Consider the following 72,089-nt stretch of genomic DNA (forward strand, 5'->3'; position numbering starts at 1 on the left):
CCCTCAATTTTAATCTAATTAGGAATCCTATTCAATTTAGAAAATATTTTTCTCTACATTTTCTAGTGTTTGGGGCGCTCAATAAAATTGGTCAAAGGACAATATTTTCCTAGTCAAAGGGAAAATCAAGTATTTTTAAAGAAAATGACTTCTATTTTTTTTAAAAAAGAAGTTATTTTCAGTTTTCTAAACTTTGATAATCTTATTAAAACGCGAATACACTTATATATATATATATATATATATATATATATATGAAAAAAAATATATATCATTAATTTAACATTACAACTAAATAATGAAAAATATTTTTTTAGAAAAATATTTTTTATATATAAATTATTTTTCTTGAAACAAATGAAACATAAAAAAAAAAAATTAAAAAGTCCTCGTGTTAAGTTGAGCAAATAAAGGGATTGAATTTGTTTCCTCAGGATTCAGGAGCATGTCCTCATCCTTGGGAAATTGACAGGGCATTCATTCAGAGGAATAAATAAGATTGCTGGATTGCACTCACTAAGCAGCTACACAAATATAGAACTTTCAAATCTGAGTGCGCACACGGCTGGTCGTGTAAACTTTCATGCGGAAGCCTTAAATGGTAAATCCCGAATGGGTCACTCATCCTATTGCTTGGCTCGTAGGAACGACAATAAGGCGGTGGAATGGATTTTTACAGTTTTTAAATATATAAATATCATTAAATGTTTGTGGATAAGGATATGGATAAGTTTTTCATGATAGTGAGTTTAGATTAAGGATCCATTTTTAGTACATATCTATTTATCATAGTTATAGATGAAACTCAGTAATATTCAAAATAATATCTTATAATGCATGTTACTTGTAGATGATATTTTTTTTGGATGAAATTAGTGAAATAGTTAATCATAAGTTGAAGTTATGGAGAATGATTCTTAAGAATAATGATTTTAGACTAAATAGAAGTAAGATGGTATTATGTACTGCAGGTTTAGTTCTTGTACAAGAAATGAAAGTGAGGTTTGATTAGATGGTTTTTTATTTTTTCCTTTTATTATGCCACAATGCAATTTAACTATTTAGGTTATATGGCTGAAAATATATTTTGACCATTGACCTTATTTGAAAAGTCTCTTAGCACCTCATCTTTAGTTGCATTCCATTTGACACTTAAACTTTATAAAAATGTAACTATTTAATCCTTGCAATTAGTGAACGTGCAAATATGACTTGCATACGCTTTAACTTTTTGATACACGTTATAAAGATGAGGGGTTTAATAGTTATGCTTTCATATAAATTTAGGGGCTTAATAGTTAGACTTTTATAAAATTTAGGTATCAAATAGTATACAACTAAAGGTGAGAGTGTGAAGTGACTTTTCATGCAAAGCTTATAGGTCAAAAGATACTTTCAGTTAGGTCCTGTCATTCATAAAAATAGAATAATATGTGAGGAAGTAATTCATAGTATCAAAACTTGATGAATAAAATGAAGAAGTGCAGCAGGTGTGTTACGGAATCATAAAATCTCTAACAAAATGAGAGGTAAGTTTTATAAAATTATGGTTAGGCTAGCTATATTGTATTGAAGTATATGTTGGGCATCTAAAATATAATATACCCACAAGAAGAGTGTAATAAAAATGCAAATGTTAAGATAAATGTTAACATGATAATAGATAAAATTAGGAATGACTACATCTATTAGAGAGTGCATGTAGCACATATCGGGAATAAAATGAAAATATTGTTAAAATTATTTGGTCACGTGTGATAAATTAATAGGAGAAGGAATGAGAAGAAGATAAAGAGACATAAAATAACATAAAGTGAAATAGTATTAAACGACTTACAATTTTTTAATATTGATTCAAAAGTAACTATATGTAGCCGAATCCAACTAATTTTAAAGGATTTAAACTTTTTTGAATGCACATGGTTTAGTCATTTATGAAAGTATTATAATTTTAAAATCAAAAAATTTTTATTTTAATAATATTTTAATTTTTTAATTTTCCAATAAAAACTTAATTTCTAAAGTTAAAAGATAAAGGATTATTATTATTATTATTATTATTATTATTATTATTATTATTATTATTATTATTATTATGGTCACTAGGTGAGGGACTAAAAGTTATTCTTAAAAAATAGTGATGAATTAACACACCCATATATATATATATATATATATATATATATATATACACACACACTAATAAAAATAAAAATGTAAATTTTCTACAAACCAACATTACCATTTAAAGTCATTTTCTTAAAAAAGTAAACACACTAATAAAAATAAAAATGTAAATTTTCTACAAACCAACAATACCATTTAAAGTCATTTTCTTAAAAAAGTAACTTTCTAGAAAAGTGGTATTTATATATATATACACACACTAATAAAAATAAAAATGTAAATTTTCTACAAACCAACATTACCATTTAAAGTCATTTTCTTAAAAAAGTAACTTTCTAGAAAAGTGCTATTTAAAATTAAATATTATCATGTTTGAATAAAATTTTCTAATTTTTTGAAATGTATAATACTTCTATTTGGTTAGATTATAAGAAAGTAAAATAAAATGAAATAGACTACCACAATACCTTTATTCTAAATATTTCTTATGAAAATATATAAATTATATAAAAAACCATAACTAACCAATTAGAAGCATTAAATCATAAGAAAAAGTCATTAAACAAAATTTTATACACCGCAAAAGTGACTAAATTACAAAAAAAAAAAAAAAAGCAAACACACAATATTAACTAAATCATACAATTATAAGCTGAAAACTATCTATCATTCAACCCAATTACACTCAAAAGAACCTTTACAATAATCCACTAATAGTAAATACATTAGTTAGTCCCTCTGATTCTCTTTAATGGACAATAATACCTTCCTTTTGGACTATGTTCTTTTTACACCTTGGGCCCAAGCCTCTCATGGGACTGCAATAGGCAAAGCCCCTCATTAATGGACAGGAAGCCAAATAATCTCTCCAAAATACTTTTATTTATAGAGTCAATCCCCTCAATTCTAATCTAATTAGGAATCCTATTCAATTTAGAAAAAAATACTAAAATAAGAGTTATACTCCATATAGAAAATATTCTCCTATCTTATTGAGAAATATTTCTCCTACTCAAATTAGGAAAAGGTCTTTCCAAATCCCACTACAATTTTGAGTCACAAATCTAACATAAAAATTGATAACATGCAGAATTTTGAAATTCCTGCGCACTATTTGCAACTTGTATGCCCCAAACTTAATTTTAACGAGATGATTTAATGTACCAAATCAATTCATAAACATGCCTACATGTTTTCCATATAATATTATCATCATAATGGCCCCTAAGCTTTATAAAAAATTGAATAATAACATAAAATATTGTTATATTAGGCACGCAAATTTAAGGCACACAAACAGTCGCACAAATAAATAGTATAAGAAAAGAGAAGAAAAATAACACATGATTTATGTGGTTCGACCATAAGGTCTACATCCACAGACAAGATAAGAGAAAAAGTTTCAATATGATGAAAAGAATAAAGTAAAATCACTCATAACTCTCAAATCCTAACCCCAGTATGCTTCCCGAATATTTCATAACTCTACTGCAAATGGCAGAATATTGCAATATTTATACCGTGGAGGCGCTACCCTTGCACCCCCAATAAGATTAGTGGCGGGCTTCGAGCTCGAGCCTATTAGCCTATGCCTTTCTCTATCACCATAGACCTCACTTTTTATCTCAATTGAGTTACAGTGTGAGACTTTTAAGTCGGGTCACAATTTGAGTCTATAAAGACATATCCAAAGATCAAGCTACGTAAAAATAATATATATATATATATATGTGTGTGTGTGTGTGTGTGTGTGTGTGTGTGTGTGTGTGTGTGTGTGTCAACTTTCATATCTTGCAAATTAATATCCTTTACTTTTGTTTATCCCCTATTGATCCTTGGGCATTGTTAGTATTAGAACCTGATATGGTTGTTGGCATATTATTGATAGGATTTATATTTTGGAAATTTTATTATCAATGGTAGAGTTTTTTCGAGAAATTTGAGTTAGGATTAGATATGGTGGTAAGTCTTTGAGTGAGGCATTAAAGTCCATAGTTTCCTAGCTACTGTAAGAAAAATTGTATCTAGAAATAATTAAATTTTCAAAACGTGGATTCTATCTTTTGTAGAACTACTTCTCTTTCAAACTGTCCTACCTCTTCCTCAGAAACAAAAATGATAATCAATAGTGAGGAAATCACTATTGAAGATTTTGAAAAATCAATTAATGACTGGGAAATTCTAAAAATTCAAAAAGATCAAATTTATAAAACTTCCAAATACAATTTCTTCAAAACATATTTCACCATTAAAATCGAGGAAAGAGATATTCAGCTTTCAAAACCCTTTGAGACTATTCATTTTCTTTTCCAAAACTCTTTACAAAAACACAAAGATAAGCAGTACAAATACATTCACATAGGTTTAGTCTAGGTAGGAATCAAACCTCTTACAAAAGAAGGATTAAATACCTCCATTCTAGTAGTTCTTAGAGACTCTAGGTTTACAATCTTCCAAGATCCATTACTTAGTTCAATTGAGTCCAGTTTGTGTAGCGGACCTATCTCTTTTGACTACTATCCAAATTTTACTGTTTCTCTAAGTGATAAAAACATTTTAAAATCCCTTGTTTTACAAATCAAAACCCACAATTACAAAATGATTGAAGGATCAATCCCTCTTGCTTCGATTTTTAAAATCCATTACAAAGCCATGGTTTCTGCCTTTGCTACAAAACACTATTTTCAAAGTAAAAAAGGAGAGACTTTGTTTTTACAAATTTCAAAGTAAAAAGGGAGAGACTTTGCTTTTACAAACAGATATTAAAATCCAATACTGTCATTCCTAGACCTATCTTATGGAAAGATATAACCTTGCCAGATGAGTGGATCTTAGAAGAAGTAGTAAAACCTGAACTTCCAGAGTCTTTAAAACCCAACACGAGCATAAGGGTAATTGCCCAATATATAGATGGTAGAGTCAAACTTAGTTTTGACAGGAGATCTACTAGTTCTAGGTACACGGATGATTCTTCAACATCTAGTACCATAGATTTAGGAAGAATTTCTCAAATACCCTCTGTCATAAGTGTACCTTCTACAAAACCACATGAAGAAAGGTCAAACTAAAATCTAGATTTTCCCTCAGGTGTACAATTACCTTATAAAATCCAGCCTAGGTTCTCTACATCAGATATACCTAGCACTTACAAAATGTAAATTATACTATAAATATTCTTCATCCAGTTTATACAAATCAACCAGTAGAATCTGTAAAACAATAAGTTTCACCACCAACCTCTCTAACCTTTCTGCAGTCACAAAAAATGTGGCCAATGAATTAAATGTTTTACAAAAGAGATTTGTTGTAGATAAAAAATTATTTGCAATTGATTTCTATTCAAAAGAAAATGAACAAAAAAGGTTGTGGTTTTTCAAACATTTTCTATTTCTACAAAAAAGACATGATATTCAAAACCAATTTTATGAATTTATTGAAACCCATTAAGTTTATATTTTATTTTTTGATTAGTTTGAAATATATGCTTCTAAAAACTGTATTTCATACCCTTTTCCAAAATGTTAAATCCTGTTACAATTAAAAATAAAAAAACCAGAATGGAAAATCTCTAATGGTAGGAAGATAAAATAAGATCATCCTCCTCTTAGACAAACCAAAGTGACCCATTTTGATCAGATTGTAGAGGCAACCCCTTCTAAAAGGTAAATGAAAGTGATTCTGTAAACACTAGAAATATTATTCAACATAATAACTTTACAAATGTCCATCTTAGCACCATAGGAATCAACTTTCTCGGATAGAATAAGCCCAGAAAGTAGTAATTTCCTCTGTAGAAACTCCAAAATCCACTAATACAAAACTAAAAAATCTTGTTTTCAAACCCTTTCAAGTTTCCCAAACCAGCCAACAAAACATACAAAACAGTAAAATTGAGTTCATGCAAGCAATTAGGAATTAACTCAGTAGATTAGAAGCTCCACTTTTACTCCTGTAGTAACTGACACCCCTCAGACATCCCAGAGAAATGTCAACATCCTAGAGCAAGACTCAGACTAACAAAACCCAAAAGAAAACCATGAAATCAACAGGCTTTGTTGGTAGAAAATAGAACCTCTTTCAATAATAGCTTTAGACATAGGCATAGAAAACAGACCAAACATTTTGACTCAGTCAAAGTTCAATGCATCCACCATTTATGAATGGAACATAGATGAAATGTCTGAATATAATATCCTTAGTTTGCTCCAATAAATGACCATGGCAGCAAATGCTTACAAAACCCAAATAGGAACCTCAGATAAAGCCATCGCTAAGCTCCTGATAACAGGATTCTCAGGACAACTCAAAGGATGCTGGGACTATCATCTTACTCCCCAATAGCAAATGGAAATCTTAGGTTCAATCAAAACCGAGGAAGATCGAACACCCATACTTGATGAATTAGGACAGATAATTCAGGATCCTGTAGCCACCCTAATTGTTATAATCTCCTTACATTTTCTAGGTGACTCTTCCCATCTCAAAGACAAAAAAGGCTGAACTTCTTTCAAACCTTAGATGCAAAAAACTTAGTGACTTCCAATTTTACAAAAACACTTTTCTCACTAGAGTAATGCTTAAGGAAGATTCAAACCAATCTTTTTGGAAAGAAAAATTCCTAGCAGGACTTCCAACACTCTTAGGAGAAAAAGTTACAAACAAAATCAAAGAAGCCTTTGGAAGCCCAATTCCTTACAATCTCTTAACCTATGGTGAACCAATTAGTCTCACCCAAAAGCACAGTTTAAAGATTTGTCAGGATTTAAAACTATAAAAACATTTGAAGTGAGAAATGAGAAAAACTCGCCAAGAGTTAGGATATTTCTGCAAACAGTTTGTATAGGAACAAAGAATCCAACTCCAAACTATGGAAGAGCTTGTAGCAGAAAACGTTATAAAAAATCATCCCACGAAAAACTTTCAAAACCTCAACAAGATTCTTATTACAAAAAGTTCAGTAAAAAATATTTAAAGAACTCTGGGATTCCTAAAACCAACCCCTAGATCCAAAACAAACTTACAAAATGTAACTTGTTACAAATGTGACAAAAAGAGCCATATCTCCAAATATTGCAAAATAAATAGAAAACTCTAGAAACTTCAACTAGAAGAAGAAGAAGTTATTAGTAAAATAATGTCTCTCTTAGTTGAAACATCTGAAAATAAAACCAGTTCTTCAGAACTCACTGAAGATAATGAACCCCTACAAATAGATGAGTTAACAACTTCCTCTTTCAGTTCTAACTCCAATACAGAATCTAAACCAAATACAAAACAAGTCAACATGATTTCAAAAGACTAAGAGTTCATCTCAGAAGTCTTAAAACATGTTAAAAATCCCCAAATTCAAAAATAATTTTTGGATAAACTCCTTAAATCTTTTGAAGAAAAACCAGTTCAAACACCATCACTTCTCCCTTCCACAAGTACAAACACCTATGATCTCACCTCTGTACTTGGAAGGAAGAAAATTTCAAAACAACCAATAACCATTCAAAATCTCTAAGAAGAAGTAAAAATAATAAAAATAAATGAAATATTCAAAAATTTTCTAAAATTGACTTTCAAAACAATCCACAGAAGAATCTGAAGATGAAGAGGAAACTAAAACTCAAAATGTAGAAAATCTAAAAAATGCCCCAGAAGATTTTCTCTTCACCTTGAAAAAGATCACTTCTAGAAAATATTTAGTACAAATTACCATTATTTTCTCTAGAGATTTCAAAATCAATACAATTGCCCTTTTTGATACAGGACTAGATTTGAATTGTATCAAAGAAGAAATTGTTCTAAAATGATTTCATGTAAAACTAAATGAAAAACTTTCAACCACAAACAATTCGAAAATGATTATTAGCTATAAAATTGAAGCCTCTATAGCTAATAATCATTTTCTAATCAAAACCCTCCTTCGTTCTTGTAAAGGATATTCATCATAGTGTAATTCTAGGGACTCCTTTCATCAATTTGATCACTCCCTATAAAGTTAACTATGATAGTATTTCCTTCAAGACACAAGGGAAAAATCTTGTTTTTTTCCTTCATAGAAAAACCAAAAACCAGAAATCTCAACCTTATAAAAGCTTGCTCCATTTATAAGGACGAGATTAATGTTTTGATAAAAGAAAAACAAAACCATTTACAATTTTTGAAACAAGATGTTTCTCTTCAAAAAAATGAACACCAATTACAAAATAAAATAATAAAATAAAAAATTTTTGATTTCAAAACCCAAATAGAAAAAGAAATTTATTCTGATTTGCCAAATACCTTTTGGAACAGAAAAAAACATATGGTTGATCTACCATATAAAAGAGATTTTGATGAAAAACAAATCTCTACAAAAGCCAGACCAACCCAAATGAACACTGATCTTGAACAACACTGTAGAATGGAAATTCAATATTTAGAATCAAAAGGATTGATTACAAAATCTAGATCACCCTGGAGTTGTGCAACCTTCTATGTAAATAAAAATTCAGAAATAGAAAGAGGAACTCCAAGATTGTTGATAGATTACAAACCTTTAAACAAAACTCTTAAATAGATTAGGTACCCTATTCTAAAATAAGAAAGACCTCTTACAAAAGTTATATTTTGCATTTTTATTTTCTAAATTTAATATGATATCAGGATTTTGGCAAATACAAATTGATCTAAAAGATAGATACAAAACTACATTCACAGTACCCTTTGGATAGTTTGAATGGACAGTCATGCCGTTTGGTTTAAAAAATGCTCCATCATAATTTCAAAGGATCATGAATGAAATTTTCAATCCATATTCAAAATTTTGCGATGTCTATATAGATGATGTTCTCTTCTTTTCCAATTTCATTGAACAACACTTCAAACACCTTAAAGCATTTTTCCATGTTGCTAAAAGAAATGGATTAGTTATTTCAAAATCAAAGATTTCTCTTTTTTAAACTAGAGTTAGGTTCCTAGGTCATTACATTACTCAAGGAACCATAACACCTATTGAGAGATCTTTAGAATTTGCAAATAAGTTTCCCGATAAAATCTCAGACAAACCTCTGTAGTAGAGATTCTTAAGAAGCCTCAACTATGTCTTAGATTTTTGTCCAAATATTAACCGTTTAGTGAAATCCTTGCATGATAGGTTAAAGAAAAACTCCGCTTCTTGGATAGAACGACACACTCAAGTTGTTCATCTCATCAAAAATCAGGTCCAAAACATTCTATGCTTACACCTAGCAGATCCTTCAACTCCCAAGGTAGTCAAAATAGATGCCTTAGAGTTAGGATATGGTGGTATTTTAAAATAAGTCCAAAATGGGAGGGAATGCATTGTACAATTCCATTATGCATATTGGAATGATTTTCAAAAGAATTACTCAAATAATAAAAAAGAAATTCTTTCAATTGTCATGCGCATTACAAAATTTCAAAGTGATTTACTCAATCAAAATTTTTTATTTCGCATTGATTTTAAATCAACAAAAGAAGTTTTACAAAAAGACATTCAAAATATTGCTTCAAAATAAATTTTTGCAAGACAGTAAGCAATTCTTAGTATTTTTTATTTTGATATTGAATTTATTAAAGGAGATACAAATTACATTCCAGACTTTTTAACCAGAGAGTTTCTCTAAAACAAAACTTGATGCTCTGAAAAAAAAAGGAAAGGCGATCCAAAACCTAGAAAAAACAAACTCTCAAAAACCAACTTCTTCTAGCTACCAATCAAATCATAGATTGATATGGTCTCAGAAGAAGGAAAAACCCTTACAAATCAGTCACGTAAAAAATAACTATAAATTCAGGGATGGATAGAATCCCTATCCAAATCCCTAGAATTACTTCTGGCATTACAAAACATCTCACAGGTTCAGACTCTATAAACCCAGTAAGGTATGATGTCTAAACCTATTTCTAAAACCCTAAAGAAAGGAGAAAGTTCTTCTTAAATTACCCTTTCTCAAAACAGTTTGCCAAACAATTCTCAAATTGTTTTGTCTCAAACAAAAGCTTCAAAAAAGGTTTCTGAGTGTTTTTTGAAACCACATTTTCAAAACATTTTGACTATAGAGGATGAGTTTTATGACAAAAATCCCTCAATAGCAATTTCAAAAATTTTTCCTCAAGGTTGCTTTTTTAAACCATGGGATTTATTAAAACCCCAACCTTACTATATGGCAATCCTTGAAGTAACCGAGTCAGCTAAATTCAAATATTTCTTCCTAGAAAAAAACTATACTGACCCAGCCCACTCAACCTTCCAGATATAAAATCCTTCGCCGTACTAAATGGGGACAAAACCTTTTGAAATCCAAATCCTTTCTTGCCAGTTTCAAAACCAAATTAAACCACTGTTCATTCTCCAACTATGGGGATTACTAGCAAGCTTGGTTTAATACCTTCTTTTTACAAAACTATAAAAATAGCCATTTTTGGTTAATCTATTTCAAGATTAACATTGATGTTTCAAAAATCCCTTTTTGGTTTGTCTAATGGTGGAATTATTTTGGGGCTATTCTAGGCCTTCTCACCCTAGAAATCCAAGAAAGCTACACCTTGTTCAAATAGAATTTCAAACCTTCAGAGAAAGAAAAAAGGTTTTCACCCCTTTTCCTTTTCTGTACAAAATTTTTCTGACCTTGGGTTCTTGTTGGGTTCCTTAAATATCATCAACGGGATGGTACCAATGTCCTTACCAGAAGATTCAAGGTAAAGTGGTGGTATTCCTTTCATGTCCCTGATAAAATCCTAAAACCAGCTGTTCAAGATTAGCTCAAAGCCCAAAACCTTCTCCTTGGGCCTTCAAACCCCAACTTCTTAGCCCAGAAGTCACATGCTTTGGCCCAGCTTGTAGCGGTAAAAATTAAAGATGAATACTTTGCAATCATGAAACAACTCTTACAAAGTAAGTCTGATACATTTGTAGTGGATTTGGATTTAGAACCCATCATTTACCTTGGTGATGAAAATGAAGATGACTGCTATGGAATATTTTCCCCTATCAGATGATCTTGTCCCTAAAAAAAAAGGTACAAAAGTTACTTCAGCACTATTTATTTAGCTGGCTGGTTGCTGATATTCCAAAATCATAGTTCAAAACCCTTGAGTTACTTTGGGTGCATACGGATAAGTTACTTTGGCACATGAAGACCAGTTACTTTCAGTGCATGCAGACAAGTTGCTTTTCCAAAAATTCTTTTTAAATCCAGCTTTGCACTGTTGAAAGATGCTCTCAGTTAGCACCTCATGAATGATACAGTGAGCATTTACAAACTGCACAATATTCTTTAAAAATTCCAAAATTACCATCTGGACCTCTTTATAAGGACAACATTTCCTCATGAGGAGGACAAAATTCAAGATAGAGAAGTGGAAAGAGTTGAACAAGATAGAGAAGTGGAAAGAGTTGAACACAACTTTGCTGAAAACCCTCTGTTAGTTCTAGGAAGCTCAAGTGTTGAGCACCATTGTACAAAACACTATCTTTCTTTATAAAACCAATCTCCTGTAACTCCTTCAAAATTCAATAAAATTATAAAACTTTTCAGTAAATATATAAACTCTTTTGTGATATCTGCAAACATTTATCGATGTCCTGAGTTTTTATTTACTGTTTGCTTGCTAAGCACCACTGTACAAAACACTATCTTTCTTTATAAAACCAGTCTCCTGTAACTCGTTCAAAATTCAATGAAATTACAAAACTTTTTAGTAAGTATATAAACTCTTTTGTGATATCTGCAGACATTTGTCGATGTCCTGAGTTTTTATTTACTGTTTGCTTAATTATATTTTGATTTTTCATATCTTACATGTTCATATTATTGTGAGAAAACTCTAAAATCACACGTTGTCTATCGAAATGTTTTAATATTCCTATGATTTTTATGACTTGACTTGTGAAACAAAAGCCTAAGGACTCTTTTACGCATGATTATGAAGCTATGACCAAAGATAACATTAATGACCTCATTTGACATATTTATCGTAAAATCCATTATATAAATCCAATTTTAATGAAATAAAAGCCAATTTCATAAGTAAATAATAATTGGAATGCAAATTGATTTAAAGTTTCTACCAAAATCATGATTTTACCAATTGATAAAAATTGCATGCTTATAAAGCAAAATTTTTTTTTTACTTGTTAAAAGCATTACACAACCAAAGCATCAACAACTAACACATGGGACAAAACCAATAGCAGCTTCTAAAGGCTAATTTGAAGGCAACAAATGTCTGAAACTAAGCTTTGCAACAGGGTGAGCACTTAATTGGCTTTCCTCTTAACATGAGAAAATTCAACATGATGAAAAAAAGAAGTAGAATGATGAATAGCAGCAACAGAGGCTTGGATTTCCCAACACATAACATATAGGAAATTTGTTATAATAGCAAAAAGATTGGCATAATCTAATTCCATAATGATAGTCCCATAGTCCATTCTCTTTAATGCTATGAGCATAGCTTGAGCTTCCCCTTATAAATACTAGAAAACACTGAATTCTTTTTGTAATCCCATTAAGGACTACACCTGTATAATTTCTAGCAACAACCACAATCATAGCAAAAGAATTGCCTTCATTTTAGGCAACAGTCGAATTAAACTTCATAAAACCAATAGGAGGCCTTTCCCATCTAACACTTAATAAGATAGGCCACACTCTACAATAGACAACTTGTTAAATTTGACTTGGACTCAACGCAACAATCTCTTCCACTCCTGATATAATCTGACGGGCAATAACCACTGGATAAGGAACACAGTAATAAAAAATGGCTCTATTTCGAGCTTTCTAAATGTTTTATGAAGGAATAAAAGCTAATTCAAGGACATCTAGATTTATACGACCTTCCTCTACTTCCTGGCACAAAGCAATCCACCAATTGGCAATGGAAGAAAACTCCACCTCATTCGGCTTATAAGCACAAAGGCTGATAAACTAGATTGCTTTAGCAAAGGAATGCCATAAAATACAATGCTCTATTGTCTCAATTTTTTGAGCACATATAAGACAGTTACCCTCATCAAACCTCACCTTTTTATTGATGAAACTCATGGGAAAAAAATTTTCTTTTCAATTTTTCCTAGCTTGATTGACTAAAGTGAGTGTGTGATGTGTTTGTTGCCAATATATATATATATATATATTGAGAGAGAGAGAGAGAGAGAGAGTGTGTGTGTGTGTGTAATGACCCAATCTAGGAACCGTTACCGACGCTAGAGATCAAGTTAGCTTAAGACTGTCGAAACCCGTAGCAAGCTTAAAACTTGAGAAACTACATACATTCTTATATCTCACTAGTTAATCATACTTTAAACCATTACACCTTAGTCTTTTCATCCATATATAAACATTCATAACATAATAATGGTTCATAATTTAAACCTTAACATAGATAAGATCCAAAGTATAATGGTTCAACATGTGTACCCTCAAAAGGGTTAACACAATGTATACACCATCATACTTAAATAATTATTACATATTTCCAATTTTTTTTAATCACCAGCACAGTACTATTCATTCATAATTTATATATGAATCTACCTATACATCATACATAAAGGAAAGGCTAAAGCAACCCCTGATGCTTTCTCCTCAAGGAACTCTGTTAGTTCTGTAACCCTGCACCTGGGGGTTAGGGGAATGGGGTAAGCTTACAAAAGCTCAATGAGCAAACTAACCATCATTAATTGTATCGTTCATTCATATGTATGCAATGTATCATTCACATGGGATTTCACATCATAAACATTTCACGTAAGATGTACATTATCCCCAATAACTTCTCAAACTTTTCTTTTAAATATGACTTGTGTCATGTGCCCTAGGGCAACTTACAAATCTTCCTTAAAGGGCAATTTAAAAATCTTCCCATGAGATTTACTTATAGATCCATAACATAAGTAATGTTACATAATCATAACATGAAGGCAATTAGTGGGTCATCCAATATCCATCTATGCACCAATAATAAGTTATGCAATTATGTAATATCTTCGTATTCTAGATACATGCATCCTTAGTAAATATGACATGATGCATAAGGATGCTCATTAATTACTGTAAATAATTTCCATTTTATTAAGGTTAGAGTTACTCATCTCTTTAAGCATATAAAGTACCTTACTTGAATGATAACTATCCTCGGATCCTTAATCTTTCGAGTCCCTCAAGCCCGATCCTATAAAATCGAACCTTAGAGTGTTATACAAGATTCTAAAACTCTATTCATATCATAAACATCTTACTCTAGGCCTTTAGGTACCATGAAATCATGTTTTGGAGCCTTAAAAAAGTACACAGCAAAAGTCAAGCAGAACACACTTCGACTGCTGAAGTTTTAAACTTCGGCTATCGAAGTCTTAGGCTTCAGATGACACTTTTGTCTAGTGCTGACTTTGGCTATCGAACCTGAGAATTTTTATTCCCAAGTTGAAAACTTGTAGATTCCTTCTCTCATCAACACCCAAAGTCATTTTAAAGTTTCAAAACACAATCCCATCACATATACACATCTTTGGGGCTTAAAACAACTTGAAAACATACTTAAAACCCACATACATTAGTCAAAACTCAAAATCCTAGTTTTTCCCAAACCCAACATAGCATATACATGGATTTCTTCAAATTCATTAAGGAAAACTAGCCATTTAAGGCCTATAATACTTAAACATAATTATTCTAACCATAAGACAATCAATTTCAATAGAAGAACACAAAAACCTAACCCTAACATCCATAAATTTCGCTAAAAACTTAACGTAAAATAACTGTTTATGAAATTAAAGTTATAAAAACCTAATTTCTTATCAACTCTCTTAGATCTACCTATTAGATTAAGAAAAAAAGAAAGTTACCTTTTTTCTTAGAGCTTGGAGGTGGAAAAACTAAAACTTCAAAACATAAATCTACTCTTCCACACTTCTTAATGGAACAATCCCCTTCTAAATCTTCAAAAATCCAAGAAAATCTCTTTAAAGAGCACCTTGTATGCCCTAATAGTTGAGAGAGAGAGAGAGATAAAAAAGGAAAATCTAAGTGTTTTGGGTAGAAAATGAGCAATGGTCTCTTTTATATCCTTGATAGTTGGGGGACTTTCGGCTACTGAAATCCATACTTTTAGCTATAGGCATCCATTCTGTCCAAATGGGCATCTAAACCATAAATAGGACTTCGGCTGCCGAAAGTCTATCCTTCGACTGCCGAAAGTCTATCCTTTGGCTGCTAAAGTTCCTTCTGCCCAAAATAACCACTTTAAGAAATAAAACTTTTAAAACATTTTTTGTTTTTAAATACATTTGAACACATCATACATACTTAAATATGTTTTCACATCTTACCACCACTCCATTGTCAGTGAAGTTTTATGTAACACCTCTAAGTTCGGTAGTGCGTTCTGCTGTTCCGGTGACCAGTGCTGTCCGGACAGCTAGGATGCCTAGAACCACACTTTAATATGAGTGAGGAGACATAAAATAATGAAATACAAGAAAAGAAAATACAAGTAAAACAAAGGAAAAATCATAGCAAAGAAATGTAACCAAGTTAAGCGAGCCGAAAACCCTAGCGATGGTGATCAAGACCGGAAGTCACGGCGTGGACCGTTGACTAGCTCGGATTGCGGGAACCACAAAAATATTTTTAGGACTTAAATAGACCCTTGTTGAAGAATAAATATCATTAGAAATATCAAAGAAAAATTAAATAATTAGTACAAAGAAAAGTGAGAAATCGAAAAACAGACAAAACCTAGTGTTACCGAAAAATCAGGAACGTAACCCGAACAGGGGCATTATGGTCATTTGACACCCCGAATTGTCTTTTGACCTAAATGTCCATTAAAAATAAATAATATTACACTTAGAAAATGAAATGAAAAATTAAAAGAGGGGTACCTAATACAAATAGCCAAAAGTGGGGTGAAAAATGTGTAAATAACACATTTAAGCTTATGTTATAATATAATTTAAATGAGTGGACCACTAAGAATCATAAAATGAATTAAAAATAAGCATAAGTGGGCAGATTGCTCCACTAAAAGATCATCTTCAACATTGAAACCTCCATTTGCCGTGAATGAAAAACTCCCCAAAATCCTCCATGGCCATTTTTCAATCAAGCTCCATGCACTCCTCCATTTCAACTCCAATCACCTAGGGTTCTTCATTAAAGTTTGTCTACACATCACAAGGAAGAGTTTGATACCAAATTTAAGAAGTTTAAGCAAGGTTTAACAAGCTCCAACCATAAGGTAAGTTAGCATTTTTGAAGATTTCTTTGATAAACTTTGTATACATGTTATGGGTGTTGGTTTTGTGAAGGAAATTTTTAAGTTTGAAGAGTATTGAGATATCCATTTTTGGTCAGCCATGTAATCATGTATTGATGAAGTATTTGTACATATATTTGATGAGAATTATGTTAGTTATGATGATTTAATAACCTAGTGAATTACTTCACATGTATATGGTGAATTTTTGCACTTGGAATGGGATTTAACGAATTGTAGGGCAATTTGGTGTTGAAGAAGATTTCGGCAGCTTGGGGACACTTGAATAAATGTATATATTCATGGAAGTGTTGGCAGAATGTTGACATAGAAGAATTGATGAATGTGTATGTAAATTAGTAGTGGAAATTATATGTAATGATTAGGTGTATTTATGTACATATATTGCTAAATTTGGACTTTGTGGTTTAGGGTTGTATTTGGTGTATTGAGGATAATTGTAATCTGCCCAAAATGATGTTAATGTAAAGGGGAATGTGTTTTTGGTAATGTACCAAAACAGATTTGGTAGGGAAGTAAACATATTGCAAGGTAAATGTGTGTAATTGATGTGTGTTAAGCAAAGTAACCAAAGGCAGTGTACATTTTAGCCAATAAGTTTAAATGTGTAACCTCAATTGGTATGAGACCAATTGGAGGTGGAACTAGGCACAAAATGTGCCAACTTTCATTGAGAAAACATACCAAAATTCTGTTTGCAAGGTGACCTAAGAAAATGACCAATTCGGATTAGGTACAATTAGAACCTGAAAAATGACCAATTGGGCAGCAGTGAGTGTTTAGGCCATAACTCACTCAAAACATGTCCAATTGACCTGAAATTTTAACCATGAATAGTTAAGACCCATACCTAAAAGTCTTATGAAGACACCAAAGCCCAGAAATGACCAGAAGTAAGTCAAAAAGCTTGCACAAGTTCGGGTCCAAAAACTGGCCGAACCAAAGTTGACCAAATTGACCTAAAATTGACCTAATTTGATGCCATTTGACCAGCAATAGTATAATGACCATAACTTGGTCTACTTAACTCGGATTGACCTGAAATTTTGCCCCGCGTGCAATAAGACATAGATCTACAAGTTTGTAGTTTTGACCGAAACCCGAAAACCGAGGGAACTAGGTCGTCCGGTTAGGTCAAACTAGTATCCCGAAATCCAGCAATTTGCAATGAAATGCAAGAAAACGCAATATACATAGAATTGAGTTTGGTAACACGTACCAATCCTAAAACATTATCGAATGTGACATATTAAGGACACCAAAACCTAATTTACCTAAAACGCATCGAGGGTCGGTATATTAGGTGATTAAGCAAATAAAGGTATTCAGTGAATAATTGAGTTCAGTGAATTACTTATCGAACATTATCATTAGAGGCAAATTAATGTAGTACTGAAACACTTCAAATTGTGTTTCTCAGTTACCAAAGACTCAGGAAAAGGGAAGGAAACACTGAGTCCGCACTGTGAGACAATTATCAGAGGTTTGTGCACAACTAGTTTTCAACTGATTTTACTCTGTATAAGATTTCATATGATTAATTGTATGTTATTGATTTAAATTGTGTTTGTGCACAACAACTATTTCTCTTGATTTTTTCAATTGAAATAAATATTGACTATTTTTATGTTATTGTTTTAAATTGTGGAAATGTGTTTGATGGACACTTATTGATTGAAAAACATTGTGAATGATTTGAAACTGTGAAAAATTGTTTGAATGACATTGATGGACATTTATTGATTGAAAAGCATTGGAAATGGTTTGAAATCACAGCTATCATGTATATTGATTGTATTCCTCATTAGCTTGTCTAGTGGGACGAATTGAATTCCCTCTCTGGCTGAAGTGTTGAGGTGTGTGCCTGTTGAGGACGAATTGGATGAGTACTCATTATATAGCTAGCTTCCTCCCTCATTGATTTCGATTATTGGGGTGAGTATGTCTTGTCGTGGTGTACAACACGGCATGTACGGAAAAATTGTGTCATGGCTTAAATTGTGATATTGATTGGCAACACTGTATTATTCAGTTATTTGATCGAATTGTGTTATTGATTTGCAAAACGATATTATTCAGTTATTTGATCGAATTGTGTTATTGATTTGCAAAACGATATTATTCAGTTATTTGATCGAATTGTGTTATTGATTTGCAAAACGATATTATTCAGTTATTTGACCAAATTGTGATATTGATCGGCAACACTGTGTTATTCAGTAATTTGATCAAATTGTATATGAATTGGCAATACGGTATTCTTAAACTATTTGACTAAATTATGTTATTATGAATTTTGATAATTTGTGAATTGGAGTTTAAATTCCTTATGACATTCATTGTCTTGAATTTAACTATGGTTTTACGTATCCACTATTTATATGGTTTATGAATTGTGATTTAAAATTGTATTTGATTAATGTTGTGCACCACTGAGACATTGTCTCAGCGATAGCTTTTTATTGCTGTCGCAGGTAGATAGACAGACTAGGCTGCTAGTACCGCCAGCGAGAGATTTTTGGGTATAGTGAGTATATCACAGTTGGCATTTTGTACTGTAATGTGTATTCACTGTATGTATATTTTGTTTTGGTTTTGAGCAGTTGTAAATTCAAATTGTACCTTGAAGTTGTAAATTAATTATGAGTTATTTGACTTGTAAAAATTGTATTATATTTCCTTATCTCAGACTTTGAAAAATTTCTATGGATTTGAATTGAGAAAAATGTTGTGTTGAGAAGTATGTTGGAGTTGAGATTTGGAAATATATTGAAGTGTGCTTTTTACAGGTTTTCTGAAGAACTATTTTGTCCAAAATACAGATGGCACTCTGCCAAAATTTTTACAGAAATTCGAAATAATCCAAAGGAGTTAGCTATTTCACTTCAGTTCACAAAAGTTTTTAATACCTGTAAATAGTGCTCACCACTGTAAAAGAAGTAAGAAAAGTTTTTAAAATCCCTTGTAGTGTATTTAATGGGTTATCAGTAGACGGAGTTGGTAATTCATTAGGTATACTACGGGATCATGTTATGCCTTACAGAGGGGTAGGGTGTGACATTTTACTTTTCATTAGAATATCCCATCAAAGATAGATATTCTGACATCAAAAAATAGTGGGTATTACATTTTCCCCCCTTTATAACATTTGTCCTCGAATGTTAAAACAAACACATAAAAAGCAAACGTAATAAATATAACATATAAAACATGGCTAGAAAATATGGGGATATTATTGTATCATGGAATCACGAGTTTTCCATGTGCACTCTTCCTTGTTGTGGCGGTTCCATAACACTTTGACCATAGGTATCTCCTTGTTCCTCAGCTTCCTTACTTGAGTGTCTACAATCCAGATAGGTTGTTCAATATAAAAAAGATCTTCTAAAATTTCCATGTCTGGTTCACTTACAACCTTGTTCGGATCTGACACAAGCTTCCTCATAATAGAAACATGAAACAACGGATGGATTCTCTCCATTTCTAGTAGCAAAGCTAACTTATAAGACACATTTCTAACCCTTTGTAGCACTTCATACCGTCTAATGTACCTTGAAGCTAGTTTGCCTCTCTTTCCAAATTGGATGACACCCTTCATTGGAGATACCTTCAGAAGCACCATATCCCTTTCCTGAAAAACCACTTCTCTTCTATGGAGGTCTGCATAACCATTCTGTTTACTGGTTGCTATCTTCAACCTTGCCTTAATTAAGGGCATGGTTTAATGTGTGACTTCCACCAACTTCATTCAAGCTAAGGCTCTTTCACCAACTTCTTCCCAACACACAGGAGACCTACACTTCCTCCTATACAAAGCTTCATATGGTGCCATTTTGATTCTAGAGTGATAGCTGTTGTCGTATGCAAACTCAACTAGGGGAAGGTACTTTTTCCACAATCCACCAAAGTCAAGTACATACATTCTTAGCATATCCTCCAAAGTCTGTATGGTCCTTTCTGACTATCCATCTATTTGAGGGTGAAAGGCCATGTTGAAGTCTGATCTAGTGCCTAACTCATTTTGAAGACAACGCCAAAACCTTCATGTGAACTGTGGTCCTCTATCAGAGACTATTATTACTGGAGCTCTATGTAGCCTTATTATCTCTGCCATGTACACTTGAGCTAACTTATCCACCAAATAGTTTGCTCTAACATGAATGAAGTGAGCAGTCTTAATCAATCTGTCCACTATAACCCATATGAAGTCATGCCTGTTAGAGGTTACTGGTAACCCAATAATAAAGTCTATGGCCATATTTTTCCATTTCCACTCTGGAATGGGTAGTGGGTTGAGTATTTCTGCTAGCTTCTGATGCTCCAGCTTCACTCTCAAACAAACCTCATAAGTAGTCACAAACTGTGCAATCTCCTTCTTCATTAAAGGCCACCAATACAACTTCTTTAAGTCTTGATACATTTTGGTGGCTCTAGGGTGCACACTCTACTTAGCATTATGAGCTTCCCTTATAATGTCTCCCTTAAGTTAGGTGTCATTTGGTACACATAACCTATTGCCATACGTTAACACTCTTTTTCCATCAAAACGAAACTAACTATTCTTCCCTTTTTGTACCGCTTTTGCTATTTTCACCAACTCATTGTCTTCATACTGTTTCTCTATTATTTACCTTAGATACACTGGTGTCACCTTCATCTGAGCTGTCCAAGTACCCTTGGCTGATAACTCCAGCTGCAACCCTTTTCTAATTAATTAGTGTAACTTCTTCAAGATGGGCCATCTTTCTACGGATATATGTGCTAAACTGCCAAATGATTGTTAACTGAGAGCATCTATAACAACATTTGCCTTCCCCAGATGGCATTGGATTATACAGTTATAATCACTAAACAGCTCTACCCAACTTTTTTATCTGAGATTCAGCTCTTTTTGCTTGAAGATATACTGGAGACTCTTGTGGTTCGTGAAGATCTTGCATTTTGCTCCATAAAGATAATGTCTCCATATCTTTAGGCCAAAGACTATAATCGCCATCTCTAAGTCATGAGTGGGATAATTAGCTTCATGCTTCTTTAACTGTCTTGAAGCATAAGCTATTACTCTTCCCTTTTACATGAGAACACATCCCAAATCCACTTTGGAGGCCATAGTAGATTGTGAAATCTTCATTATCTTTAGGTAAAGCCAGTACTGATGCTGAAATCAAACACTCTTTAAGCTTCTAAAAGCTCTCCTCACATTTATCACTCCATTCAAACTTTTTATTCTTCTAAGTTAACCTAGTCATTAGAGCAGCTATCTTGGAGAAAGCAAGCACAAATCTTCTATAATAGCTAGCCAAACCTAGGAATCTCTCGATCTTCATCACTATGGTTAGTCTTGGCTAATCTGCCACTACTTCTACCTTCTTAGGATCCACTTCTATTCCATTCTCTAACACTACATGTCCCAAGAAGGATATAATTGTTTGCTAGAACTCACACTTGGAAAACATGGCATACAACTGATGCTCCCTCAATATCTGAAGAATTATTCTTAGATGTTGTGCATGCTCTTATAGACTTCTGGAATACACCAAGATATCATCAATAAAGACGATTATAAAGTGATCCAGATATTGTCTAAATACTCTATTCATGAGATTCATGAATGTAGATGGGGGGCATTGGTCAACCCAATAGCATCATAAAAACTCACAATGCCCATATCTAGTTCGAAAGGCAGTTTTCGAAATATCTGTCTCCTTAATCCTCAGCTGGTGATATTCTAACCTTAAATCTATCTTTGAAAAACAACTAGCTCTGGCCAATTGATCAAAGAAGTTATCAATACGAAGCAAAGGATACTTGTTCTTTATAGTTACCTTGTTCAACTACCTATAGTCAATGCACAGCCCCAAGAATACATCCCTCTTCTTTACAAATAGTACTGGAGCACCCCAAGAGGAGGTACTTTGTCAGATGAATCCATTATTCACTAACTCCTGCAACTATTCCTTCAATTCTTTTAACTCTGCAGGAGTAATTCAGTAAGGAGGAATAAATATGGGTTTAGTACCAGATGAATCTATCTCCCTCTTAGGTGACAAACTAGGTAGTTCCTTAGGAAACACATTTAGAAACTCTCTTGCCATGGGAACTGATTCTGGTCCACTTTTGTTCTCCACAACCACTTTAATGTGGGCTAGAAACCCTCAACATCCTTCTTGGAGCATTTTGCTGGCTTGTGTCATGGAGATCATCACCTTTAACCCATCCGGTCCTTTGAACCTTACTACCTTATTTCTATAGTCTAAGGTGGCATAATTGGCAGAAAGCTAATATATCCCTAGAATGACATCAAAATCCATCAACTCTAGGACCACTAGGTCAGTTGGAAAATATTTATCCTCCACCATCACTGAATAGGCATAACAGATCATCTCCATCACTGAAAGAACACACTTAGGCCCACTAACAAGCAATGGATATTGTAAACTTGAGACTAACAAAAGAATGAGATGCACTCGAATCAATCAAAACATGCACATCGAAACTTCTAATGCAAAGGTTACCTGACACCACAATGCTAGAGGTATTGGCTTCCTGTTGTGTCATGGTAAAGATCCGTGCCAGTGCTATCGAATCCTTTTCTTAAGAGCCTGCCATAGAGGAAGAAGAATCTCGTACTCTACCCTGTCCCTTTCTTGATGAGGGACTCATAGAAATCTATCTCATCACCGATTAAGCCACACTGCTTAACCCAGACTGTTGCTGTGAAGCCACCCTTTCCATGTTAGGACACTCCCTAGTCATATGCCCTCTTGACCACACTTGTAACATTGGGAAGTTCCCAACCTATAAATTCCTCAATGAGACTTCCTGCATCTAACAAAATCAGAGGTATTCGAACCCGAACTAGAGTCGCCTCCCATCCGAAGGCTAGACTTGATTCTATTCGAGAACTTATTCTTCTTTTACTTCTTGCCAAACTTCCTTTCTTTATCTTTCTTAATTCCGGATGAGAAAATAATCTTGGTTAAGTGATCGAACCTACTTGCATCTGCAGCCTTAGGAATTATAGATTGCTCAACTTTTGTACTTTTTAACTTTAAATTCCCTTTAATGATAGCCTCAGCCTCCATCTTTCTTGCAGTATCTACTATGGAATGGAAGCTGTGGGTTTTGCAGCTAAAATCAATTAAGAGTATCTAGAGTGCAACCTCTGAGTGTATCTCTTCCATCCTTTTGTCTGTATCATACTCTTGCCCCTGACACTACAGAAGTTTAACAAACTTATCGGTATACTCGTCCACACTCATATCAACAATTTTTTCTCAATTGTTCAAACTCTACTTCCTTCAGTTCCCTAGAGCTTTATAGGAAAACCCAATTAGTAAACTCTATCATAAACTGAGACTAGGTCATATTATCGACCTTGTTAACGACATAAGACTTGTACCATTCCTTCATCTTCTTACATTTTAAGGTAAAGCTGACCATTTAAATGGCCCAAGTATCACTAGCATCTAATTCATCAACTATCATTTTGGTTACCCTAATGTACTCGAAAAGATGATCTCCTACTTTGTACTTAGGAGCATCCAGCTTTAAGTAGTCTGTCATTTTTGCTTTACCTCAACTACTGATCTCGGTCTCTTGTGTATGAACTATAGAAGCTGCAGGGGATGGTAGTGGTATTTGCTCTCTTGTAACTCCCTCCATGGGATTTTGAGTTTCCATGGTGGTGGAAGAACTTTGGGGGTACTGTTATGGAGGATACATGGGATATGGGTTGTATGGTGGGAAGTAAGGTGGGTAGGGCATAAAAGGAGGATATTGAGGGTAGCCTCTAAACCCAAGGTTTCCAAAACTCCCCTATTACAGTTATTAATACCCAAACCCATACTCCGGTTTTAGCTGTGGAGGAGATACAAACTCTGACTCCTCTCCTCCCTCCTCAAAATTGTCTTCTCTCTTCCTTCCTACACTAGAAAGCTCAAGAATCTCATGCTCTTGGGAGAAGCCATAAGAACTCCTTCATGCATCTACAAACATTCTAGGTGCCTATGCAGTCTCCCGGCTAACTTCAAGGACCTTCTAAGACCTCTTAAAGATTCTTGCTTTCTACCTCTGCTTGCTTTCTCCTTGATAATAGGATTGGCGGGCAGTGCTCTAATACCCTCATTCTCGAGTAAAGCACCAGTTAACCTAGCGGACTGTCTTGAACCTCACATTTCTGAAAGCAAAAAAGAAGTGTTGAGCACATAAAAAGTTCATGTGCATTCACATGAGCACACAATATACAATCAAACATAACATGAAACCTAACTTGCACATACATTCATCACATAACATGCAGGGACTCAACCCTATTAGACATGTAATTTTTTTAACTGTGCTAGTCAATAAACTTCCTTTCACCTTTCTTCTATACTCTTACCAGCATCTAGGTCCACTCATCTAACCTGGAGCTCTGCTATCAACTTTGTAACGACCTAATCTAGGGGCTATTATCTGCGCTAGGGATCAGATTATCTTAAGGCTATCGGAACTCATAGCAAGCCTGAACCTGAAAAACATACATACATTCCTACATCACTCCAGTTAAACATACTTTAAATCATTACACATCTCACCAGTTAAACATACTTCAAATCATTACACCTTAGTCTTTTCATCCATATGTAAACATTCATAACATAATAATAGTTCATAATTTGAACCTTAACATACATAAGATCCAAAGTATAATGGTTCAATGTGCGTGTTAATAAACATATACATCATTATACTTAAATAATTATTACATATTTCTAATTTCCTTTAATCACCAACACAGTACTATCCTTTTATAATTTATATGTCCATCTATCCATACATCATACATAAGGGAAAGGCTAAGGCTAACCCTGATGCACTCTCCTCAAAGAACTTTTCTAGTTCTGAAACCCTGCATCTAGGGTTAGGGGAATGGGGTAAGCTTATATAAGCTCAGTGAATAAACTAATCATCATTAATTGAATCGTTCATTCATACATGTGCAATGCATCATTCACATGGGATTTCACATCACAAACATTTACATTTCATGTAAGATGGACATTATCACTAATAACTCACCAAACTTTCCTTTTAAGCATGACCTGTGTCATGTACCCTAGGACAACTTACAGATCTCCCTTGAAGGGCAACTTAAAGATCTCCCTATGGGATTTACTTATAGATCTATAACATACATAACATTACATAATCATAACATGGGTGGAGTTAGTGGGTCATCCAACATTCATCAATGCACTAACAACAAGTTATGTAATTATGTAATATCTTTATATTTTAGATACATACATTCTAAGTAAATATGACATGATACATGAGAATGCTCATTAATTACTAAAAATAATTTCCATTTTATTAAGGTTAGAGTTACTCGCTTTTTGAAACCTATCAAACACCTTACTCGAATGGTAGCTATCCTTAGGTCCTTAACCTTCTAAGTCCCTCAAGCCTGATTCTATAAAATCGGACCCTGAAGTGTTATACAATGTTCTAAAACTCTATACATATCATAAACATCTTACTTTAGGCCTTTAGGCACCATTAAATCATGTTTTTGGAACCTTAAAAAAAAAACGAGAAAAATTCGAGCATAACCCACTTCGGCTGTCAAAGTTCTGAACTTTGGCTACTGAAGTCTTAGGCTTCAGACGACACTTTTGTCTAGTGCTGACTTCAGTTGTCGAAGTCTTAGACTTTGGCTGGCGAACCTGGAAATTTTATCTAATTTTTCTAGAAATTGCATGTTTCAGCTGTCCAACCTCTGACTTTCGACAACCAAACCTAGGAATTTCCAGAATTCTCAAGTCGAAAACTTATAGATTCCATCTCCCATCAATACCCAAACTCATTTGAAAGTTCCGAAACACATTCCCATCACTTATACACATCTTTGGGGCCTAAATCAACCCAAATACATTAGTCAAAAATCAAAACTCAAAATCTTAGGTTTTCCCCAAACCTAACATAGCATATACATGGATTTCTTCAAATTCATCAAGGAAAACTAGCCATTTAAGGCCCATAACACTTAAATATAACTATTTCAACCATAAGACATATAATTTCAATAGAAGATTACAAAACCCTAACTCTAATATCCATAAATTTCTCCAAAAACTAAGCTTAAAATAACTTTTTATGAAATTAAAATTATAAAAACCTAATTCCTCATCAACTCTCTTAGATCTACCCCTTAGATCAAGAAGAAAAGAAAGTCACCTCTTTTCTTTGAGCTTGGAGGTGATAAAACCAAAATTTCACAACTTAAATCTACTCTTTCACACTTCTAAATAGAAGAATCCCCCTTTAGATCTTCAAAAATCCAAGGAAATCTATTCAAAGAGCTGCTTTTATGCCCCAGTAGTTGAGAGAGAGAGAAAAAAAGGAAAAACAACTGTTTTGGACAGAAAACGAGCTATAATCCCTTTTATATCCTTAATAGTCGGAGGATTTTCGGCCACCCATATTCATACTTTCAGCTGCCGAAGTCCATTCTGTTCAAATGGGCATCCGAACCATAAAAATGACTTCAGCTGTTGAAAGTCTATCATTCGGCTACCGAAATTCTTTCTGCCCAAAATAATCACTTTTAAGAAATAAAATTTTTAAAACATTTTTAATTTTCAAATATATTTAAACATATCACACATATATAAATATATTTTCACGTCTTAACGCCACTCTTTTGTAAGTGAAGTTTTACCTTTCATCAAAATATTCTGTCAATGACAGATATTCTGATATCGAAAAATGACAGGTCCTACAGAAAGAGAGAGAGAGAGAGTAAATTATTCAAATTGAACCTAAAGAATCACCTGAAGGAAAAGGTGAGAGTTGAAGTGAAGAACATGCCTTTGGCCACGTTTTTAAAGGAAAGGCCAAGATAAGTAAAATCATATTATATATATAAATAAATTATTAAAATAAATAATAAATTACTAACTAGATAAATAAAAATTATTTATATAGTAACAAATTATTTATATAAATAAAAGATTTACATGAGTATTTTATTTTTAAATAATAAAAATAAATTTTTATATATTATTTTTTCTTAATAAGAATGAAAAAATATAAAAGGAAGTGAAAAATTAAAATCATGAGATTCTTGAATGAAAGAAACATGCATTGGCCACGTTTTAAAGGAAAGGCCTAAGATAAATAAAAAAATACCACATATAAATAAATTATAAAAATAAATAATAAATTATTGAAATAAATATACAAAATAATGCATGTAGTAATACATCATTAAAATAATATTATAATAATTACATAGCGATTTATTAATTAAAATTAGAAGAATGTTTTAATTCTAATTTACAGAATTGATGTATTTTATTGAATATTTGTGAATAAAACATTTAAAGGGTTTAAAATGCCATAAAAAAAATTTTAATAATGTTCAAAAACGGAACTTATATATTCTGCTTTTTTAAAGTGGTGCGTGAGACTCGTGCGTCTTTTCAAAGTACTTCTGTGGAACTACGGCACGTGTTACTTTATGGTAGCTTGACTGGTTACGTAGATGGTAAGTTAAACTTTTTTTTTTCTAATCCAAATGACTTGAACGATTGATATCAAAATCTAACGACTCATATTCAATTAGAAAAAAAAAAACAGATAAACAATTTAAAATGACTTCTGTACCGTGCAACACAAATAGCTGCTCCTCAATTGGGCAAGGAAAAGTTGACTGTAGATGGGATTGTTTCTACGGGTGCAGTGATTCAGTGAAGAGTAGAAATAAGTCACCCAAACCGAGCTGACTTTTGAACAACTCAAGTTTAATTTTTTATTTTTTATTTTTTAATCGAGCTTGAGTTTATCTTGAGTCAAATATTAGTAAATTTAAGGGCAAAGGATTTATTATTTATAGTGCTTGGGTTGTGCCAAGAAATAACATAAATTAATTCGGGCGGAAAAAGGAGTTCAAATAGGACCCAAGAAGGGTTCAGACTTCCGCATGGCTTACAACAGAAGTGCCTGGGCCCTACTTTGAGTAGTGTTGCACGGCCTGTTAGGGGAGTAAGCCCATTGTAACAATGCGCCATGACAAAATCGTGGAACCCTGCATTCTGCGTCTAGCTTGGATAAATTGGGTCCAGTCTAGCAGTCGATTTCCAGCTAGTTCTCCTCTTTGGTGCGCATTCCACCTTTCTTATGTCTCAATATTCTGTGATGGGGTTTGCACAATGCAGATTTGGGTGCTGTGGAACCAAGATTTTGTGACAGATAAGGTGTATGCACAACATTTTCAGTTTTTTGCACATGAGGATTTCAGGGAGCGGTTGTGGGTCTACTTTGTTTACTACGGTTTATGCAAGCTCGTTGCATCGCGATAGACGTCGCCTCTGGCCTCTGCTAGTTCATGTTGCTCACCAGTTTCCTCGTGAACCTTGGTTCATAGCTGGAGATTTTAATGCCATTGCTTTTGCTTCTGAAAAGCAAGGGTGCCGCACCAGTTCAGGCTAAGCTTAGGAAATTTTGTGATTGGGATTGAAGACTATAATCTGTTAGATCTTGGTTTTGTTCGGATCACGGTTCACTTGGAAAAGATATTCAGTAGAAGAGTGATTGGACTGAGGTTTGGGCAATTTGAAATGGCGTCTCAGGTTCCCAGGGGCATCTGTTTTGCACTTACCTCGTCTGGGATCAGATCACCGGCCACTGTTAATTCGGCTCAAGGACGTAAGAACTTCGGCTTCAAATTCCCGTCAGTTCCAATTTCTTGACTCCTGCATGTTAGACTCTTTTGTGAGTTTGTTCCATAGCAATTGGAATTCTTCAGGTGACTTATTGTCAGTGACCGGAGCCGGGAATTAAACTTAGGTCCAATTAAAATATATGATTGGTTAATAAATTATTTTATTTTAATGTTAATTTAAGAAATTTATTAATAAATAATAATAATTTTGTATAGTAATAGAATCTTTTCATAATTATAAAATAAAAATATTTAATAAATATAATGATAAGAATAAGTGTTTTAACTTTTTATTTTAAAAAATTAATTTATTAAAAATTAAATGAAATTATTATTAGTTTAAAAATATAATGAATTATTAATATCGTAAATTGCTAAACGTAAAATATATGGATGGCCTAATATTAAAAAATTTATTAAATTTATCTCTAATATTTTTTTTAAAGAAAATTATAAAATGCAAATTCAATTAAAATTATAGATTAAATAAAATAAAAAAATTATGAAAAATAAATTCAATTAAAATTATAAATTTAATAAAATAAATGACATGGTTTAACTTCTAATATTATGAAAGAAAATTTTTTTTCTTCTGACACAAATATAAAGACATTTTGGTAAAAAAAAAAATCTAAAATAGTAATGAGATTACAAGAACAAAGCTTTTAATGCTTTAAATTGATGAAAAAATATGAAAAATTTATGTTAGGTTTTCCTTTAATGATATTACTCAATAATTTATATTTTAAAAAATAGAAATCATAATTGTGAATTTGTTGAATGAGAAAATGATAAAATAAAATTGATAAAGAATACAGGGCCAAGAGACGATAATAATTTGAATTTTTTTTTAGTATGAGGGTTTGTATTTACTGTTAGTATCATTCTTTTAATAAAAGAATTTAGATTTTTTTTATAAAATTATTATTAAACTCACTTAAAATTTTTTCATACTTATCAAAATTTAGTATAAAAATAAAATTTTTTAAAAAAATTAACATTAAATCCTTGAAAGTTTTCATAATTTCAAAGGCCCAATGCGCCCTTGGCCCCAACATGGGTTCGTCGATACTTATTATCCAACTTTAGTCCCTTCTGAAATGCAACTCTAGTTTGGCATTAAGAAGTTTTTTAGGGTATTGGGTGTCGTAAACTGTGATTGATGTGGAGAATTTAAGGAGGGGGGGGGGGGGGGTGGGGAGTGTGGTGGTTTGTTCTCGTTTGCCATTACAAAATTTTTGGGGATATTGGGTTTGTTTTTCTTTTATGAAAGATTTTTAGTGTCATTATTCCCAGAGATAATGAATTTTTTTAAATTTATTTTGATTTCACTTAAAATTAACGCTCTTTTTTTAGGAGGATTATGAGCGAATTAAGCTCTTTGCAAGTTGTCGGAGACTATAAAAGCTTAGGTCATTTGAAAAATGAGTTATACTCAAACTTAGCTTTTATGTTCATTTTTATAAATGGGTCCGTTAAAAGTGTTGTTTTTCTTTTATGAAAAATTTTTAGTGTCATTATTCTCAGAGATAATGAATTTTTTAAAATTTATTTTGATTTCACTTAAAATTAATGCTCTTAGTTTTTAGGAGGAATATGAGCGAATTAAACTCTTCGCAAGTTGCTGGAGACTATAAAAGCTTAGCTCATTTAAAAAATGAGTTATACTCGAGCTTAAATTTTATGTTCGTTTAATAAATGAGTCAAACTCAAATTTCATAATGTTCAACCTGTTAAAGTTTATGAATCGACTTATTTACAGGCTCATGAGTCGACTCTTTAAATAGATTTATAAATAAACTCGTTTGCAAATATATTAGTTATTGTATTTTATTATATTATAAATATTTATTATTTTATTTATAAAATATTCTAAAAATAATGTTTTTTTGTTTAAAACTATGATATATTTAATATGTAAAATGTATTTTATTAAATATAGTTATTTATAATTTAAATTTAAAATTTTTAATAAAATTAAGTTACTTTTTTTATGAGAGTTAATTAAAATTACAAAATTTGACATTCATAATTCTAAACATAAAATTTTCTGTAAATTAATCGAATTATTCATAAGTTGTTCAAAATTTAGTTTCGATAAAACTTGGCTTAACTCGATTTCTTTTCTAAATGAACTAAGCTTGAGTTTATTGATATTCAGATTGAGCTGAAAAGAATTTTGACGAATTAAACTTAAACTTTTTAAAACTTGACTTAACTCAGGTTAATTCAATTTATTTACATCCCTAATTTGTAGGTATTGTTCATTAACCCTGCAATTTAATCTTTTATTATAAAATTATATATTTTCCTTGATTATCAATATGAAATTATTTGTTTCAAAAATCTAATTATATTTTAGTTGATATATATAAATTATATAATTCTTAAAATATTGATTATATAAGGATAATAAGTGTTAGTTTTTATAATAATATAAATAAAAATATAAAAGATCAAATTAGAAGTGGGCAGAATTCAATTTAAATAAAAAAAAATTAAATCAATTAATTTCAATTTTTTAATTTGGTTTTATTTCAATTTTTTTTGTGTGTGAAATATTGAAGTAATGGATTTGTATTTATTTTTTGACTTCATCTGAAATTGCAACATGGACGTATATCAAATAGGAATTTGGGAAGAAATTAGGGTACTTAGTGCGGGTACAGGAAGATTAAACTATTAAATTGAATTAAATTAAATATTTTAGTTTAATTTAAGTAGATTTTTCTATTTAAATCAGTTCTTATAATTTTAATAATTCAATTTTTTATTTTTAATTTTTCAAAATCAAATAAATCAAATGCTCACCCTTAATCTAACCTTAATTCTAACTTACATTTCTGTTTTAATGGAATCCTTATAAAAATAGAAATTCCAGTATTAGGCAAGTAAATTCCTGATACCATCCCATTTTTCAAAAAACGAAAAAAAAAATCAGCTGATAGAGAAAACGTAACGTACCTAACTGTTGAAACAACCGGTAAACCGCTCATATGTCGAGACCTCTTAAAAAAAGCCCTGAAATTACCTAATACACGTGCCCCATCCTCTCTGGTAATGGTAACTGAGGTCCGCGTAGCTGCACTAACAACACCCGCAACGTTTTCGCGGCGTCGGTGGTAACACCCTCTAATTCTCTCCCTCCACCTACTTTTTTTTACATTGGCATCTCTCTCTCTCTCTCTCTCATCTTTCAATCTCATGATTGTTTAACGAGTCTTTTTTTCCTTTTATCCTCTTTTATTCTTTCTGTCCTCTTCCATTTTTCGTTTTCAAGCGTCCGATTCAGATCTCCCGAATCGGATCACAATGGCGGCATCGCGGCGGCTCCGTGATCTCCAATCGCAACCGGGGAACAAGATCTGCGTCGATTGTTCACAGAAGAACCCGCAATGGGCGTCTGTTTCCTACGGCGTTTTCATGTGCCTAGAGTGCTCTGGCAAGCATCGTGGTCTCGGTGTTCACATATCCTTTGTCCGATCCGTCACCATGGACTCATGGTCTGAGATCCAGATCAAGAAAATGGAAGCTGGAGGTAACGAACGGCTCAACGCTTTTTTAGTTCAGTATGGCATCCCTAAAGAGACTGATATCGTTGCTAAATATAATACTAACGCCGCTAGCGTTTACCGGGATCGAATCCGGGCCCTTGCCGAGGGTCGACCTTGGCGGGATCCACCGGTGGTAAAGGAAACAATCGGTGGCAGGAAAAAGCCACCGCTGGCTCAATCTGGTGGTAGCAGAGATAATAATTATTCTAGTAATGGAGGATGGGATAGTTGGGACAATCATGACTCTTTTAGATCTTCAAATGATATGAGAAGGAACCAATCGGTTAGCGATTTTAGGGGTAATAGCGGTGCTGGTGGTGGAATGGGGGGTGTTCCCGTCAGGTCTAGATCGACTGAGGACATGTATACCAGAGCACAATTAGAGGATTCTGCAGCTAATAAGGAGAGATTTTTTGCCAGAAAAATGGCAGAGAATGAATCGCGTCCAGAAGGTTTACCGCCATCGCAAGGCGGGAAGTATGTGGGATTTGGATCGAGTCCTGCTTCTTCGCAGAGGAATGATAATTCCCAATCAGATGTTCTCTCTGTTATGTCTCAGGTATTGAATTGGAGTCTTGGGCATTGTTTGAATTATTATTATTATTATTTTGCATTGATGGGAACTGATTATTTGCGATTGGTGATCAAGTTATGTGTTTGATATGCAGGGTTTTGGTAGGTTATCTCTTGTTGCTGCATCTGCGGCTCAATCTGCTGCGAATGTCGTCCAAGCTGGCACGAAAGAGCTTACTTCCAAGGTATTTTTATTTGTTTCTCCACATGGTCAGTTGCGTTTTATTTTATCATTATGTACATTTTAATGATGCTTGTTGGCCTGTTTTGAATTTTTATGTTCTATGTTTTGCATGTTGTAATGATTGCTTTACTTTATTGTTGAATTATTATGGTAATTGTGTGACGAATGAAACTAGGAACATTATGATTCTTCAAATCATAGATGTCTGACTTGACATTTCTGTTATTTCATTGCTGATTCTATTTGATTCAGTTACTAATATACCTAACCTTCACTAGGTTTTGTGTTAGTTTAGTGATAGGATAATTCTGATGTTGCTATATATGTTTAAGAGGCTGATTTCATTTTTCCATGACTGCTGACCCATAGAAAAGCTATTACAATTTACTTTTGTTAGAAGAGTAAGCAATTGGTCTGGTGATGGTCTTACTGACAATTGAAAAGTAGCCATATTAGCTTGTGGTGTTATTGCAGAAGCATTTAGTTTGAACTTTGCTGGGAATAATTTCATTTTAAAGTAACTGCCGTAAAAGCTAAAGATTGCCCAATTATTCTGCAATGGAGCAGACTCTTGTTGGCTTTTAATTTCATAACAAGTTATTATCTTCTTACAATGCAATTGTCCTTTGCCCTAAGGGGCTGGCAACACTAGTGCTTCTTAGGGGTTGCTTAGCTTCAAGAGTCGAGACTGAGGAAAAGCTGTGAAATCTTTTGTGATAGGAAGTATAAGGAGATCACTAAGGGTCAATGGTTGACTAGAATGCACGGAAACGGGAGGCGGGAGCGTTTCCCGTTCTAGAAATGTTTCCTTGCCAGAAACGTTAGGACACGGCAAGGAAACGTCTCCGGGTCGTTTCCGCAATTCCTTGAAATCGGAAACGCGTTTCCTTTGCCGGACACGCGTTTCTTTAAAAAAAAACAAAAAAAGTCGCACCTCCAGGAAGAAAGGAGAAGGCAAAGAAAAAAGAAGAAGAAGAAGAAGAAGAAGAAGAAGAGGAGAAGGAGGAGGAGTACCTGGTGCGGCAGCGTGCCGGCGATGGGAGGTGACTGATCTCTGCTTCCTTCCCCATCCGATGCTCTGCCAGTCAGCCTCCCTTTCCCGATGGCGCTCGCTGCTTCTCCTTCGATGGCTTTGCTCCTTCCCCGAATCCTAATACCCACGTTATTTCCTATTTGAAAATTTTTTTTTAATCATTATTTTTTTTATTCAATTTTCACTGTATTAAAACTTTGAACCTTTGTTTTCAGCATTTTAATATTAATTTTATTATTCTATATATTTATTATTTCAATTATTTATAATTATAAATATATAAATAATCTAATTAATTAATCAAGTAATTAATTTCATTATTTTTTCCTTTTTTTTAATATTTAAATTTGTTATATGTATATATGTTATTTATTTATAAATATATCCCTATATTTTTTATATTTACACATTTCCCCCACGTTTTCGTTTCCCAAATCTTTTAAAATGCCGTTTCCCCGTATCTGTTTCCGTGTTTTCCGTGTCCGCGTTTCCGTTTCCGTGCTACATAGATGGTTGAGAGTCTGGTGGTATTTCTTGTTGTAAGGGAGGTGAGGTGTCTTTTTAAATAAAGCATTATTAATTGTGAAAATGGTTTTTTATTTTTGGTAATTAGCAGAAATTGCAGTGGTTGACTTAACTATGCTGATAATTGAATTTTCTGCAAGCTATGTACTGTTATTACCTTAATCAGTTGCTTAACTGAATGGTGTAACTTTTATGAGTAATAGTCAGGATGTATATTTTCTCCAGCTATTGGATGGTAAAAACAGAACTGCATGATGCATTTTTCATGCCTAGTCTCTAATTTGTGGACTTCTCTATCAATATGTATGCACATATGAACAATTTCCTTTTCCCCATCTATGATGAGCAGTTTCTGATCACGGTGATGCGACTTTGTGAGGCCTTTGATTTATACGTTGTATTAATCTATTCAGTTTATTTGCTGCAAAAACTTGGTTTTCAATATTCATATTCTGTAAACTTTGTCTCTATTCCACTAACCATGGGTACCAAAACTATGGGGTTATATTAATATGGTTCATGAATATAACTTGGTTACAGGTGAGGGAAGGTGGGTATGATTACAAGGTGAATGAAACTGTCAATGTTGTTACTGCTAAAACAACAGAGATTGGACATAGGACGTGGGGCATTATGAGGGGGGTCATGGCTATGGCTACACAGAAGGTTGAGGAATACACTAAAGAAGGCAGCTGGAAGACTGATAACTGGCAACGAAATGAAGGTGATAGTAATGGATATTATCATGACTTTAATAAGCAAGAAAATAAAGGATGGAATTCATCATCTGCTGGAGTACAATCCTCATCAAGCGGGCATTATAATTCTTACAGCTCGAGTTCTTGGGATAATTGGGATCAGAAAGACGCTAGGAAGGAAGATAACATAAAGGGCTCCGCATCACATAATAATGATGGTTGGGCAGGTTGGGATGACACCAAGGATGATGGATATGATAATTTCTACCAGAGCACACCTGATAAGAAAACTGTTGGTCATGATGGGAAATCAGATGGCACATGGACTGGAGGAGGCTTTCTTTAAGGTAATATTGTAGACTAATACAGAATTTTCCTTTTTCTTTTGGTTTTATTTGAGTTATATATTGGGAATTGCATTTTTGTTAGAAATGGTTTGGCTCGTTTCTTTTTACTGCACAATTCTTCTGGGTCTCGAAGATTGTTGGATTGAAATTATGTACAGTTATAGCATCATCTCATTATCTGTTTGTTGACCAGGTTGGCCTGCGCTTCATTCTCTGCAAAACCCTGGTTGACCCCCATGGTTTTTTTTTTTTTTTTTTTTTTTTTTTTTTTTTTGGGAAGGGGTGGCACCATGGGGGTGGAAGGGGGGAATTGCTAAAACTGATGGATAGCTGGTTGCAGTGATTTTGGGTTGGTGGATTTGAATTTACTCTGGGTGCAGCTGATAAGAAAGTGTTGGTTGCATATCAGATAGATCTGTGGTGAATGGGGAAGCTTTTCTGTAGATTGGTATATTTTCTGCAACTCCTTTTTCTTTCTTTCTTTTGATCTCAAAAAATTTGTATTTTTTGGGAAGTTCTTGTATGTTTGAAAGTAGTCATATATGTACAACTTTGAACAGGGAGGGTTAATTGCCCAATCAAAGAAGACCGCACTGTTTGAGGAAACGTTATTGTGGCTTGGAAAGTTAAATTTGCTTTATATGTTTAATGACTTATTAATTTCGATTAACGTTTTTGTTTGTTGCTCTCAGTTGAAATGACTGAACCATCCAGTTTATTTGACTGACTTAGTTTTATTTATATTTCCCTCCAAATACTTCTGTCTGCCTGAAAACTCAGAAGGGGATTCAAGAATAACCATTCAAGGAGCTAAATAGTTGCTTTAAATTTGTATCTTGTTTGGTTCCCTCACGGACGTGCCTTGTCTACAAGTTTCCTATTGTCTAGTCATTGACGATTCCAACCATACATCCCATATTAAATTTGTAAAATTTATAGCAACATCCAACTGAATCAACATATCTGGTGGCAACTAAATCTTATTTGCTGAAGGGAGCTAAGAGTGATAATTCATATACCAAAACCCATAACGATAATTAATTATTGGTTCCTTATTTTAGCACACAGAGGATTCATTATTTATGATTACAGAATCTGCTTCTTTGTCTTGAGCGGTTTTTCATACGGTTGTGGTCTCATTGGTGCTCATTGGCACGTTGGAGGTTTTTGTTGGATCACCAGCACAGAGCGTGCCATGCCATTGTGCGATGAAGCTAAAATATCTCCTATGAGGCCTAATTCTGGATGCTCTGCCTGATTGTCTGCTAATTTTGCTACCGAAACTTCCCTTCCTACAATGAAAAGATCAAATGCTCTACTTTGCCCTATATTAAGCACTTCCTCACTTACATTGTTAACATCCTTCTCCACATACTTGACTGATCCATTGCACTTTCTTCTCAACTCTTCTACAGCAACTTCGTCCATTTCCTGCATAAATTAAAACCTTGTATTTCAATTTCAAACCTGGTATGTAGTAAAATAGAAGACTAGATTGAATCTACCTTGTCTCTAAAATTATTCGATGAGTTCCTACTTTCCAACCGAGCTTGCACCTGGAATCTTATTAGAGTCACAGTAATAGCTGGGTGTTCAGCCATCCTGGCACCCACCTCCAGAGCTTTCCGATCATCTGGACCACCCAAGAACAAAATGCAAACCCTTCTGTATATTGTTGTAGCAGTTCCTACCTCCTGATCCGTGCCATCGTATGCCTCCTGATCCGTGCCACTGAATCCACAATCCACAAGTATGGCGACTGAGCATGGTGAGTTCTTAAGGACATTCTGGTTGACCTCTCTCCATTTAAGTCCCACATCCTCGTCCTCTTCCCCTTCTCTCCATTGCTTGTGGAAGGGCAAGATAATCATGGCTACCCTTTTATCTTCAGCCACGTGGCAAATATCCTCATGCATCGTCGATAATGCTGAGATGGATGTGGAGTGACGAATCGTGAGTGGAGTAGCATGACCATATGCCTCAAATGCAGCTTCTATTTGATCTTTGGAGGTTCCTGGAGAGAAGCGGTTGATGAAAGGAAAACCATTCTTTCGAGTGCGTTGAACCATCATGATGGAGGATGAGCGATCCGTAAGTTCGACAAGGTGCATAACATAGAGCTTGAGAGGGGATGTTTTTGCACTTGTGGTCGAGTCGATGAGATTAATAAGTGCTGGTACATTTTGAGGTCCCTGGATACAGGCCAGGATTCGAGTCATACCATGTGAATTTTCATCACTTGGTGATTGCCTCTCTGCTTGGCAAGCACGACGTGAAGGTTTGTATATTGCCATGACTGTTGGAGTTGTCATTAAGCTGGTAAAGATTGCCATCAGCACTAGAATAGCAAACATCTCGTCATTCAGAATCTGTTCATGTTCAATATATAAAATCAATCAATAGGAATCAATTTTTTTTCTTAACGCTATATTTTTTATGAGAAAATTAGAGTTTTTATCTTTATTTTTTATTTTTTTTACAATTTGCTTCCACTAAAATTTGAATCAAAGACTTCACAGCCCTATTGATAACTCAAGTACGTACCACTGAACTCAAACTTATCGATTGAGTAAATTGGAGTATTTTAATTTATATATATATATATATATATATATGTATGTCTATTATGATTTTTCTTACTTAAATCCAATCCATCATCAATTTAAGAGAGTGTCTCTAAATATAGGTTGATTTGTTTATTTATAACAATTTTTAGATTTATAAATTAGAAATTATAAGTCAAAAAAATAAGCTGGGGACCTAACTTTTCATTTTGGTGCTTATAAGTTAAAATTAGTTTGACAAAAAATATTTTACTATATTATTTTATTTATTTTTAAAAATTTTATCATAAATCTCATTTAATATACTTTTTAGTAATTTTAATAATAAATGCACTTATAAGTTATTTTTTCTATCAAACACATTAATCGCTTATCAGTCATTTATAAATACTTTAACCAAACACATAACTACCTAAAATTTTAAATGCTATAAACCCAAATTAGCTTATAAGTCTTATGTGCTTATAAGCTGATTTTTATAAATTAAATCAAATTCCCTTTAAGATACACAAGTGACCCAACTATTAAAGGTTTGTAACTAAATGTCCCTTTGCAATTAAAGTTTCTATTAAACATAATTCAAAATCAAACTTTTGTGCCAAAAATGAAAATATATCTGTAAAATTATAACTTTTTATTACATTAATTCATACTTCATATTGTATCATAAATGATATGCAGGATAAGAGATATTTTTTGGTTGGGATTTTAATTAAGTTGGAGGATTAAAAAAAAAAGAAAAAAGAAAAAAGTTATTCTTTCAAACTCTGCTTTTGCTTTTTCATTAAAATTGAGGTGACAAAAGAGATGACAATTTCTGTAATGAGATTAAACTTGCACTCAATTAAAATAATTCAAATTTAATAATCAATAAAATTGAGGGTTACTTTGACAATTTATATGACCAACTTGAAAATATTCCATTTAAATTTAAATCAATCAACTTGAATTTTATTTAAAAACTATAACTATATATATATATATATGTATATATTCAATTAACTTTTGTAAAAAATTAACCTGAAAATATTCATAATTCATAAATTGACACGAAATCTTTTTTATATTATCACTTGATAAATAATTTAAATTAATTGATAATAGTTAAAATTCCTTCTTATCTTTTAATTTTTTAATGCAATATTTAAGTGCAAAAATTTATTTAATCTCTTATTTCCTTTTCTTTTTTCTCCTATCATATGAATTGGAATAGAGTTATTTTTGTTTACCAAATTTATAGTGAACAAAAACATAAAAAAAAAAAGAAAAAAAATTGATTCCATATATAAAATTAATGGATGCCACATATATAATATCTTTTGATATGTCCTAAAAAATATTCCCCAAAAACTTTCCTTTCCTTTCCTTTCCTTATTCAACTAAAGCCTCCATGCGAAGGTGGTACAAATCCACATGATAGAATATAGATTCTAGGTTTGCAAGGGAAAAAATTATTTAAATTTGATTTATCATTTACTCAAGAAATATGTATAATTTATTTATTTTATACATATATAAATAGGTTTTGTCACGCATATTGTATTATGTATTCAGAATTTGTAAGAGCATGAATAATCAATAGGATAGATTATTATTTGGTCTTTTCGATTGATATTATAATTTGGTTTCTATATTTTAGAAATTAAATGATTTCATTCTTTACTTGTACTTCTGTCAAAATCAGAAGTCTTTACTTTTAAAATTACCGTTAGTTTAAATGAAAAGACAAATATACCATTTATTCAATGAAAAATTTATTATTTGGTTCATGGATTTTGTCCAGTATTATAATTTAGTATCTATATTTTAGAAATTGAATGTTTTAGTCCCTGTATTTGATAATTGCTGAAATTATTAGAATTTTTTTTTTCATATTAGCTTTGTTCTTATTAAATTTTTTTCTTGAATTCATTTTATAGAACATAAAGAATTAATTTATTTGATAAAAATTAACTTTAATTGAACAAAAAATATAAATGAGAGACTAAATCGTTTAATTTCCAAATATGAACACTAAATTGTGACATCGATCAAAACCTAGAGGCCAAATAGTAAATTTTTCCTAACTAAATAAAAGATATATTTTTCTTTTCACTTAAACTAATGGTAATGTTAGACAAAAAAAAATTATGATTTTGATGGAAGTATAAGTGAGACAAAATCTTTCAATTTCCAAAATAAAAGGACTAAATTATAATATCGATTAAAATTTAAGAATCAAATACTAAATTTCTCCAATTTCCCCAATTGAACTAAAGTGGGATGCAGATAGCACTTGGCCTCTCCACCATGATTGATTCCATTGAATGAAAATAATGCTTTGTGCTCCTCTAAAGAATGTCTACAAAAGAATTAAGCCTCAAGAAATGACTAGAGATGCTGCATATTACTTAGTGCCTTAGAGATGCACCAACTCCAAATTATATTTTTTATTTATCCTAGTTTTGCTCCATTGGCTTAGCATAAAGAACAATTATTAATCAATTAAACCACTTATTGATGTTGATCTGCAATACATATACGTTATAATTTTAATGGGTAATGGTTTAACAAATTCTCAGCTTTCTTCCCCTCTTTTTAATAGAATATATATTAACTTAAAAAGAAGTGGATCTTACTTGAGGCTTGAGAATTACTAAATGAATGATATTATATAGAAGTTTTCTTTATTATTATTATTTTAGAGAGGGAGCAAAGCTAAAGAAAGACTATAAACAAAGCCTAGAATAAGAACTCCACTAAATGGGTGATATTATATAAAAGTTTTCTTTCATTAATAAAGTTTAAAATGCTTTTTAATATTTACATTTTGTACAAATTACTGTTTAATGGCTCTTATTTTTTAAAAATTGAAATTTTACAAAAATTTAAATTAATTGATTTCTTTTTATTAATTCTCAAGTATAAAATAAAGAGTTTAATTCTTTTTAATTTAAAAAAGAATATTTTAAAAGAAATATAAATAAAACATAATTGTGTGAGAATTCAATTAAATTTTTTTTCTTACAAATGATTTATTTTAAATGAGGCCTTAAGATGAAAAATTCTACGGTGAGTCAGAAGCACATAAATTTAATGTTCTTTTACTCACTTAAAAATGAGTCCTTCATGAAATAAGGAGAGTGAACTCTACTTTCAAGTGAATAAGGGAGTATGTGCACCGAGTATAATAAATAATTCATTGTTAAATATTATTTATCAGTAATATTTTCATTCGTTATAAATATATTTTATATTTTTTAATTTAAAAAAGAAAAAAAAACTATTCAATTATTGTATGTTTAAAATATAAATATATAAATGATTTATTTTATATATACATTCTATCATATGTAATCGTATCTCTATGAAAGAATTTTCAAAAGAATGAACACTTTTTCCCTTGATAAAGATGGCCCACCAGAGATATGGATTAGGCTAAACTAAAGATTACCAAGATTTGAACTTTTGAGGCCAAGAATTATAAAGTAATTGCTCAAGAATGATAATCTTTTTTGTTGGTATCATCAACTAATACTGATTTTTTTTTTTTTGAAAGCTAATATTGATTTGATGACGCACAATTATCATGTATTGATAGACGTGGCATGGACTCGTTTGCTTGTCATTTGAGTGTTTTTTATTTATTTATTCAAGTCTAATAATTTCAAGTTATTGATTACTTTTTAGTTATTTTAAGCATAATTTAATTTAATTTATAGGTTATTTTAAATTAAAATATTAATTTTGAAAAAAAAATTTATTCTTGTAATTTTTCAAATTAAAGTTTTTTTAAGAAATTAAAATTTATTAGTAAGTCAATATAAATAAATTAATTTAAAATTAAATTATATAAATTCTTAAATATGTGAATGTAAATCCGCTATTATATTATCTCTTGAATCTACAGTGATGGAATCTAAATCTAAATAAGAACTTTTCAAGAGGGCGGATGTATTTTATAATTTGCTTGCAAAACATGCAAGCTGTTGGACAAGCTAAAACAAGCAAAAACTTCATTTAAGTGCAATAAAAGAGGGAAGCAAAGACTAGAACTCACCTTCTTCTCCTTGCCAATATTTAGAACTATGAGCTCTACCAATCCTTTTGTGTTCATCAACACTCCGAGAGCCAAAGATTCCCTCGCTGGAATCATACACAGCATAGCCACCACAAAGGTCCCCAGAATCTTTCCTGCACATGCCGTCGACACAACCAGCACTAGCACTCCCCAAGCCTCAACCCCTCGGATTTTAGTCACGTCTGTCTTTAACCCACTTGAAGCAAAGTAAAGTGGAAGAAGCAAACCAGAAACGAAATCTTCGATCCTTATAAGCAATCTCCTAGCAAATTCCCCTTCTTTAGGAATCGTTAAACCAAAGACAAAAGCACCGAAAATTGCATGGATCCCGATAAGGTCACTCATAAACCCGGATAGCATTACCCCGGCTAGGGTTACACATATGCATGCTTCGTCAAGAAAATCTTGCGGCTGGGAGCATTTCTTGGCAACCCAATTCATCATGGGTCTGACAAAAACCAGCATGAAAGCAACAAAAGCAACTCCAGAAATCAGAACCCATAATGATATTAATGGGCTCCTAGAGTCCCCGGTGGAACCATTTCCGGCGAGTGCTACCGCTAGAGCCAACAAGATCCATGCGGCCACGTCATTGAATGCGGCAGCAGCCATTGCTGTCTGTCCCACTTGGGTTGTTAACAGTTTGAGTTCAGCAAGAATGCGGGCAAGAACAGGAAAAGCAGTAATCGAGAGAGCAACTCCCATGAACAAAAGATACTGGCCATAACCGACCTTGTCCTCTCCATGTACTGCTTTGCGTAGAAAGAAGGATAAAGCAATTCCAAACAGGAAAGGGAGGGAGATACCGGCAATTGCTATTCCAAATGCTCTTTTGCCGCTCTGTCGAATTGAGCTAAAATCAAGTTCGAGACCTACAAGAAAAAGATAGAAAAGAAGGCCAATGCTAGCCACAGATTCGAGTATGGGAGTGCTCCATGAAGGGAACACTAATCGAAACAAGTGCTTGTTTCGGCCAAGAGCAGAAGGTCCAAGCAAAATTCCACCCTAAAGTCCAAGAAAAAAAGAAGTTATCATCAAGATATTATGGAAAAAAAAAATCAGAAAAAAATGACGAAATTAACATACTATTATTTCAGCAATGACTCTGGGTTGTCGGAGGGGCTTGAGAAGGAAGGCGAGGAAGCGAGTGCTGAAGAGCACTAGGGTTGTTTGAAGTATTAATAGCGGAAAGGCATGGTTTAGAGGATTATCTCCTTGCCAGGCTCCATCAGATGAGGTTTTGATGGAAGTTAAGTTAAGCTGCATGCTTGGTCGATGATCAAACGCAAGAAACTTCCTTCTTAATTGTGGTGAAATTTAGGATCAACAAGCATGGTTTTATAAAGGTGAGACAGTGGTGGTCTTTTTCCAAGTTTCTTGGTTTACAGTAGTATTATAATAATTATAGGAAGTGTACATGAATAAATATATGGAGTAATTAAAATATATAAAAAATTTTATAACTCACTAATTAAATTGAGATATGTCCCAAACAAATTAAAAAATAAAAAACATGATGTAAGAGTGATAACAAAAAAAAAACGTGCGAAGGAATATTGGTAAGTGAGTTGATTTTTTTTTTTTAAAATAATCTCTCCATGGAAAAATTGGAGTATAAAGTTATTGATTAAAAAAATTATATAATTAATAGAACATGGCAATGGAAAACATGAGTTTAAAAATATATTTAATTATTAAATTATTAACTCAATAATAAGTGCACTTATTTTTAGTGTCCTCTCCATGCCTTTCTCTTTAAAAAAAGGGGAAAATAATATAGTGCCTCAAGAGGTGAATTGGTGATTGATGAAAATTAATTTGGGACATAATTAATATTATTTCGGATGAATGATTTGATTCTTGTTTTGAGAAAAAGTGTTAAGATATGATTCAAAATTTTAGTGTGATTTGAAAAACATATTTATGTTCTTTAACTTTTTAATAAAGAGATAAATTTACTTAAAAAGTTGAGGATTATTTTAATGTAATTTAAGATTTTTTTTTATTTAAGTATTACTAGCTATATAATTATTTCTAAAAAATCAGTTTTTTTTTTAAATATCAAACAACAGAAATGAGTAAAAAAAAAAGTCTACTGGCATTGTGATTAAACTAAATAAAATAAAGCTTATTAATTAAAAAAAAAAAGAATTTATCATGTTTTGATAATTTTATCAATTTCTTTCAATTTTAGCAGAATTGGTCAAATTTATAAAAATTGTTAAAATTTTATCAAATTTTCCTTAATTGAATTTGGAACTCCATTATTCAACTTGTTTAAAATTATCATTAAAAATGTAATATTACCATATTTATTAACTCTTCTATAATTTCATTTTGATTTTATTATTTATAATATATTTTGCGTTCATAATCAACAAATCTAGATAATAATTTCCTTATTGATAGATTGTGGATAATAAGTTCTCGAACATATGATGAGGAATGAATAACCAACAACGCCACTTGAACTAAAGTGGGAATACAAACTACTTGGTATCCCCACCAGGATTGGATCCATTATTTGCTGAAAAAAATGCCTTGTGCGCCACTAAAGAAAGCATATAAAGGAATTAAGCCTCAAGAAAATGACCCTAGAAGCTGCATTACTGAGTGCCTTAGAGATTCTCCAACTTCAAATTATATTTTTATATTTATCCTAGTTTTGCTCCCACGGCATTAACAGATTATAAAGAACAATCATTAATCAATTAAGCCACTTATTGATGTTAACCTGCAATACACATACGTTGTAATTTTAATGGCTAATGGTTTAAAAAATTATCAACTTTCCTCCTCTCTTTTCAATGGAATATTAAATTAAAAAACTTCATTTACGTTCAGTAAACTGTAAAAGAGTGAAGCAAAGGCTAAAATTCACCTTCTTCTCCTTGCCAATATTTAGAACAATGAGCTTTACAAATCCTTTTGTATTCATCAACACTCCTAGAACTAAAGATTCCCTCGCTGGAATCATACACAGCATAGCCACCACAAAGGTCCCCAGAATCTTTCCTGCACATGCCATCGACAGCACTAGCGGGCAATTTTTCAAAGGTTGGCAACTGAAAAAAAAAAAAAATTCAAAAGGAGCGACTTCAAATTTATTTATTAAAAGGGAGTTTTTTTGGCTGATATGGAGGAGACAAAGAGCTGGTTGCTAGTATGGATGGCGTTAACAAATAAAAAATTTTAAAAAAAAATATAATTGCTGAAAAGTAACTGCTTGCTACTTAGAATTACGTCTGGCTATTTGATGCTACCATAAGAAGCGTCAAACTATTTTTTGGTCTTTAAAAATATGTATTAATTACTTTAAGGTCCCTAAAAATTTTTTTAATTACAAAATATCCATATATTTTACATAATAACTATAAAATATTATAACTATTTATAAATAAGCCCTTATATTTTTGTAATTAATAAACATATAAGGATTAATTTGTAAAATTAAAAAAAATTAATATTTATTATACATAAAAAATTTGAAAATTGTACATAAAATTAATAACTATATAATATAAAGAATTTGAGAATACAAATATTGAAACTATATTTAAAATATTTATACATTACTTTTATTATTTTATTTATTTTAATTTTTAATTTCATATTTCACAAATATTAATTTAATATTTATAAATTATTTTATTTATTTTTAATTAATTTATTTCAACAATTATTTATTCATATTTTTTATTAATTCATATTAATAATATTTATTGTAATTTAATATTTTGTTAAATTAACAAATACTAAATAATACCAATTTTCAAATATATATAAAATATTTAATATAATTCATTCACTATATTAATTTTATTAATTTGCTAAATAAATATTAACGCTCTTTTACATATAAATAATATTTGTATTTTTAAATTTTTCATATTATATTGTTATTAATTTTATGTATAATTTTCAAATTTTTTATATACAATAAATATTAATTTTTAATTTTACAAATTAATCATTATATGTTTATTAATTACAAAAATATAAGAGCTTACTTATAAATAGTTATAATATTTAGGATTATTTTGTAAAATATATGAATGATTTTGTAATTAAAAAAAATTAGAGACATTAAAGTAATTAATACAAATATTTAAGGACCAAAAAGTAGTTGGATGCTTCTTAAAGTAGCGTCAAATAGCCAGACGCAACTCTAAGTAGCATCCAGCTACTTTTTAGCAATTGTACTTTTTTGTAATCTTTTATTTACTAGACGTTACCCATACTGGCAACCAGCTCTCTCTCTCCTTCAGGTCAACCAAAATACCCTATTTTAGTAAATAATTTTGAAGTCACTCTCTTTTGGCAATTTTTTTTTTCAGTTGCCACCCTTTGAAAAATTGCCCTAGCACTAGCAGTTCCCAAGCCTCAACCCCTCGGATTTTAGCCATGTCTATTTTTTAACCCACTTGAAGCAAAGTGAAGTGGGCTATTTTTTAAAATGGCACGTTGTAGGAAAAAATTATCAAGAGTGGTGATTTGAGAATATTTACCAAAAGCAGTGAGCTTGCTAATGTGAAGAAGAAAGATAGCTGATTGCTATTTATACTAGCGTCTAACAAATAAAAAATTTAAAAAAAAAAGACAATCGATAAAGTGGACAAAAAAAAAAGTAGTTGGATATTACCTAAAAAGCATTTAATTGTTGGACGATACCACAAGTAGCATCTAGCTAATTTATTTTATTTTATTTTTATTCTCCCACCTGCTCTAACACCCACACAAAAATAATTTCTTATGCTAATTATTGCTCTTTTGTCTATTTACCCACCCACACAATTAATTGGCCAAATAATTATTTGGTATAAAAAAAATAATTATAGAATATTAAAAAATGAAAAATACAAATAATTTTTATATGTAAAAGTTTATTAATATTTGTTGTATAGTATGGTGAATGATTTATATTAAATATTTTATAAATATTGAAAATTGATTTTTTTTTCATTTTCCCACCTGCACCTACATCCACACCCACACAAAAATCATTTTCTATGGTAATTGTTGTACTTTTATCTATTTATTTATACTAACACAATTATTGGCCAAATAATTATTTGATATAAAACTAATAATTACAGAATATAAAAAAGTTAAAATAAAAATATTATTTATATGTAAAAGTTTATTAATATTTATTGTATAGTATAGTGAATGAATTATATTAAATATTTTACAAATATTTAAAAATTGATATTATTTAGTATTTATTAATTTAATAAATATTAAATTATGATAATTATTATTAATACAAATGAATAAAAAAAGATATGAATAAGTAATTGTTAAAATAAATTAATTAAATTTGATTTATACATATTAAATTAATATTTATGAAATAAGAAATTAAAAATTAAAATAAATAAAATAATAAAAGTAATGTATAAATGTTTTGAATATAGTTTCACTATTTAATAACATAAAAATTTGTTCGTTAATTTATAATAGATAGTTTTTAATAATTATTAATCAATGAATTATATGGGAGGAAAAAATTGATAATTAGAAAATAAAATATAAAATAAATAAATAAATAATTACATTAATTATATTGATATATATTAAGATTTAATTTTTTTTTTAGTAAATAGATAAAAGTGAAACAATTAGCATAAGAAAGCAATGATCAAAAATTTGAATAAAAATATAAAAAATTAGAAAAATAATTTGAATATATCTACAACATCATACAGGATATTACCGACACAATAGATAGGATTGTATTTTGCATCCTACAATATAAAGAAGGCAATCTAACTTGGTTTTTTTTTTACATTATTTTGTTTATTAATTTATTTTAAATATTATTTATTCATTTTTATTTATTTATATTACTAATAGTTATCATAATTTAATATTTTATTAAACTAATCAATACTAAATCATACAAATGTCAAATATTTATAACATATTTAATATATTCGATTTACTATATTAATTTTATTAATTTCCTAAATAAATACTAATGCTCTTTTACATATAAATAATATTTGTATTTTTAAATTTTTATATTGTGTAATTATTAATTTTATGTATAATTTTCAATTTTTTTATAAACAATAAATATTAATTTTTTTTAATTTTATAAATTAATCCTTATATATTTATTAATTACAAAAATATAAGGGCTTATTTGTAAATAGTTCTAATATTTAGAAATATTTTATAAAATATATGGAAAATTTTGTAATTATCAAAAAATTTTAAGAAACTTAAAGTAATTAATCCATTTTTAAAGAAAAAAAAAAAAGCAGGTATACACTTCCTAAAGCATCTAACAGCTAGACACTTCCAGCAACTAGACGCTTTTTAGGGTAGCATCTAGCTACCTTTTTTATTCACTTCAGCAATTACTTTTTTTCAAAAGAAAAAAATATTTGCTGGACTCTAATATAACTAGTGACCAACTCTACCTCTCCACATCAACGAACGGACTCCCTTTTGTTAAATATTTCTCAAGTCACCCCCTTTAGATTTTTTTTTCCCTACACCACACCCTTTAAGAAAAGCCCAAGTAAAGTGGAAAAAGCAAACCAAAAACAAAATCTTCAATCCTTATAATTAATCTCCTAGCAAATTCTCCTTATTTAGGAATCGTAAAACCAAAGACAAAGGCGCCGAAAATTACATGGAAAAATAAGGTCACTTATAAACTCGGATAATGTTACCTTGGCTAGGGTTACACATTTGCATGCTTCGTTAAGAAAATCTTGCTACTGGGAGCAATTCTTGGCAACGCAATTCATCATGCATCTAACAAAACTAGCACGAAAGCAACAAAAGCAACTCTAGAAATCAGAATCCATAATGATATTAATGGCCTCTTAGAGTCCCCAGTGGAGCCATTTCTTACGAGTGCTATAGCTAGAGTCAACAAGATCCATACTGCCACGTCATTAAATAAGGCAGCAGCCATTGCTTTTTATTCCACTTGGGTCGTTAACAGTTTGAGTTCTGTAAGAATGCGGGCGATAATAAGAAAAGTAGTAATGGAGAGAGCAACTACTGTGAACAAAAGATACTGGCCATAACCGACCTTGTCCTCTCCATGTACTACTTTGCGCAAAAAAAATGATACATAAACTCTAAATAGGAAAGGGAGGGATATACTAGCAAGTGTTATTCCATATGCTCTCTTGCCACTCTGTCGAAGTGAGCTAAAATCAAGTTCAAGACATACAAGAAAAGGATAGAAAAGAAGGCCAATGCTAGCCACAGATTCGAGTATGGGAGTGCTCCATGAAGGGAACACTAATCAAAACAAGTGTTTGTTTCGGCCAAGAGCAGAAGGTCCAAGCAAAATTCCACCTTGAAGTCCAAGAAAAAAAAAGAAATCATCAAGATAATATAGAAAACAAAAAGAAAAAAATAAGATGAAAATTAATATACAATTATTTCAGCAATGACTATGGGTTATTGAGGGGCTTGATAAGGAAGGTGAGGAAGCAAGTGATGAAGAGCACTAGGATTGTTTGAACTATTAATAGTGGAAAGACATGTTTGATTGATGATCAAATGCAAATTTAACTTCTAAACATATATAAAGTACCTAGGGAGTTCTTCGATACTATTAATTGTGGTGAAATTTAGGATCAACTAGCATGGTTTTATAGAGGTGTGGCTATAACACCCTCATACTAAGTAGTTTAGTACATCCTACTATTCCAGTGGCTAATGTCTGTCCGAACAGTTAGAATGTCTAGAACTATACTTAAATTACATAAAGGAGTTACAAACGAAAGTAATAAAGATTAAATAAGGTTGGATGGAAATAAGAGTAATGAAGCACAAATAGGTTAAATGAGCCTAGGTCCCAGCGATGAGTGACTTACACGGGAAGCGATTATAAGTTCAGTTGCTACCCTAAATTCGTGTGGGACCTTATGGAGTCCTTCATGAAGGAATTATTTAGAAAGTATTGGGAACCTGAAAATCAAACAAATGAAAAGAGAATAAGTACAAATAAGGGAATCATAACCTAAGGACTCATCGGTTATAATGGAAAAAGATGGACTATAACCTGATGAGGGGTATTTTGGTCAATTCACTTCAAGAGTGGACTTTTGACCTAAATGTCCATTAATATATGCGAGGCTAAAATATTGGAATAGAATTAATTTAAGTGTTATGTGTAGGAAAATTAAAAAGGATATAAATGGAATTAATTGAGTTGTTAAAATTATAATAATTAAAATTATAATTTAATTAATTAATTTGTTAGATATTTATATAAGAGACAAATTTAAGTAAAAATAAAACAAAAACTATTTCCATCTCCTTCCACCTTGGCCGACCTCACACTCTCTCTTTTTTCCCTCATTTTTTTCTTCCATTGTTAAGCACTCCAAAGCTTCACAACCCTAATTTCTTCCCTAATTGTTACCCCAAATTAGTAGAACACCCCTAATTTGCCCATGGTTGGAAGATTGGGAATAAGAAATTGGGAGAAACTTGAAAGAATTTGAAGATTAGAAAGGCTCCATTAGAGGTAAGTTACACCCAAGCTTGAATTACTTTTTATTTCTTGAATTTAAGTTTAGTTATGAAGAATTAACATGAAAAATGGAAGAAATTATGCATAGTAATTGAGGTATGGAATCCGACAAAACTTAGGGAGCTAGGGTTTTGATGTTTTGGTTTGATTGAATATAGATTTTAGTGTTGGAAGAAATGTGTGCATGAATTATATGCTTAGAATTGTTGAAATTGCATGAAATTGGTATGAATTGGGGAAGATGAAAGATTAGGGTTTTAGAGAAATTAGGGTTTTTGTTGTATGAAGTGCAATTAGGGTTCTTGATACCAAATTAAGGTCATTTGAGGTGCAATTAATGTGATTTAGTGTTGAATTGATGAAAGGAATTAGTGGAATGGTAGGGTGCCAATGTGTTGGAATCTGGACAGCTTATGTCCAATGCACTTAGATACTCATAAGTTAAGCTACACAGCTCCAATTGGTGTGAAACCAATTGAAAATAAAACATAAGACATAGGGCTAAAACTTTCATGAATATTTCCTACCCAAAAAATGACCATAAGTTACTCTAATTAAGGCTTGAATCCGGGTTACCAATTATGGACCTGGAGAAAATGACCATATGAATAGTACTTAGTAAATTAGGCATAACTCACTCTAAAAAACTCCAATTCATGTGATTCTTGAACCAATGGAAACTTGAGACATAGGAGAATAATTCTTATGAAGACCATAGAGCCAAATTATGATCATAACTCAATCAATTTACTAGACAAAGTTGGTCCAGCAAACCTGCCCTGATTCTGGACTAACTTGGAAAAGGTGAAGGATTAGGCATCCGACCAGTTTTGGCAAAATTGTCATAACTTGGGCTATAAAACTGAAAATATAGTAATTCCAAAGCCAAAATTTTCATAAGATATAGAACTAAAAACTTTATGTTTTGACCAGAATCTAGTTCTTAGGGCAAAGTAGGAAAATTGTTGGGATATGTTAGGAATCCCAAATATGGAATTCCTGCCCCTTAGCTAATTGGCCCTGTGACCTCCAAATAGTTATTAAGCCATAACTTCCTCTATAAAACTCTAATTGAAGTGATTCAATTTGATTTGGAAACCTAAGACAAAGGCCTAAAACATTGTTTTAGAGACTAGGGCCAAATTATGAGCTTAAGATGCCCGGATATAGAATGCAAATTTAAAGAACAAATCTGGAAAACCTAGGATTTTAGGATATGGCACCTAGAATAGTGTTTAGTAAATTGGCCATAACTTGAGATCTAGAACTCCAAATTGAGTGATTCAAAAAGGAAAATAAAACTAAGACATAAAGCAATAACTTTCATTAAGATGACCTCCCCAAATCATGATTAGAATTAGGTTGAATTTGGACTCTAAGGTCAGATTTCAAATCTGCCCTGAACCCAGAATCAACAAGAACTTGAGAATTCCTTAGAATTTTATTTAGTTAACTATGAATGGAACTTAGAATGAGTATTAAAGCTTATTAATTGTGTGATTTCAGTGGACAAAGAGACTTCCAAGGAAGGAAACGCTTAAGACACAAATAAAGAGATTCATTGAAGGTTTGTGCACAGCTAAACTATTATTTTGTTTTAAATTTTGAAATTTAATTGAATGGACCTTGAATAAGTCATTTATGCTTTTCCCTTGTATTTGAGAATTTTATTTATTGTTTTGAGAATTTTGAATTGTGAAATGAGTTTATCATTATGAAAAAGGCGGATGTTGGCTAAATGATTTATTGTAGCAAGGGGGTGAGCCGGTTTTGAATGTTTTTAGAAGTGTTTTGAGAAATTTTGTGTTGCCAACCCTATAAGGGGAATTTGATGAATGAAATGTATTTATTTAATTTGCAATGCGATTCTTTAAATGAAAATTATTTGAATTTATTTTGAAACCACAGTTAGCATGGCAATGTGATTTGTGTTCCTCATTAGCTTGCCTAGTGAGATGATATTTGATGTGATCTCCTCCACTTGTGGGGTTGAGTTTTCCTCTTTGGTTTGCCAGTTGAGGTTGATTCGGATGAGTACTCATATAGCTAGCTAGCCTTTGTGTCCCCCTTTAGCCTTGGTTATTGGGGTGAGATGGCTTTATCATGGTATACAACACGACATTAATTGGAAATTTTATGTCATTACTCTAACTGTGTGAATTGTTGGTAACACCCTTAAATTGTGAATATTTTGGATAAAATGTGATTGAAAAGAATGATTTATAATTATTGAAATTTGTGATTTCAGTTTCATGAATTGTGATAAATTTGAATATATTTCAAATTCCTTGTTATGATTTGATAAAATATGTCTTATATTATATTTTAAAATTTAGTTGTGCACCACAGAGTGAAATACTCAACGATAGCTTCTTTATGCTGTTGCAGGTAAAGAGAAAGGCAAAGCAGTAGAGGAAGCTGCTTGTAGCTATATTTTGGGAGCTGTGTTTGAATTATCCTTGGGTATAATAGGTATACCCACTGTAAATTTATTTTGATGTAAATTAGTCTATATATATATATAAAACCAATGAGCTGTTGTATAAATGGATTTGTATTGGTATTTGTTATCTTTTGGTTGTAAATTTGTATAAGAACATTTATTTTGATTTGTATATGAGATGAGTACATTTGCTTGGTGTTGGTTGAATGAAAGGAGATGATTTGAGTTTGATTGAGTTCAAATTGTATATGATATATTTTTATAAATTGATTTTCAACAGATTTGAAGAATTGTTTTTATATAGTTTTAACCGTTACCACGCAAAATTTCTGTAAAATTTTAAAAATGCTAATTTAATTCTAAATCAATTTTATGGCATATACTTAACTCCAAGATGCTTTACTATTTCTTTTATCCTTATTTTTCACTTAAAAATGAAATGGAATTGTTTTAAAATTCCTTGTAGTATATTTAATGAGTTATCGGTAGGCTGAGTTTGGTAATTCATTAGGTATACTATGGGATCATGTTATACTTTGGTAATTCATTAGGTATACTATGAGATCATGTTATACTTTACAGAGGGGTAAGGTGTGACAGTGGCAGTGTTGGTCTTTTTTGAGAAAATTTTTGAATGTAGGGTATTTAAGAAAAAAATTTTGGAAATTGAGGGTAAAGAGAAATTTAGCCACTATGATTGGCGAACAATGGATGGTAGATTGTTTGCCATTTTAAGTGATGAATAATATTTGCTTTCAGGCAATTTTTTTTTTGTTTATTGCTTGTTACATGTAAAGTTATTAAAAATATTTTTATGTAAGAGAAAATTTGTAACACCCTCATTATAGGTAGTCTGTACATTCTACTGTTCTGACGACTAATGTCTGTTTGGACAGTCAGATTGTTTGGGACTACACTTAAACTATAGTGAGGAGATATAAATTGAAGGAATAATTGTTAAGAAAATATAGAAAAATAATTTTGGGACTAATTAAAGGTTTATTTAGGTAAAAATGACATTAAAGATGTTAAAGAAAATTTAGAAAAAATAAAATAAAATTTAGAGAATTTATTAATTGGTACAAGAAAAAATATAATAATAACCTGATGAGTACCCCGAAGGGTATTTTGTCATTTCACCTGTAGAGGTGAATTTTGACCTAAATATCATATTAAAAATTGAGAGAATTAAAATAATTAAAATAAATTAAAATTATAAGTTTATGAATTTGAATTAGGAAAAGAAAAGAAAAGAAAAGAAAAGAAAAAAAAATGAAAAAGGCTTATGACATAAAATAAAAATAAGGTACAATAAAAATATGTATATAAATAGACACAAGAAGACAAATCCAACCAACCAAGTCTTCTTCTTCCTCTTCTCTTTCTCTTTTTGAGCTGGCTGCCATGGTGTTCTTTTCCACTATTTTTGCTCAAGCTTTGAGCTTGATTCCTCCCTCATTTATCCATCAAAACCCATAGCTCACTTCACAAAAAATTTAGCCCACACCATAAGGAAGCTTTAGATACCCATAAGAAGAAGAAAGGTTAAACTTTGAAGTGGGTGACAAGAGGTTAGTGCCTAATCTTCTATTCTCCCTTTATTAATCCTTGAGTTAAGGTTAAAATGAAGTGAAATTTGTAAGAAACTAAAAGAAATTAGTGAGTTATGAAGGGAGTAAATTTCTGTACCCATGGTAAGTGAGGGTTTTTGATGACTATGATGTATATAAAGTGATTTAATGATGTTGGTTGATGCATTTATAAGTATTAGAAGTTGATTTACATTGAGATTTTATGAGGTTAAAATTGTGAGTTAGGGTTTGACCTAACTTTGGTATTTTTGTATTATACCATGCAATTGGGATTTTTGAGATGTGTTGATGATATTAAGAAGTGTCTTGAATGTCAAATTGAAGTAAGGAAGTTGGAGGAGAAATGAATTATTGGGAGTGCTATTTTCTGCAGGTTGTGTTTGTTGAGGGCAGTATACATTTTAGGCTATAAATAAAATTGTGTGATCCCAATTGGTATGAGGCTAATTGAAGGTGAAATATGACCTATAATAGACCAATTTTCGTGTAGAGGTCATGCCAAAATTTTGCTTAGAAAGTGACCTAAAAAGTGACCAAATCCGGATTACCCTGCACCAAATCTAGAAAATGACTAAATGAACAATACATGTTTATTTGGTCATAACTCTCTCTATACTGGTCCAAATGACCTAAAATTTACATCAATGGAAAGCTTAGACATAGGGCTACACTTTTCATGAAGACCACTTGACCCAGTTTTGCCTTTAACCAAATCAAATTGTTAGCACAAGTTGAGTTACTAAAACTGCCAACCCAGAAATTGTCAAAAATACTGTTTCTTTGGTATGCTTGATCAGTTTTGGAAAAAATGCCATAACTTGGTCTCCAAAGCTGAAAATTAAGTGAAACTAGTGCCAAAAGTTTTATAAAACATAGCACAACAATTTTTATGTTTTGACCAAGCTCTAGAAATCATTGCATCCTAGGGAAAATATTAGCCAAAGTTAGGAATTGAAATCTGGAAAATGTTAAGTGGAACCCATAATGCCATTTGATACCCGTGTGTTCATCTGGCTATAACTCCTACTAGGAAATTTCATTTGAGATGTGCCAATATGATTTGGAAACATGATACTTAGGACTACAACATTGATTTAGACACCTTTGCCAAATTCTAAGTGTAAAGACCCTAAAAAGAGGGTCAAACATACTGCCCTGAAGTTTGGTTATTGCCTTTATAGGATTGAAAGTCCAGGTTAATACATTGACTATAACTTACTATACTAAGCTTGAAAAATTATGAAATTGTACCTGCGAGTCCTAAGACATAGAGGAACATATCTTGTGAAGGAACCTAAGTCTAAAAATGATCATAAGATGATCAAATGACTGGTCAAAATTTATTGATCAGGAATTGTAAATTCTAGACAACTTTGAGGCAAAAGGACCAGTTATGGTATTTTGACCATAACTTGAGTTCTATAACCCCAAATTCAGTGATTCAAAAATTGAAATTCAAGTTTAAACATAGAGGAGCAATTGTTATGAAGGAAGTGTAACTAAATAGACATCCTAACCTAGTCAAATTCCTAAAAAAACATAACACATCAAAATGAACCTAAAGAAAGGTTCATGGGAAAAATACTACATATAATAATTAAAATACTCATAAGGATAATTAAATATTAAAAATGATATGAATATGTAAATTGGGACTAATGTCCTATTAATATGAAATTAATGGTACCAATGAACAGTACCAGAAAATAGTAACAGTGAATAGTGCTCAAATAATTAAAAATGTTTAATTGTCCATAGTATACCTCGACTTATTTATTTAGTTTGGATAAATTGATATACCAATTAGGGACTACAGATAGCAGTACTGCTTACTGAGAAAATCGTGAACTGACAAAATATGTCTAGTATGATTGTTCTACAGGCTATATGTCTACTTACTGGCCATTGTGCATACTTTATTTCTGGCTTTACATGCCTGACGGCGGGTCTCGTGCCCGACAGCTAGCCTCGTGCCTGACAGACGTATACTGGATAGACATATGGCTGTCTAACTAGTATACACATGTGCATCCAGCTTTTATAATTTGTTATAGGTTTCTTGGGCACTGATAAAAATTAATTAAGACTTAAAATACAATAAGTAATCATAAAAGATCTCGATAATGTTAATTGCTTCCAAAGAGCAATAAAAATGTAAAAGACCCAAAAATTATGATTTGTAGATATTATTTCAATTGTTAAATTATTGTTATTATAAATTATGCACCACTAAGCATTATGCTTAGTGCGTTGGTTTTCCATCGTGTAGATACTAGAGATCAGTCCCATCAGTCCCAGCTGCCGCAGCAGCAGCTCCAGTAGTGCACTGACAGAGCTCTGACCAGATTTGCCACTATCCAGAGTCACCTCACTGGTCTTTTGTATTTTGGTAGGGCCCATGTATAGACTAGTATTTTGATTCATTATGTCTAGTCATGATGTATTTCATTTTGGACTTGTAATTGAACTTTGAGATTGAAATGAAAACTTGTAATTTATTGTCTATGAATTTCTAAATGAATGCAATAGATGATACTTCATTTTTAGATTTCATAAATAATTGTAAATGATATGATACAAGAGAATATGTTATGAAAATGTGTGAAATAAATATGGACATGTTAACAAGTGATTAGTGGAACCCGCCAGATGTTAATAAAACAAGGGAGGCTCTGTCTGGGTTTCCACAGAAATAAGATAAAAAAAAAAATTTACACATAGAATACATATTTTAAATAATATCAAAAGTTTACAATAGATATGATAAAACAAGATAGGATGCTCCGGCACCGAATGTGGCACTTCTTGCTCGACTATACAGTAGACGGGCAAGAGGCATCACATTTAGTGGTATCAAAGCAGAGGTTTAGGCGGTCCTAGACCCAAATAGCTAGAAATAGATAGAGTGCAACACATGCATGGGCCTTTAAATAGAATCGAGGTGACATTAATGCAGATCTGTTTTTTGTCTATTTTATAGGATCGATGGCATCTGATCCTTCAGAGCACGAACCACCGGGATCGATAGAGGAGGAAGTAGAGAGTCACGCACCCACACCTGCTCCTAGTCGAGGGAGAAGTGGTAGTAGAGCTGAGTCATATTGAGGTACTGTGAGTAGGGCACAGCAGGCCTTCTATGAACAGATGACACAGCTGTTCTGACAGGTCGCCGGAGCCATTCCTCAGCCACAGCCACCTCCACCTCCACAGCCACAGCCACCTCCACCTCCACAGCCACAACCACCACCACCACCACCACTTGTACAGCCACCTCCACCTCCACAGCCGCAACCTGTACACAGATCTTGAAGGAGCGGAAGCATGAAAAACATAAGATTAGATCATTGAAATTCAAATTTTTTCATCTAAGGTCGCATACAACATGCAAGATTCATTTTTATCTATCTGATTTCAATGATAAACAGCATATTAAAACTCTTTAATTTGATTTTGGATTTACATTTGCCATTTAAGATTTTAGAATTAACATATTAATTCATTAGGACCCTAGATTAGATCAAGAACAAGTGCACTAACCTTTTTGATGCACTGCAGTGTGTTTGGCACCTTTGGGATGTGTCTAGGACATCAGATGTTGTCCCTCTAGCTTGTCCACACTAAGATCACCTAGGGCAGCCCTTGAACAGCTTCTAAAGCTTTTTCTATGAATTAGAAAATCAAGTTTTTCCTTTTGAGAGATTTCAGATGTAAACTAGACACTAGAAACGATTTCTAGTATTTTTAATTCAAGAGATTGTTTGCTAATCTCTTTGAATTGATGAGAGATGAAGAAGAAGAGAGGGAGAGGCAGCCAAGGGGTGGCGGCACAAAGAGAGAATGAGTAGCTTTTGTTATTTGTTCTTTCATCCTTACACTTATATAGCTAGGTCACTGCTTAAAACCCTTGCCACATGTCACCTTCTGATTGGCTCTAGGTTTAATTGACCCAATCACATTGTGCCAAGTGTCAAACCTATATTTAATCTTGACTTTGATCATCTTACATGATTAAAAGACATATGACAAGCTTATGTGTAGAGCCATGTGTCACCATATCATGGTGCCACTTGTCACCCTTTGAAATCACCAAAATACCCCTGTGTCTTAATTTTGAGTTCTCAACCCAAAATAATTATTTCTCTTCCTCTAATCAATTTATATCAAATATAAATTAATTAATTAATCTCTATTAATTAATTTCTCATTAATTAAATTCATATTTAAATACTTTAAATATAAATTTAACTTATACTATACATCCGATAACCTAGATTTGGTTTCAAGCCATGCTAGACTTTGCAATCTAATTGCAAACCAAACCTATTTAATTAATCAATTAAACTCTTTAATTAATTAATTAATTAATCAAATCATATTTAATTTGGTGATTAATTGTGTATGTGTGTGACTCACTAGGCTCATCACTAATTGACAATGAGACATGATATCAACTCTTAATATCATCAGAACTATTTCTTACCATAAATGATTTCTCTAAATCATTTTATGTAGCTCATAGACTATGGTTAACACCTAGCATAGCATGCCATAGCCACCCAATTAGTAATAAGGTTTACCTTAAATGAACCTATAATCATATGTTACCATGCACTAGAATCTCTCTATTACAAAATCCCAATTCGAGCTGGAGTCATGGTTTATGTTAAACCCCATTTGCTATGAATATTATGTTCTCTTTTAATTCCAGTTCTTGATTAAAAGATTTTTCTCATCAGAAACTCTTTTCTAATTAAATCTATCTGTCCTGGCCAGGAACTTGAAACATCAAGAATAATTAAATGAACATAGGATTTTATCTCTATTTACTTAGAGGAACAGATTCCATCTTGATCAACACCTACCTCCATATATAACTAGTAGCAGCCAACACATGCCCATATACCCATACACAGTACAAATATGAAAGCAGTATTAAACTCAAACCACCTATATATAAGATAACTGTGCTATCTCAGGTCTAAAGATTATATGCACTAATATGATTTATGACAATACATTGACAAGAGTAAACTCCATGTGCTTATCATAAATGTCACTGGTTCGACCTACTTATCATGTATAAGTGCCTATCATGTTTGTTATATGGCATGAGACTCACCATTGCATCTTATTTATATCTCATATAAATACCTGGGGAACAATCATGAATACAATCTTTCGGGATAAGTTATGTCCTTATTGTGAAGTATCCTTGATTATGAACCTATTTGTGATACTTTGTGCTAGAAATACTGTCACTCATATTCTTAACAACTTAAGAATAGAATTTCTAACAAAATATCAATGCACTTTTTCTATTGCACATAAATATATTATGTAAACGAAAAAGTGAAAATGTCTTTTATTAATAAAAACATGTACAAGATACATACTAAATGATATGCTCTAGGGCATACTACTAACAATCTCCCACTAGCACTAGAGCCATTCATTATAATACCTTAGACTCATCTTCTCAAGATTTCGATCTAACTGAGCTTGTAACAAAGACTTAGTGAATGGATCAGCTGGATTTTTCAGCTAACGCTATTTTCTGCATGGTTATATGGCCTTGCCCAACTATCTTTTTGATAATGTGGTAGTGCCTTTCTATGTGTTTGGATTTCTAGTGAGACCGGGGTTTCTTATATCCAAACAGCTTCTTTTGCAGCATCTGATGCAGCAATATACTCGGCATCGGTAGTGTAATCTGCAATCGTGCTCTGTTTGGAACTCTTCCAACTGACTGCACCTCCATTACAAATGAACACATAGCCAGAGGTAGACTTTCTATCATCGATATCTGATTGGAAATCAGAATCAGTATAACCATCCAATTGCAAGTCACCACCTCCATAAATCAAGAATAAATCCTTAGTTCTTCTCAAGTACTTAAGGATATTCTTGATAACTATCCAGTGTTCCAAATCTGGATTGGATTGATACCTGCTAGTCAAACTAACAGCATATGCGATATCTGGCCTAGTACACAACATTGCATACATCAAACTTCTAATAGCTGAAGCATATGCAATCTTGGCCATTTTATCACTTTCTTCAGGTGTTTTTGGAGACATCTCTTTAGAAAGGTGGATACCATGTCTCACTGGTAACAATTCTCTCTTGGAATCAAGCATGTTAAACCTCTTTAACACCTTTTCCAAGTATAGACTTTGGGATAAACTAATTATTCTTTTCGCTCCATCTCTATAGATACGAATCCCAAGAATATAAGTTGCCTGTGACACCCCTTACCCGTCTACAGTATAGCCGAGTAAGATATGTCACACAATGTACAGGAACACCCTATTTTATTTCAATCATTTTTATCCTTCCTGTTTATTTTTTTCAAAGTTATAAAGTACAATTTGTGAAATATAATTCATTTAAGTCATTTATTGAAATTATAATTTATTTGAGGTTCCGCAAATTTTATAGAAAATCCAGCAGAGTGCCGGCTAAAAATGGATAAAATAGTTCTTCGGAACTTGTGAAAAGCACTTCAAAAATTTTCTATCATTCCCAAACTTCATTTCATCAATAATGTCTCAATATTTTTCAACGATATTTCCATTTCTCATTCATTCATTTCACATAATATTCATATACAAGTCATAAATAAATACTCAATGTTCCATTCATAAACACAATTTCTACCATTTACATTAATATCAAAATACATTACATAAGTCTTAATTATACATGAAAAAAAAAATAAAAGTTTGATTACATAATACCAAAATGAAACCTAGTGTCCTACCAATGCATTGAAGACGGTGAGGTGACATGGACACTATGCAGAGCTGTAGATGGTTTCACCCAGTCTGTGGTCTACTGGGCTCTCGGTCGGTCTCTCCAGAACCTACGCGTGGCAAAAAGCAACGCGCTAAGCAATAATGCTTATTGGTGCCAACAATAAAATAAAAAGAAATAATAGAAAATAAATATGCAGTGCATGTTCTGATGTCTTATGCAAACAATTTTTTGGTCATTATTGGTAATCTTATTTATTTTGTATTTGTTATATTCATAATTTCCTTAAATTTATCCACTTCCATTTTTAGTTGCCCAAGTAACCTATACTGGATGACTAGACTGGATAAATGGGTAAACTAGCACTGGGTATCAAGTACCTCGGGCGGTCACACCATCGGTCACATATGTATCTCCTAGTGTGCAACAGAATAACTAATGAGCTGTAATAAATATTAGGCACAAGGCCAAGTATCAACACAATGTCAGAATGGCTAAAAGCCATAAAATCACAGAATGGCATAATGCCATGTGCAGTACTGCTAACTGAACCCTATTGGCTTGCCAAGCTATCCAAACCAATCTTGTTAGGTATACTAGGGCATATTACACTTTTAAATTTCACAATTTTTGAATTTCAAGTTTTAATATTACTATTCATTTCATTAGTCAACTAAAATGTTGACTTTTGCATAGACAATAGGTACATTGGTTTTAATACTCCCAATATACCACATTTTGCATTCAAAATTTGTTGGTATTGGTTGCCAATACCATTTCTAAGCTTAATGTTTATTGGGCAAAATTTTTAGTTTTCATGCTTTGTTTTTACTGTTCTATTGGTCATTTTTGCAGTGAGAATTTGGCAAAATGATCAATATGCAAGTTGTTCCTTATTTTGTCAATTGGACCTTTCTACACTGAGTTATGGCCAAATGACCAAACACTGTTTATTTGGTCATTTTGCCTAGGTAGAATGCAGGTCACCCGGATTAGGGCAAGCTTTTGGTCAACTTGGTTTGATTTTCTAGATATAGTTTCTTCACTAAAGTTGTGTCATTATGTGTCTAGTTTCATGTCTAATTGGCCTTGCACCAATTGAACTTACAAATCCCAAGTTATAGCTGCCCAAACAGGCTGGACTCACATCCAAACCTGTAGGTCACACAAGGCAGCTTAGCCAAACTCAATTCCCAAGCTACAACTCACTTCAATTCTTCATCATACACATCCAAATGGTCACTAATTGACCATTTAAACTTTCATTCACCAACACATAAACAAGATCCAAGTTTTTGTGTCCAAACCCTAGCTCAAATTTAAGGTTCACACAACACATGTCAATTAGGCATACTAATCCATTTCAAATTTATGTCTACACATCAACACCATTTCTAAGCCATTTTAAATCCATCAAAACCATCAACATTATCCCTTCCTTAGGGCTGCCAAATTCCATGGTGTACGTACACATAAGTTTTATTTCATTTGACTTACAATTTCATACTCATTTTAAGTCCCTAACATGGAATGAAGAGAGAAATATGCATAATAAGCACTAACCTCTTGTAGCTCAAATCCAAGCCAACCAAGACTTTAATTTTTCTTTACTTTCTTACTCTTTCTTGGCTGCCAAACACTTCTCCTTGGCGTGGGTATAATTTTTAGTGAAGGGAGGATAAGGTTTTGAGGTGAATTGAAGTGGGAAATGAAGCTTAAGGGAGCTTCAATGGTGGAAAGGGTTTGGGAATGGTTTCCGCTGGTTGGAGATAAGGGAAGATAGAAAATTTGGTTAATTTTTCTACCCATTTCACTCTTTTAATTAGGTTTATAGATAGGTGTCACAATGTGATTGGCCATTGGTGTTTTAATGACATCATAATGATGTCAAAATTCCCATTTATTCCATTTTTTTTCCTTTTCTTTTCTACTCAATTTCAATTCAATTTTTAACAATATTTATTCACTTTTTGTGTCATAATAATTATTTACTTAACTGGACAAGTCGACCAAAAATCATCTATGAAGATGAAATGATCAAAATGCCCTCCGTTTGGCTTAACAGACTAAAATTATCTGTACTGATTGAAAAATTTTTCTAAATATTTTCTTGGCATTCTAATGCGATAGGAACCTCAATGACCCTTCTCTGGAGTCCCAAAAATTATTTTATGAATTTTCCCCTGGGTCTAGGGCTCCTAGTTGCGAGAACCGCAACTTCCCACTAGGTTATCCATCGCTAGGGCCCCGGCTCATTTAACTTGATTGTATTTTATTTCTAAAATTTTTTCTAAATTTTTCTTATTAATATTTGAGTTAATTATGGTTCCTTACTTTAGTTTAAATATTTTTCCGGATGTTCTAGCTGTCCGGACCAACACTGGTCATTAGAATAGTAGAATGTACGGAGTTGCTACAAGGAGGGTGTTACAACTCTTCCCCTCTAATTTAAATTTCTTCCTCGAAATTTACCTGATGCAAACAGTTGAGGGAACTGTTGCCTCATCATCTCTTCATTTTCCCAAGTTGCCTCCTCGATGTTGTGGTGTCTCCAAAGCACTTTCACCAGTGGAATCTGCTTATTCCTCAGCTCTTTCACTTCCCGAGCCAGGATCCGTATGGGTTCTTCTTTATATGTCAAATCCGGTTGTACTTCAATTTCTTCAATGGAGATGACATGTGAAGGATCTGAGCGGTATCTTCTTAGCATAGACACATGGAATACATTGTGGATCTTGTCCAGCTCTGGTGGTAAAGCTAGCCTGTAGGCCACTGGACCCACACTTTCAATAACTTCATATGGCCCAATGAACCTAGGGCTTAACTTACCTTTTCTTCCAAACCTTAGTACCTTCTTCCATGGTGACACCTTGAGGAACACTTTGTCGCCAACCACATACTCTATTTCTTTTCTCTTCAAGTCGGCATAGGATTTTTGTCTATCTAAGGCAACTTTCAAATTGGCTTTGATTAGTTTTACTTTCTCCTCAGTCTGTTTCACCAGGTCTGGCCCTACTAGTTTGTCTTCGCCCAATTCAGTCCAGCACACTGGAGTTCTACATTTCCTCGCATACAGTGCTTCATACGGGGTCATTTGGATGTTTGCTTGGTAGCTATTATTATATGCAAATTCTGCCAGTGGGAGGTATCTATCCCAACTTCCCTTAAACTCAATAACACAACTCCTCAGCATATCCTCAAGGACCTGGATTACTCTTTCTTATTGCCCATCCGTCTGAGGATGGAAAGCTGTGCTGAAGTGGAGTTGTGTACCCAAGGATTCATGCAACTTCTTCCAGAATCTTGATGTAAACCTTGGTTCTTGATCAGATATGATGGAAAGTGGAATTCCATGCAGTCTAATTATCTCACTGATATATAATTATGCTAACTTCTCCAATGAGTAGTCAGTCCTTACTGGTAGAAAGTGTGCTAACTTCGTCAATTTATCTACTATCACCCATATTGCATCATGCTTCTTTTGGGTGAGAGGTAGACCACTTACAAAATCCATGGTGACCCAATCCCATTTCCATTCAGGTATGCGTATAGGCTGTAGCAAACCCGATGGAACTTAATGTTCTGCCTTGACTTGCTGACATGTCAAGCATTTAGTCACATAGTCAGCTATGTCCTTCTTCATACCAAGCCACCAATAATGAAGCTTCAGATCATGATACATTTTTGTACTTCCTGGGTGTATAGCATAAACACTAGTGTGTGCCTCTTTCAGGATATTGGCTTTCAATTCCCCATCATCTGGTACACATACTCTTCCTTTGTAGTACAGACACCCATTTGCTTTCACCTCATAATCAGTTGCTTTCCCCTATGAGATTTTACTCACAGTAGTCATTAATTTCTCATCTACCTTCTGCCCATCTAAAATCTGCTGTAGCAGGTTTGGCCTCACTTGTAACTCAGCCAAAATAGCTCCATCTCGAGTCAAGGATAGACGGGCATTCAATGATCTCAAAGCTGTGATGGATTTTCTGCTTAAAGCATCAGCAACTACATTAGCCTTCCCAGGATGGTAGTCAATCACACAATCATAGTCCTTCAGGAATTCAATCCATCGCCTCTGTCTAGGGTTGAGCTCCTTTTGGGTTGAAAAGTATTTCAGGCTTTTGTGGTCTGTGTAAATGTAGCACTTTTCACCATACAAGTAGTGCCTCCATATCTTCAGTGCGAAGATAATTGTTGCAAGTTCTAGATTATGGGTAGGGTAATTCTGTTCATGTGGCCTTAGCTGCCTGGATGCATAAGTGACCACCTTCCCCTCTTGCATCAATACACACCCTAACCCATTATGAGAGGCATCACTGTAGACCACAAAGTCCTTTCTCGACCTTTGTGTTAGCACACCGGTGCCTCTGTCAACATAGCCTTCAACTTCTCAAAACTGGTCTGACACTTGTCATTCCAGTCAAATCTGACATTCTTGTGTAACAACTTGGTCATTAGAGCAGTTATTAAGAAAAATCCCTTCATAAATATTCTGTAATACCCAGCTAGCCCCAAGAAACTTCTGACCTCAGTTGTATTCTTGGGAGGCTTCCATTCCATCACTGCTTCTATCTTCTTGGGATCCACTCTAATCCCATCAGCTGACATTGTGTGTCCAAGGAATGCAATCTCATTCAACCAGAAGTCACACTTGGACAACTTAGCATACAGCTTCTTTTCTCTCAGGGTTTGCAGAACAATCCTCAAATGCTCATCATGTTCTTCCCTGGTCTTAGAATACACAAAAATATCATCAATAAAGACTACTACAAACTGATCTAGGTATGGATGGAAGATACGGTTCATAAGGTCCATGAATGCCGCTGGTGCATTTGTTAGGCCAAAGGGCATTACCAGGAACTCATAATGCCCATACCGGGTCCTGAATGCAGTCTTTGGCACATCTGCATCCTTCACCCTCAACTGATGATACCCTGATCTGAGATCAATTTTGGAAAATACTCCTGCTCCCTTCAACTGATCAAACAGATCATCAATTCTAGGCAATGGATATTTGTTCTTCACTGTCACTTTATTCAACTGCCGGTAATCGATGCACAACCTCAAAGTCCCATCCTTCTTTTTCACAAACAGCACTGAAGCTCCCTATGGTGACACACTGGGGCATATGAACCCTTTATCCAGTAACTCCTGTAACTGGATTTTCAGTTCTTTCAATTCTGTGGGTGCCATCCTATAAGAAGCAATAAAGATTGGTGCTGTACCCGATAGTATCTCAATAGTAAATTCAACTTCCCTTTCTGGTGGCAAGCCAGGCAATCCTTCAGGGAACACATCTGGGAAGTCTCTTACTGTGGGTATATCACACAGATCTAGCTTAGCCTGCCTAGTATCCACCACATGTGCTAGGTAGGCTTCACAGCCTTTTCTCATCAGTTTTCTTGCAACTGTGGCTGAGATGACATTGGACAAGAAATTTGTCCTTTCCCCCACAACTGTGATCTCATTATCCTCAGGAGTTTTCAAAGAAATCCTCTTCAGTTTACAATCAACCATTACCTGATGACGTGACAACCAGTCCATTCCTAAAATCACGTCAAACTCATGGAAAGGAAACTCAATCAAGTCTGCCAAGAATTCATACCCCTGAATCCTTAACGGGTAACCATTGTACACTTTGTTCACCACTATACTATGGCCCAATGGATTAGTGACCAGAATGTCTTGGTCACTCTCCCCTACTAGTATCTCCCTTTCTACCGGTAGGTTGATGCAGATGTATGAATGAGTGGATCTTGGATCCACCAATGCATACATAGATGTATTGTAGAGGGAGAACGTACCCCTGATGACGTCCGGGGCATCTTGCTCCTCCTGAGCTCTCATGGCATAGGCTCTGGCAGGTGGTCTACCCTCAGGCCTCTCTACTGGCTCAGATGCAGGCCTCTGTGATGGTCCCACTGCCTCAGATTTTCCAGATTTCCTACCCCTTTATGGTGTAAGAGCAGGTCTGTCTACTTGTGTTGGATCAGCTGTAGCAGTTCTGCGTGGACAGTTCCTCAACTGATGCTTTGTCGACCCACACCTTAAGCAGGCACCAGTCACTCTCCAACACTCCCCCTTATACCACTTCAGGCAATGTGGACATGCAGAAGATGCTGGGGCTAGTCCCCTGAACCCCATCCCTAGAGAGCTGCCCACTGATGGTGTGGACTGACCTCTCCTAGGGGTGAACTGTGGCCTGGGCCCCTGGGACTGACCCTGACCTTGTGGCTGACCTAAACTCTATGCAGGTGGACCTATGAACTTCTTTCATGGTGCAGGAGATGAGCTAGACTGACCCGGGCCCCTCTTCTGCTGTCTCTCCCTTATAGTCTGCTCACTTATTCTTACTTTTTCAACTTTTATTGCAGCTTCCACTAACTTGGTGAAGTCTGTGATTCCCAAGGCAATAATCATGATCTTTATGTTGTCATTTAATCTCTCTTCAAATCTTTTACACCTCTCGGCTTCATTAGGGACTATCTCCCTTCCATAACGGCTTAGTCTGACAAATTCCTTTTCATACTCGGCCACTGTCAGCTATCTCTGCCTCAGGTTAATGAACTCTCTTCTTCTCTCTTCCAGGTATACACTACCAACATATTTTTTCTTGAATTCTGAGAGGAAGAAGTCCCAAGTTATTACTTCTGGCTGTACTTCACTAGACATCGTATCCCACCATTCATATGCATCATCTTGCAACAGAGATACAACAGCTTCTAGATTTTGCTCTGGAGTGCAGTGGAGTTGTTTTAAAACCCTTCCTGTTCTGTTCAGCCAATTTTCGGCTGCAACAGAATCATATTCTCTCTTGCCAAAGAAATCCACTGCTCCAAATTTTCTTAGTCTTTCCAGGTGTGATTTCTGCTGTGGAGGTGGTGGTGGTGGTGGCATTACCCTAGCCATTTGTCTAAAGAATTCGGCCATTTGCTGGAACATGGCTTGTGGAGGCTGAGCAGGCTCTGCTTGAGCTGGCGGAGCAGGTTCTCCCCTACCCCTAGTCTCAGCTGCTACAGGTGGAGCATGACTCTCCACTTCCTCCTCAACTGCCCTCTGAGATGTGGGGTCCATATCCTAATCAAAATAACAAAGACAAAAAGATCTGCATTAGTGTCACCTCGACTCTTACAAATGCAATGCATGGTATGGACTCAATCTAGGCCCAGAAACGCCTAAACCGTGCTCTGATACCACTAAATGTGACACCCTTTACCCGTCTACAGTATAGCTGAGTAAGATATGTCACAAAGTGTACCGGAACACCCTATTTTATTTCAATCATTTTTATCCTTCCTGTTTATTTTTTTCAAAGTTATAAAGTACAATTTGTGAAATATAATTCATTTAAGTCATTTATTGAAATTATAATTTATTTGAGGTTTCGCAAAATTTATAGAAAATCCAGCAGAGTGCCGGCTAAAAATGGATAAAACAGTTCTTCGAAACCTGTGAAAAGCACTTCCAAAATTTTCTATCATTCCCAAACTTCATTTCATCAAGAATGTCTCAATATTTTTCAATAATATTTCCATTTCTCATTCATTCATTTCACATAATATTCATATACAAGTCATAAATAAATACTCAATGTTCCATTCATAAACACAATTTCCACTATTTACATTAATATCAAAATACATTACATAAGTCTTAATTATACATGAAAAAAAAAATAAAAGTTTGATTACATAATACCAAAATGAAACCTAGTGTCCTACCAATGCACTGAAGACGGTGAGGTGACACAGACATTATGCAGAGCTGCAGATGGTCTCACCCAGTCTGCGGTCTACTGGGCTCTCGGTCGATCTCTCTAGAACCTACGCATAGCAAAAAGCAATACGCTAAGCAATAATGCTTAGTGGTGCCAATAATAAAATAAAAAGAAATAATAGAAAATAAATATGCAGTAGTGTTCTGATGTCTTATGCAAACAATTTTTTGATCATTATTGGTAATCTTATTTATTTTGTATTTGTTATATTCATAATTTCATTAAATTTATCCACTTCCATTTTTAGTTGCCCAAGGAACCTATACTGGATGAGTGGACTGGATAAATGGGTAAACTGGCACTGGGTATCAAGTACCTCAGGCCGTCACACCATCGGTCACATATGTATCTCCCGGTGTGCAACAGAACAGCTAATGAGCTATAATAAATATTAGGCACAAGGCCAAGTATCAACACAATGTCAGAATGGCTAAAAGCCATAAAATCATAGAATGGCATAATGCCATGTGCAGTACTACTAACTGAACCCTATTGGCATGCAAAGCTATCCAAACCAATCTTGTTAGGTATACTAGGGAATATTACACTTTTAAATTTTACAATTTTTGAATTTCAACTTTGAATGTTACTATTCATTTCATTAGTCAACTAAAATGTTGACTTTTGCATAGATAATAGATACATTGGTTTTAATACTTCCAACATACCACATTTTGCATTCAAAATTTGTTGGTATTGGTTGCCAATACCATTTCTAAGCTTAATGTTAATTGGGCAGAATTTTTAGTTTTCATGCTTTGTATTTACTGTTCCATTGGTTATTTTTGTAATGAGAATTTGGCAAAATGATCAACATGAAAGTTGTTACTTATTTTGTCTAGTTGAATTTCCTTTTTTGAATCACTCCATTTGGAGTTTTGTAGCTCAAGTTATGGCCCAAAAACCACAACTGGCCGGATTAAAATTTTTCCAGAATTTCAGGACTGACTAATTCTACAGTGTTATGAACAGTGACTGCAACTCACTTTTTGAATATGTTCTGGTCATAATTTGGGTTAGGTTTCTTCATGAAAGTTGTTGGTCTATATCTCAGCTTTTTTCTACGCTGAGTTACGGCCAAATGACCAAATACTGTTCATTTGGTCATTTTGCCCAGGCAAAATGCAGGCCACCCAGATTAGGGCAAGCTTTTGGTTAACTTGGTTTGGTTTTCTGGACATTGTTTCTTCACCAAAGTTGTGCCATTATGTGTCTAGTTTCATGTCCAATTGGCCTTGCACCAATTGAACTTACAAAACCCAAGTTATAGCTGCCCAAACAGGCTGGACTCACTTCCAGACCTACAGGTCACACAAGGCAGCTTAGCCAAACTCAATTCCCAAGCTACAACTCACTTCAATTCTTCATCATACATAGCCAAATGGTCACTAATTGACTATTTAAACTTTCATTCACCAACACATGAACAAGATCTAAGTTTTTGTGTCCAAACCCTAGCTAAAATTCAAGGTTTACACAAAACATGTCAATTAGGCATACTAATCCATTTCAAATTTATGTCTACACATCAACACCATTTCTAAGCCATTTTAAATCCATCAAAACCATCAACATTATCCCTTCCTTAGGGCTTCCAAATTCCATGGTGTACATACACATAAGTTTTATTTCATTTGACTTACAATTTCATACTCATTTTAAGTCCTTAATATGGAATAAAGAGAGAAATATGCATAAATAAGCACTAACCTCTTGTAGCTCAAATCCAAGCCAACCAAGACTTTAATTTTTCTTTACTTTCTTACTCTTTCTTGGCTGCCAAACACTTCTCCTTGGTGTGGGTATAATTTTTAGTGAAGGGAGGATAAGGTTTTGAGGTGAATTGAAGTGGGAAATGAAGCTTAAGGGAGCTTTAATGGTGGAAAGGGTTTGGGAATGGTTTCCGCTAGTTGGAGATAAGGGAAGACAGAAAATTTGGTTAATTTTTGTGCCCATTTCACTCTTTTAATTAGGTTTATAGATAGGTTTCATAATGTGATTGGCCATTGGGATTTTAATGACATCATAATGATGTCAAAATTCCCATTTATTCCATTTTTTTTCTTTTTCTTTTCTACTCAATTTCAATTCAATTTTTAACAATATCTATTCACATTTTGTGTCATAATAATTATTTACTTAACTGGACAAGTTGACCAAAAATCATCTCTGAAGACGAAATGACCAAAATGCCCTCCGTTTGGCTTAACAGATTAAAATTGTTTGTACCGATTGAAAAATTTTTCTAAATATTTTCTTGGAATTCTAATGTCATAGGAACCTCAATGACCCTTCTCTGGAGTCCCAAAAATTATTTTATAAATTTTTCCCCGGGTTTAGGGCTCCTAGTTGCGA

The 72,089-nt window shown here is 32.9% G+C and overlaps 3 protein-coding genes and 1 pseudogene across 4 annotated transcripts; 1 reads left to right on the forward strand and 3 right to left on the reverse strand.

The window, feature by feature from the left end:
• Positions 1-19,639: 19,639 nt before the first annotated feature.
• LOC131178471 (uncharacterized) lies at positions 19,640-20,125 on the reverse strand. The gene has a single exon (XM_058143435.1). The coding sequence runs from the start codon at positions 20,123-20,125 to the stop codon at positions 19,640-19,642; it is 486 nt and encodes a 161-aa protein (XP_057999418.1).
• An 11,963-nt stretch (positions 20,126-32,088) lies between these two features.
• On the forward strand, positions 32,089-36,700 carry LOC110672861 (probable ADP-ribosylation factor GTPase-activating protein AGD6). Of its 2 annotated transcripts, XM_058144711.1 has the most exons (5): positions 32,089-32,238; positions 32,397-33,229; positions 33,339-33,428; positions 35,526-36,030; positions 36,224-36,700. In XM_058144711.1, the coding sequence occupies exons 2-4, from the start codon at positions 32,429-32,431 to the stop codon at positions 36,027-36,029; spliced, it is 1,395 nt and encodes a 464-aa protein (XP_058000694.1). In that variant the 5' UTR covers positions 32,089-32,238; positions 32,397-32,428; the 3' UTR covers position 36,030; positions 36,224-36,700. The 2 variants fall into 2 exon arrangements, with proteins under 2 accessions (XP_058000694.1, XP_058000693.1); XM_058144710.1 differs by having other exon boundaries at positions 32,187-33,229.
• Positions 36,701-37,040: 340 nt separating this feature from the next.
• LOC131168906 (cation/H(+) antiporter 20-like) lies at positions 37,041-43,992 on the reverse strand. Its single transcript, XM_058144709.1, has 4 exons — positions 43,741-43,992; positions 42,634-43,659; positions 37,536-38,399; positions 37,041-37,461 (listed from the first exon to the last, which is right to left on the reverse strand). The coding sequence occupies exons 1-4, from the start codon at positions 43,918-43,920 to the stop codon at positions 37,177-37,179; spliced, it is 2,355 nt and encodes a 784-aa protein (XP_058000692.1). The 5' UTR covers positions 43,921-43,992; the 3' UTR covers positions 37,041-37,176.
• A 5,176-nt stretch (positions 43,993-49,168) lies between these two features.
• LOC110672853 (cation/H(+) antiporter 20-like) lies at positions 49,169-50,153 on the reverse strand (annotated as a pseudogene).
• Between the last annotated feature and the right edge of the window lie 21,936 nt (positions 50,154-72,089).

Source organism: Hevea brasiliensis, chromosome 3 (genome assembly GCF_030052815.1).
Source record: "Hevea brasiliensis isolate MT/VB/25A 57/8 chromosome 3, ASM3005281v1, whole genome shotgun sequence".
Classification (NCBI taxonomy): Eukaryota; Viridiplantae; Streptophyta; class Magnoliopsida; order Malpighiales; family Euphorbiaceae; genus Hevea; species Hevea brasiliensis.

Bases quoted from the DNA above. Each gene is read 5' to 3' on its own strand.
- LOC131178471 (XM_058143435.1), bottom strand. From the start codon at position 20,125: ATGCCCTTAATTAAGGCAAGGTTGAAGATAGCAACCAGTAAACAGAAT.
- LOC131168906 (XM_058144709.1), bottom strand. From the start codon at position 43,920: ATGCAGCTTAACTTAACTTCCATCAAAACCTCATCTGATGGAGCCTGG. The intron at 38,400-42,633 runs GTGAGTTCTAGT...GAACATGAACAG, and splicing joins ATATTGGCAAGGAGAAGAAG to ATTCTGAATGACGAGATGTT. The intron at 37,462-37,535 runs GTAGATTCAATC...TAATTTATGCAG, and splicing joins CGAATAATTTTAGAGACAAG to GAAATGGACGAAGTTGCTGT.
- LOC110672861 (XM_058144711.1), top strand. From the start codon at position 32,429: ATGGCGGCATCGCGGCGGCTCCGTGATCTCCAATCGCAACCGGGGAAC. The intron at 33,230-33,338 runs GTATTGAATTGG...TTTGATATGCAG, and splicing joins TTCTCTCTGTTATGTCTCAG to GGTTTTGGTAGGTTATCTCT. The intron at 33,429-35,525 runs GTATTTTTATTT...ACTTGGTTACAG, and splicing joins CGAAAGAGCTTACTTCCAAG to GTGAGGGAAGGTGGGTATGA.